Source organism: Primulina eburnea, chromosome 12 (assembly GCF_022965805.1).
Source record: "Primulina eburnea isolate SZY01 chromosome 12, ASM2296580v1, whole genome shotgun sequence".
NCBI lineage: Eukaryota > Viridiplantae > Streptophyta > Magnoliopsida > Lamiales > Gesneriaceae > Primulina > Primulina eburnea.
In genome coordinates this window covers 10,110,060-10,182,148 of record NC_133112.1, presented here as the reverse complement: position 1 = coordinate 10,182,148, position 72,089 = coordinate 10,110,060, and the positions used below count along the sequence as shown (strand labels likewise).

Genomic DNA, 72,089 nt, shown 5'->3' with positions numbered 1-72,089 from the left:
CAGTCTTCATTCTGTCACGAATCTTGACCACCACATCGGCCGTTTGCTGAACTATCTCTGGACCAAGATCTGCTCTCTAACCAATTTCATCCCAATGAACTGGTGATCTGCACTTTCTTCCATACAAAGCCTCGAAGGGAGCCATACCTATAGATGATTGGAAGCTGTTGTTGTAGGTAAACTCCACTAGAGGTATCTTAGACTCCCAAGTCCCCTGAAAATCAATCATACAGGCTCTCAGCAAATCCTCTAAAATCTGAATCACTCGCTCAGACTGGCCATCTGTCTGCGGGTGAAAAGCTATACTGAAAAGCAATTTCGTCCCCATGGCTGCATGTAAGCTCTTCCAAAAGGACGATGTAAACCTTGGGTCCCTGTCGGACACAATAGAAACTGGGGCTCCATACAATCAGACTATCTCCTTGGTATAGATCTTCGCATACTGCGTCACGGAGAAAGTCGTCTTCACTGGCAAGAAGTGTGCTGACTTCGTGAGTCGATCCACTATAACACAAATGGCATTAAAGTCTCTGACTGATCTAGGCAATCCAACGACGAAGTCCATCGTGATGTTCTCTCATTTCCACTCTGGGATTGGGAGTGACTTAACCAATCCTGCTGGCCTCTGATGCTATGCCTTCACCTGCTGACAAGTGAGGCATTCAGACACAAATCTGCGGATGTCTCTCTTCATCCCTGGCCACCAATACAGAATCTGTAGGTCCTTATACATCTTGGTACCTCCTAGGTGAATAGAATACGGAGATGCATGTGCCTCTGTCGGAATATCCTCTCTGAATCAACCCTAGGCACCAACATTCTATCTATGTACATCACAATACCATCTGACACGGTGTAGAGAACATTAACCTTAGCTTCATCCTTCAGTCTCCATTTCTGTAATTGCTCATCTGAAGACTGACCTGCACGAATGCGGTCTAGCAGAGAAGATTGGACTGTCAGATTAGACAGCCTCGGAGCTCTGCCCTTGCGGAAAACTTCTAAGTCAAACCTCTGAATCTCAGACTGAAGAGGTTTCTGAACTGAAAACTGTGCTACAACTGCCATTTTCCTGCTCAAGGCATCTGCAACAACATTAGCCTTTCCCGGATGGTAGCTAATCTCGCAGTCGTAGTCCTTTACCAACTCTAACCACCGTCTCTGTCTCTTGTTCAGTTCTTTCTGTGTGAAGAAATACTTGAGGCTCTTGTGATCCGTGAATATCTGGCACTTCTCGCCGTACAAGTAGTGTTTCCAAATCTTCAATGCAAAGACGACGACAACTAATTCTAAGTCATGCGTCGGATAATTCTTCTCATGCACCTTTAGCTGTCTGGAAGCATAAGCTATCCCCCGACCCTGCTGCATCAACACTGCGTCTAATCCGAGCTTAGATGCATCGGTATAAAGCACAAATTCACCTTTCCCTGTCGGCATGGCTAGCACTGGCGTTGAAATAAGAGCTTGCTTCAAAGTATCAAAGCTCTTTTAACATTCATCACTCCACACAAACTTAGCATTCTTTTTGGTCAGTGACGTGAGTGGCACTGCTATCAATGAAAATCCTTGGATGAACTTACAGTAGTAACCAGCTAAACACAGAAAACTGCGGATTTCCGATGCATTCTTCGGTTCAACCCAATCCTTAACTGCCGCTACCTTGGTTGGATCCACCTCAATTCCTCTGCTAGAAATAATATGACTCAAAAACGCAACCTTCTCCAACCAAAACTTGCACTTATGAACTTCGCAAACAACTTGCGACCCTGCAAAACTTGCAACACTGTCCTCAAATTCTGGCTATGCTCCTCATGGCTCTTCGAGTAAATGAGAATATCGTCAATGAATACTATGACGAACTGATCAAGGTAAGGCTGAAATACTCGGTTCATTAGGTCCATGAAAATAGCTGGGGCGTTCGTCAGTCTGAATGGAATTACTAAGAACACGTAATGCCCTAATCTAGTTCTGAAGACTGTATTAGTTTTACTTTACTATGAGCTCGAGTTCTGACTTTTCTCACAATTCCCAATATTAGAAATGGAGGTTCAAACTTATCATATCTTACCTTCCTTATACTATACCCGTAATGTTCATCGATCTATTAAATTAGCATTTATGCAGTTCAATCTAAGAAATCTTAGCACCAAAAGTTACTGATCAACTTCTATCCTTGGTACTACATTCAAAAGTTAAACCTTATCTTAACCTCGTAATAATTTTGACCTACGATCCTTGAATCGAGTCTTTACCATACGACACTAACTTACGTAACTTAGCTGTTTACAAGTACATCTCAAATAAGATTGATGATAATCTTAAATTTCGAGTAACACTAATCCATAAAATCCCAAAATATACAATATCGATATTTTAATTATATAATAAAACATTCCTAGCATCAAACACATGCTTAAACTATTTTCTTCCCAATTACATTATAGTTAAAGCCTAAGACACTTAAATCTTCCTCATCCGAACGAATGTCACACTTTGACATATCCTTAATACTTAATTCATTCTAACGTATAAAGCTTAATAAGTTTCACCCTGATAATGATGGACTAAATCTAATAAATCAACTTCACTTTCAACCCACAGAATTCTAGAATTCTCATATAAAGATTTTGGATTTCTTACTCGATAAAAATCTTAATATTCGACATTGGTAACCTATGTTGAGTATAACTAATTCCGTTTTTATTTCACCCAATATCCCCGTATGATCACCTATTCCATAAATTTGAAATTAAAACTTACACGACCCAAGTATTCTTAGACAACCTAATTCCAGTACTCATACCCACTTAATCCTAAGTTTCTCAATGACTTACAAAGATTCCTCAAGAAAAGGTGCCTCATAGGGCCTCTTGCCAAACCCATCGACCTCAATGTCCCTTTGGTTTTACCCTGCCGCCAAAGCTCTCGACACGGCAACTGTATAAATCGTAGGACCACCAACTCGAACATCATGGCGCAAGATCGGCCGCAACCCATCCATGAAATGCATCAGCTTACTCTAGGCATTGTTAGCTATCAAAGGTACGAAATGACACCCTCTCTCAAACTTCCTCACAAAGTCTGCCACGCTGCTGTCTCCCTACCGCAAAGTCATGAACTCCCTGGTCAGGCGAGATCGTACTTCTTCAGTGAAGTACTCGGAGTAGAAAACCTCTTTGAACCCATTCCACGTCAATGTTTGTAAGTTCACTGACACTGACGCGCTTTCCCACCAAAGCCTTGCGTCTCCAGTCAACAAGAAGGTGGCACATCTAACTCTGTCAGCATCCTGTAGCTCCATAAATGCAAAGATTACCTCAATGGACTTAATCCATCCTTCCGCTATCATCGGGTCAGTGGTCTCCGAAAAATCATTCGGATTCATCCTCCTAAATCTTTCATAGACTGCCTCCAGTCTGGGCCTCGCCCTTGTGTCTTCTGCAGTCTAGTTCCCCGCAAACTGTGCGAAGAACTGGGCCATCCCTGCAAGCATCTAAGCCTGCATATCTGGGTGGACGAGGAGGAGTGACCTTCTCCCCATCCTGGGCTTTCCTATTCTCATCGCATGCTTCATGCACAATCCTACGTCTGGGAGGCATACTGTTCTAACATTTACCCAACACGTAAACCCAACATGAATGAACATAATATAGACAACATAAGATGCACGTACTTCAACTTTAAAATATGCACATGCTGAAATCAGAACTTAATGCTTACTACATATCATAAATTTGAAACCTTAAAACTTACAGACTTGAGGTGTGACTTTGTGAGCTTCTTGCGACTGGCAGTAGGCATAACCCTTTATAAGAACACCGCTCTGATACCAAATGTAACGTTCCATACTTTTACTACTCAAAATTTGCGGAAGAATTAAAATTTTTCTTAAATAAACGTGAACATTCAAAATATACTAAATTAAATAAACTGTACGCCTCACAAGTTGTCGCAACAACAGATTTGAAAGTTAAAGTTTTACAAAAGTGATCAATATTTTCATAACGCTTAAAACATGGCGGTCCTCGGGTTTAGCCTCCCACTCAGTCCCAGCCTGCTCCTCGGTCCCCACCTTCGGTCTCCTCATAAACATCCTCACCTGCATCGATCAAGTCTAGTGAGTCTAAAGACTCAACACGTATAAACTGGAAGTAACGAGTAGTACATAATAAAATCACATGCAACTTTAAAATAGGACATACATACTGAAAACTTGAACTTGCTTAATAAAACTGAACATACATACATACATACATACTTAGACGTGCCATCAACATATATTTTTCTTAAACGTGCTTGCATGCATGAACATACTTGAACATACATAACTTCATCATTTTGCGTAGAGGATGTTTCAAAGCAAGTGACCCATAATATAATTCGCCTGATCAGACTAAACTACAGTACTGGGATGACAGGGACGTATCCACTGCCACATACATGAGATCCCCGTTCATAATTTAATGGGCTGATTGGTCCACGTTCATAATTAACGCTTTCCAATCACGATCTAAACACGTTCATAATTTAACGGGCGGATCGGTCCCCATTCATAATTTAACGCTTTCCAATCCTAAACATAATTTGGTCACAAGACATTTAGCATACCTCAAAAACTTAAAATTTTTTCTTGCACGTCAACATACTTACTTGGCGTTGAGAGATTCGTTGGACTTCGATTGGGGCCGTTGCTGCACATACTAACATGAATTTAAATACTTAACTTGCATGTCTTAGATGTAGGTACTCGAGCTCACGACCAAAGTGAATAAGTATCTTATGACATTCTAGTTCGCTCCGGACTTGACCTCGTTTAATCATCGTACTAAGCCATGATATAGAACCCCAAAACAAATCCTATATTTTTACATAAATAAATTTTATCCATCATACTAAACCATGATATAGAACCCCGAAGCAAATTCAAAAAAATTAAATAAATTTTTTTTATAATTTGTTTTTGAGGGGGTACATGGGTCCGGGAAGGGGTCCGGGTAGGCACTGGACTTGCAAACTCACGAAAATTCACTAACTTATTCATTCACCCTTTCAATCCAAGCCTAAGGACCATGAACCAACTCCTCAAGACTCATCCTAGGATCTTATTACATTGATTCAAACTCATACAAACACCCCGAATGTTCCCAAACATCGACAAGTAACTTCAATTCAACAATAACTCGTAATTCGGCATCGTTTCGCTTCCTACGACTTCTATTACATCCCAAGCCAATCCCGACCCAAACGAACCACCCATTAACACCTAAATACATCCCATAACATATCTAGACGCAGCAACGATCACCCGTCGATTCCCAACGAAGCCTGCAACAATGAAATCTCAAAAACGCATCAACACATAATTTTCTGAAAAACGAAATTTGAGCAGTCCCACGAAAAAATCATAACTCACCCAATTTTTATCCAAATATTTTGAATTTTATATTAAATCGAAGGTATGAAAAATTTCTACAATTTTTGTATTAAATGTTTTCTCAGAATCCCGACCGAAAAATCGCAGTTTCCCAAAGAAAAGAAAAAAATGGGATTTGAGATCTAACACTTACTTCAAAACTGATCCAAATCGTTTTCTGCTCAAGCGTCGAAAATCATACATAAAAAAAATTTTACGCATAAAAATAACACGACACATAATATGACGAGATCGATGCAAAAATAACAGAATATACGTGCCTTGGATAATTTGAAATACCGTAACGGCGATACCGAAGCGGAAACGGAGTGAGGGTCGATCCGGGACGAGCGTGGCACGATTTTCTTTGAAGAAAATCCAACAAAATATTGATGGAACCGAAAGGGAGGGGCGGCTGCACACTTGGGAAGGAGACCCTAGGTTTTGCTCTTTTTTAAAAAAAAATAAAAGAAGTGGAAATTTGAATGTGTGTGTGTTTAGGCGTTTATTAGTGTGTGTAAAAGTGTGTGTGTGTGTGATTAGTAAATTAGGAAAAATTGCTTAATTAAATAATAAATAAAACTATTTAAAATACTAACACTCTTTAAACTTTAATAAAGTCCCTCAATTAAAATAATTCACACAAAAATACTAATTTTAAAAGTTTTAAACTCTTAAATAACTAAACACCTAAATAAGGCTTTAAAATGCTAAACTAAATAAATTATTTAAAATGCCCCTTCCTAACTGTTAAAATAAAATACCGCATTTTAAAAATTGCCAAAAATCGTCACCAGTCTTTTCCTCGATCCCTCGTCGAATAATCGCCTGAAACATGAAACTCGAAAAAAATTTTAACGTGCTTCACATAAACATAAATAATTTAAAATAATGTATTTTCATAAATCATGCACTGCTAAAAATCAATTTAAATTTAGTTAGACGATTTAATAATTAAATAAATGCATGGTATATACGTGTACTGAATTTGGGCACTACAGAGTCATCCTTAGAACAGACTATTATTCCAACTGAAGAGCCAGTTCAGGATATGTCTCAATCACCTACTGGTGAACATCAAATGTACACTGAAGCAGAATTATCCTTCGCAAACATTGATGAAATTATTCAAGCAGTGGTGCAAGAATCCAAATTGAGTGAACCTATTTCTGATAAAGTTGATCACCCCGTTGATCAAATCAATTCAGATGTTCCTATCTCTTTAGAAACACCAATTCAGCCAGATTTATCTGCTGAACAAGCTATTCCAACTGTTGTGCCAATTGAGTCCCAAGATCATCCTCTAGAGGCACCAGTTTTGGCTTCATCAGACTCTATTATTCTTCAAGGCAGCTCATCTGCTGATCAGAATCCACCTTCTCCGCCTCAAGTTCCAGAAGAAATTGTTGCAACAATCATTTCAGTTCAGAATGTTGCTGAAACAGTAGCAACTGACCAAGAGTTGGTTATATTTGATCAAACCACAAGAGGACCGGAAACCTCTCATTAGTCTCCTCCTCCATCCTCATTAGATTTTGATCTTGTCTTTGAAAATATTCAGAATATTCAGGATAGTATGAATCAGATGCTCTCAGCCATCTCAAAGATTCAGAATACGCAACTGTCTCACACCTTAAAGTTGGAAGACTCTCTCAACAGTTCAACTCCGAAAAGCTAAAAGCTATCCAAACTGCTATTACTTCTCTCTCATCTGCAGTTGAAGAAATCCAGAAGAACAAGGGGATAGCCTTGAGTGTCACTGCAACTCAAAACTCTATTAACAATCGAGTTGACAGTGTCGAGACACTCGTCTCCAGAAAGATAGATTCGCTACAAGTCGCAATGACCTCTGCTATCGAAAACATTTCCACTTCTGTCCGGCTTCTATCTACTGACGTTCGGAAATTATCTGTCAAGATGGAGCTGTTTGACAAAAAGGGGGAAGAGCTCAAAGAGATTTTAGAACAGCTGAAGAAATTTTAAAAGCAGCAGTCTTTCTTGTATTTGTGAAGAATATGAGTTCGGTTGATCTACTTCTTATTTTATCTACTATGAGTTCAGTTATTCGGTTTTCTTTTACTCTAGTTTTGTCAAAACACCATAAAGGGGGAAATTGTTGGAAACTTAATTCCGGTGTTTGACAAAAGATAAACCAACTGAACTAAGCAAATGAATCCAGCTAACTGATCGACGCAACTGAAATATAACTGAACAGATGTTTTCTCTATCAAGCTGCTCTTTCAGCTGAACATCTCTTCAGTCATTCTCGTCAACTGACTCTTTACCAGCTGATCTCTCAGCTGTACACGTCATCAGTTGAAAACGACAACCGACAAATAGTACAACTACCTGCAACTAGTAGTGGAATGCCGCATTTCAGAATGAGCAGTGTACGACTGTCAGAGTATATCGACGTGGAAATCAACGGTTAGAATATTCAAATATCCTTTAATGTTACCGTTGAGAGAGAAGCCTATAAATAATCGAAGGTAGCAGCCGAAGATAATGCGACTGATTTCAGCTATTACATTCTACTTGATGTTACGCTGCTAAAATATCTACTCACATTCAGAAGCTAAAAGCTCACGTTTACTAGTAATATCAGTAGCATTGAAGTCTACATTCTCGAGCTTAAATAGCTCTTTGTAATCTTTGATATTTTTTCTAAGTTGTGCTAAGATCAGTGACCATATGTAAAAGTGTTATGTACTAAGAGTTTCAGTTGTGGCAAAGTGATAAGTCCAAACTGAAGTGGGTCAGTACAGTATCTTGTATTTGATCAAAGTGTTTTAGTGGATATCCTATCTTCGTGATAGAAGGGGTGACGTAGGAGTTATTCAAGTCTCTGAACATCCAGAAACAAATTGTGTTATCTTTACTTCAGTCGTTACTTTTCAGTTAGATATTCTATCTTTCAGTCAGTTTATTTTCCGCAACTATTTCATTCAGTTTAACTGATTGTCATTGACCGACGGGATACCTAGTATCAGTTTGTAACAAAACTGAACTCATATTGTCGAAGAATTTTTAAATTTGAGGAGTGTTTATTCAACCCCCCTTTCTAAACACTCTTTATTCTTGTAAATCACCATCTATCATAAATAATTAAAGTTCAACTTCAAATATTTATTTTATGAGAAAATATGTACAACTTTTGTATATTTAAACTTAAGGGCCCAATAAGACATTTTCCACCAAAAAAATTTTGGCTCATTTAAATTTCACAAATTATGTTAGCCATCTAATGTCCCAATAATTCAAGGCCCGTGATAATTTGATATTCCTAAACATTTTTGGAAACCCTAGCCATCACCGCCGTTGTCGGAGCTCCATCGCTGGATTCCAGCCAACAAATATATATATTTTTTATTTTAAAAAGGGGGTTCAGGCAGCCCGAGCTGCCCGAAATGGGCAGCAACATGCTGCCCGAAAATTCCTTGGCATCAGTTTGTTGCAACAAATTATCTAATACGATTATAAATTGACCTTAATATTAAATCAAGTATTTGCTACACAAAATAGTAAGCATAGCTCTGATACCACTTGAAAATGGATCTGTTAAAGTTCCTGGATGCGCAACGGAAGTTTCAAAAATCAAATTTTACAAACAAAAATCGAGCACCTCATTATGATGTGTAGCAAATAAAATAAAACACAAAAATGACATTCATAAGTTGGTTAGAAATTTTTGCCTATCAATCACAAAAGATTGATGATGGCTCCAACTTAGTTGTCAAACAACTAAGCTCTTGGATGATTGACCCAATCTACAAGCTTCCTTGAGCACTCCTTGCTCAAGTTCCTTCTTTCCTTCAAATTAGGTTCACCAATAACAAGGTAGATCAACTCTAATTTTGCACTAGAAAATTAGAACATTTTTCTTCGAGAATAGAATGTTTTCCTCAACAATTGAAGAATAAAAATTAGGGATGCTAACATATAGAGTCTCAATGTTATCCCGGTCATAAGGACTAATGGTGTACAACCATAAACTATGACGTTTCCACTCGATAAGTGAGAACCACTTGGAAAGTCCTTTATGGAGGGTTGTTCAGTGCACTCTACAAGGAGCACATATATGCATACTCGGATATCACAATGTCTCCTACCAATGAAACATTGTACTCACATCGCAGATACTAGGCTCAAGCTAGAGCGGTCTATATCCTTATTAGCGGCGGCTTAATCGACTAGGAACTGTTTAGAATATATAGTATTCCAAATATGAGTTTCATGACACTCATCATATGAGTATCTCATATTCTTTCTACTATTTGTATATTCAAGGACTTTATCTATGCAACTAGCATAGGTATACAGATAAAGATGTGTCAAAACAATAATTTCAAATATTATTAAAATAAAGATTGTTTATATATAGAGTTTTAACATGAACTCTCGGCCAACAATTGGCTCGACGGGCACCTACTCTAACACTGGAGGTGCTGAACTCTGAGACGACGGACCTGGTGGGAGACATGACCCGATGACCTCATGATTTTCCTTACATTCACGATTTTATGTTATTGAGAGGACATGAGCATTTTTACCGCTGTTTTATTGTACTGTTTGATGTTAGGATTTTTACTCGTTTTTACTCCGTTATATTAACTACTTATGATTATTTATAAATGATATTTTAGTAGGACTGAATGCATGCAATTTATTTAAATGATTAATCTCAAAATAAGAGCTTTACAAAAAATATATATATATTTTCGCACTTTTAAAATGGTATACATTACATCCATGTTGTTTATTTGAGATTTTTAAGCTGCGATACTTTTACCCAGTAGTTGAATATCTTTTATTTTTAAATTATATTATTGACTGTAGATATTTCATAAATATATATTTTTGAAACTAAAATGTATATTTCGAGATTTAGTTTTTTTAAAAAAAAATTAATAAAATTTTCTATTATTATTTTAAGTAGTAGACGTCTCAATTCCACTCGATAATTCGGAACCACTTGGATAGTCTGATGGATGGTTGTTCAGTACATCATCATATGATCACTCATCTGTGTGAATGGACATCTACATGCCCTTGCCAATGAAACATGGTGTTTACTCCACAGATGCTAGTCTCAAGCTCGAGCGAACTTTATCCTTGTTTTAGGCGGTTGATTCAATTAGGAACTTGTTTAGAATATACGGTACACTTCCTAATGAGTTCCATGATATTACGTTGCGACGCAGATCTCATGGCACCTATTGTATATTCATGGGTTTTATCTATGCAGCTTGCATGAATATACAAATAGAGTATAATGTCATAATCAAATAAAATCATAAAATATTATTAAAATAAAGATTTTTTACATTAGAGTCAATAAAGTCCGAGCCACAAGTTGAATTGCCCAGCACCTACTCTTATATTCATCCCATTTTAACATCCTTATATGATGCACCACACCTTAGTTAAGGAAAAAATCAATTTGATATCAGTTTTGAGGCAAAAACTTGTGTGAGACGGTCTCATGGGTCGTATTTTGTGAGACGGATCTCTTATTTGGGTCATCTATGAAAAAGTATTACTTTTTATGCTAAGAGTATTACTTTTTATTGCGAATATCGGTAGGATTGACCCGTTTCACAGATAAAGATCCATGAGACCGTCTCACTGAGGTGGCACTCACATATTATATGTACAATTTTGATATGATTCATTACATCCAATAGATGAACGGTTGATGAACAACGTGTGTATGATTCATTATATCAAACAATGAAATGAACTCGTGAATGGGCGCCGGAGGAGTGTCTGGCATATCCATTCCAATGCTTAAGTCAGTAGGTGAAGAAAAATGATGAAAGAGCTTGTATATGTAGTGATATACGTGAGGTGCTCAAGAGTTCAGAATTCCAGCCTCTGTAAATGAGAAATGTACCTGCTACTTATAGGAGGAGATCTCATTATTACTTTGTTTTCAGTACCCACCTGCTAAGTATGGTAAGACGGCTGCCCATACCCTGTTCTTATGATGGCTTATTTAACACGCCAAACACATGTTGTTCTGACAGATAAGATAGCTAATACCGATACGCTCGAGTGTGATGCTTTTCTCGAGGCAGCCCGGATAGAAGTTCTTAGGAGCTTGCATGAGAACCCGGGCGCTCGATTGGCCGAGAAGAAAATATCCTGGGCATCCTCATGCCCGGCTGCTGAAGAAGATAGTTTGTATACTGACTCTGATTTGGGCTATCCATTTGGTTTTCCGGGTAATCCATGATCTGAGCTCTTATGGGGGTAGTATATATATATATATATATATATATATATATATATATATATATATATATATATATATATATATATATAAAAGCTTGCCATTTAAGTTTTTACCAACCGAAAAAACTTAAGAACGATCTAAAAAAAATTTAATGTTTTGATGTTTTCTACAGAAATCTCCACTATTGACCAACTTTATTTATAAAGGAAATTTCCTGTTACTTTGCTCCTATGAGGTGATCAAATTAATTGCATCCACATATAATAATATTTTCTTTTTCAAAAAAAATTAATTAATTATAATAGTGTACATTGGTGTTCCATCTCCTAATTATAACTACTTTACTTGGATCCAATGAAAATCAAATATGTGACCTTAGTACTGACATTAATTATAGTATAGGACGCAGAGATGACAACTTTTCCCACGGTTCGAGGTCCCGCAGGAAAAACCCTAAACCGGGACTGAGATACCCGGTTTTTTCGAGTTCGATGATTTTTTTAAAATTCCCGAAATAGTTCGGAGCAGATATGATATTACTATTTTCATCCATGAACTCGTCTCGAAAATAATACTAATAGTAAAATAATAGTATATTATATATTAATAATAATAATATTAAAATTTATATTTATATTTATATTTATATTATTATTAATACTAATATTATCATTAATAAAAATAGATAATAATAAAGTTTGGTTCGAGTATCTCTTGTCCTATTAATATCTTTGAAACGAGGATGAGGGCGGAGATGGGTTTTTATTAAAAATAATTTAATTTTTAAAATTAATTTCAAAAATACTTTAAAAAAAAAAACGTTTGCAAAACTACCTCAATCCGCGCTTACGAAGCGCGGACGCTGCTCACGTGGCGCAGCGTCCGTGCTTCGTAAGCACGGACGCTGCAAACGTGGAGCAGCGTCCGTGCTTACGAAGCACGGATGGTGCTTGCGACGGAATTTAGCGACGGACTATATATAGACCCGTCGCTAAAATTGAATCAGCGACGGTTCTAAAACATCGTCGCTAAATATGAATCGGCGACGGTTAACTTTGCGACGGATAAAACCGTCGCTAAGTTTAGAGTTCGAAATTTCTTACGTTGCACGCTAATAATATTATTAACAGCACTGCGAAAAACCATTTTTGTTGTAGTGAAGACATTGAAAAAAAAAACAGACAAAAATTAATCCCGAAATAAGTTTTTTCAGGAACTTCTACTATTCAACCTGGTTTTTTCAGTGAGTCGGGGATGACTGTCTAGGCTGATATATTGAATACAAAATCTCGCGATATAACAGTAAAATCTTATGATATAATAGTAAAATCTCGTGATATAATAATTATAAATATCGTTCTAACAATATATTGGTGGTACATTTAATATTATTCATAAAAAAATAGACTATAATTTATAAGTCAGCAGGATTTTCACACTCCGTCTTTGTCGAAAATCCTGCTGCCTAAACAAACCAAAGTCAGTCATCTCTGACTCACTGAAAAAACCAGGTTGAATAGTAGAAGTTAGGGGTGGGAAAAAATATCGAAATACCGAAATATCGTGTCGAAAAAAATACCGAACTTACCGAAAAATCGGGATACCGAAAATTTCGGATTTTCGTTATCGGTATCGGTACGAAATAATTTTTTTCCGTATTTCGGTATATACTGAAATACCGAAAATAATTTTTTATTATTATTATTTTTAAAATTTAAGTTCGGTATACCGAAAAAATGTCTGTATAGCGAAAATTTTTTCGGTATACCGGCATTTTTTCGGTATTTTGACAAAATTTTCGGTGTCGGTACGGTACCGGTATGAACTTTTTTCATACTGAAAATTCGATATACCGCAGTATCGGTATGGAAAAATTCTATACCGATATTTTCAGTACAGTATACGGTACCGTAGTACGGTATACCCCGTACCGTACCAACCCCTAGTAAAAATATCTGAAAAAACTTATTTCGTGATTAATTTTTGTCTGTTTTTTATCAATATCTTCACTACAACAAAAATGGTTTTTCGCAGTGCGCATATTGCATGGTGGCTGTGAGGTCAATGAGCGACGGTTTTGAAACCGTCGCTACACTGAGCGACGGTTTTGAAACCGTCGCAAAGGCAACCGTCGCCGATTCATATTTAGCGACGGTGTTTGAGAACCGTCGCTGATTCAATTGTAGCGACGGGTCTATATATAGTCCGTCGCTAAATTCCGTCGCAAGCACCATCCGTGCTTCGTAAGCACGGATGCTGCTCCACGTTTGCAGCGTCCGCGCTTACGAAGCACGGACGCTGCGCCACGTGAGCAGCGTCCGCGCTTCCTAAGCGCGGATTGAGGTAGTTTTGCAAACTTTTTTTTTTTTAAAGTATTTTTGAAATTAATTTTAAAAATTAAATTATTTTTAATAAAAACCCGGCGGAGATGGAGATTTGATCATCACGGTTTCGGTTTCGGTTTCGGGAAAAAAAAGCAGGGATCATGGTAGGTACAGGGTGATGGAGATGCAATTCGAGGAAGGGGATGACCGCTCCACCCCATTTCATTGTCATCCGTAACCGGACGTTTACTATTTTATCATCAATTATAATTTTTGATGTAACAACAAATGTTCGATCCTATTAATGAATATAATTAACAACTTAAAAATGTACTCTTATAAATAAGGAAAATAAATTATAATAAAATAAGAGAGCCATAGTACGCATAAATCGTCATGTTTTCTTCGAAATTCAACATTGTCTTCCCATTCAAAGGGAGAAACATCTTCTTGCAGAAATTTGATGGAACAGTGAAATATTTTCCCCAATAGTGCTTCGACACGATCAGTTGTGAACATTTGCAGCCCAATTTAATCAAGCATTGATGGTTAAATTACAAACTCTTTCAAACTTACAGTAGAACAAAAATTCTGAGTCCTGATTGGTATAAAAAAGTAAATACTACGCCCTACAAAATTATGTTTTGTGAACTACTTTTAGCTTATTTTTTGGTCAAATAATTATTGATTGTTCATCTTATATGTTTTATTAAATCAAGACTTAATCATATAAAAAAACACGTATGATCTTCAGCGAAGACGACGTTTAAATATGGCGAATTAATTCAAACGTATATTTCTAATCATACGCTAAATATTGAAAAAACTGAGGATCAGATCAAATTTTAAATATGACCGAAATTTCCCGTATGGATTACAATTTATGTTTTTATATATTCTCAAATTAGGCAAGTTGTACAAGATTAATTTATGTGTTAGTTGCAGGGTTTTGGAAGTAAACAAGTCTTAATAAGGATGCTTAGTTAAATATAATTAACCACGACTAATGCATGGTCCCAAATTGAAACGCACTCAATATTAGATAAATCTCGAGGATTTAATCTTTATATTTCATACATAATTGTCAATGTCTTATAGCTCATTTGACATCGATCAAAGTCTCAAATTTGGGACAAGTTATGTAGTATCTCGATGCCTAATTTGAGTTAATTATTGGATTAATTATATTTCGTTGGGATCGGAAGGACCGAACCGGGTTCGGATCGTCTGAAGAGGGTTCGGATCGTCCGATCAGGGTTCGGATCGTCCGAAGACAGGTGGCTGGACACGTGGAAGACATGCAAGGTTCGGATCGTCCGATCAGGGTTCGGATCGTCCGAAGACAGGTGTCTGGACACGTGGAAGACATGCAAGGTTCGGATCGTCCGATCAGAGTTCGGATCGTCCGAAGTGTGCCGGATCGGATCTTCCGAAGTGGATCGGATCTTCCGATCGTTGTCTATAAATAGAGGCGCGAGGTTTCACTTTTTACTCGCCAATTCCGAGTGTTCCAGAGCGTTTTAGTCGTTTCTGATGGGTTTCTAGTCTTTTCCCGAGGTTTAGGCACTAGCGGGGAGCTACTGGTTTTGTAGCGGAGTTGTGCTCTAGTTGGGAGCTAGCGGCATCAGTGGGCTGACTACGGACGCAGGCTTGATTCTAGGGCTGATTGCTAGGATCTACTGATTTGAGGTACGAAAGTACTATCCGAGATAGCAGGATTGAGTATGCTTTACTATGTGTTGCATGTTTATATGTTGCATTATTATCTGTCATATGATGCATGGTTTATTATGCGGCATTTGCATAATCATGTTGAGCCTGATTATCTTTGAGATATCCTGTTGAGAGGGTGCTCAGCCCTCGTTTGTTGTGGATGGTTGGACCCCGTTGGCCGACGGTGGTCAGGTCACCGGTATATCCACAGGTTTATTTTGGTATGGGAGCCACCTCCTGGTGCGACGGCGCAGAGTGCTACATACCTTGACGTCATTTACCTGAGCAGTATTTCGTTATACCCAGATCCTGGTATCCAGTACATTTTGCATACATGCATGTCATAGTCTTGTATACTCATGCTTTCGGTGCTGAGCGTTTTATGCTCACGTCCTCGGTTTATCTCTGTTTTGGACACCCTATTCGATGGGGCAGGTCTCAGGTTGGACGGTCCAGGAGGGAGTGGACAGGGAGCTGGCAGAGGTTGACTTGTAGTTGTCGGTATTTGTTCTTGAATTTTGTTCGATCTGGTTGTTTAAGTATTTTTGTACTTACAGATTCGATTGGGTTGTATTACTGTTTTTCCGCTGTTTACCTGATTCAGTTTAAATGTTAAATTTTGCATGCTTAAGTTCTGATTAGTAGGTGATTCTGGAACGGGTCACTACATTTATGGTATCAGAGCATGCATTAAGATTTTGGGATTAGGAACTGTTCTTTTGGGTTTAATCTCTAGTAACTTTTGTAGCTAGCGATGTCTGGTTTTGACGACGATGCTAGTAGTCATGGCAGCATTGGACGCTGGGGAGACCGCGACGATCGGGAGCGTCGCCGAGAGCATCGAGAACGTCGTCAACACCGTCGTGATGAGCCTCGGAGTTTTAGTATGCATCGGTTCTTGCAGATGGGGCCGAAACCTCTTTCGGGCGGTGAGACTCCGGATGTTGCGGAGAACTGGCTCGAGAGGATGGAGAGCTGCTTCAAGACTTTTCAGTGCTCGGCGGAACAGCAGATTGATACCCTTGATTTCTTGCTGGAGGGTGGTGCGCGCAAGTGGTGGAGGTCTACCTCTGCACCGATAGTTCAGCGACAGGGTCGAGTTCTTTGGGCCGATTTCCGAGCCGCTTTCATGCTGCTTTACTTTCCGCCAGCCCTTCTGCAGACCAAGGCGATTGAGTTGATCAATCTGAAGCAGGGAAGTTTGTCTGTTGATGAGTATCAGCAGAAGTTCTTTGAGTTGCTTCCGTATGTTCCACATGTCAGTGACAATGCTAGTGCCAAGTATAACCATTTTCTTCAGGGCCTCAATCAGGAGATTTATGATCGGGTTGTTGTCTGCGATGATCCGACATCGTATGAGGGCCTTGTGAATCGTTGTCGCCAGGCTGAGGGCAGTTTGCTGAGAGGTCGAGCCATGCAGTCTGCTCGTCCTACTAGTTCTTTGGGTCCCCGCGCCCAAGCATTCAAGAAGGCTGGATCTACTTCTTCTTCCTCTGGATCTGGAGGAATTCACCATTTTGGGAAGAAGAAGGGCCCGTGTCAGCATTGCGGGAAGGATCATCCGACGGAGCGTTGTCGCAAAGTTGCGGGTGCTTGTTACAAGTGCGGTGAGATGGGCCACATGAAGAGAGATTGTCCACAGACGGGCGGAGGATCAGGATCTGGTTCTCAGGCTTCAGTTCATCAGAGGCCACAGCAGGGACAGTCTACTCAGGGTTCTAACCTCCGACCGCGTACTCAAGGGCAGGTCTTTGCTCTTAACCAGGATCAGGCTGCTGAGGAGAACGACAGAGTTATCGCAGGTGTTTTTTTATTATGTGGATTACCTGCTTACGTTCTCATTGATACTGGTGCATCACATTCTTTCATATCTGCGAGATTTGCTAAGCGTCATGCATTACCTTTCACTTCTTTGGACGTTGTGGTATCTGTTTCCACACCGATGGGTCGTTCGGTGCTAGCTAAACGTCTAGTTTTGGGTTGTCCTCTAGAGTTTGAGGGTAATGTTTTAACTGCTAATTTGATGATTCTTGTGATGGAGGATTTTGATTGCATTCTGGGAATAGATGTGCTGACTGTGTTTAGAGCTACTGTGGACTGTTATCAGAAGTTTGTGCATTTTCGTCCAGTTGAGGGCGACAGTTGGTTTTTCTATGGAGAGGGAGCGCGACCCCCGATGCCTGTGGTTTCTGCTCTGAAAGCCTGTCGTGCTTTAGAGTCGGGCGGGGAAGGCTACCTTATCTATGCTATTGATTCGTCCGCAGTTAGTGTCGGTATCAGTGACATTCCAGTGGTTTGCGATTTTCCGGATGTTTTTCCCGAGGAGATTCCTGGTTTTCCTCCCGTTCGGGAAGTGGATTTCGGCATTGATTTAGTGCCAGGCACGGCACCAATCTCTAGAGCTCCTTATCGTTTAGCTCCATCGGAGATGCAAGAATTGAAACAGCAGTTGCAGGATCTTCTTGACAAGGGGTATATTCGACCCAGTGTGTCCCCGTGGGGAGCACCAGTTCTTTTTGTCAAAAAGAAGGATGGTTCTATGCGGCTCTGCATAGATTATCGGCAGTTGAATCGTGCGACGATAAAGAATAAGTATCCGTTGACACGGATTGATGATTTATTTGATCAACTGCAAGGTACCTCTGTGTATTCCAAGATTGATTTAAGGTCTGGTTATCATCAGCTTCGAGTTCATCAGGGAGATATATCGAAGACTGCATTCAGGACCCGGTATGGGCATTATGAGTTTCTGGTTATGCCTTTTGGGGTGACGAATGCACCAGCAGTTTTTATGGATCTGATGAATCGGGTTTTTCGGGAATTCTTGGATAAGTTTGTTGTGGTGTTTATAGATGATATCTTAATCTATTCGCATGATCAGCAAGAACACGTACAACACTTAAGGATTATTTTACAGACACTTCGCGAGAATCAGCTTTATGCGAAGTTGAGTAAATGTGAGTTTTGGATTGACAGGGTTGTATTCCTTGGTCATGTCATTTCTAGCGAGGGAGTTTCAGTTGACCCAAGCAAGGTGGAAGCGGTATTGAACTGGTCGCGTCCGACGACAGTAGCCGAGATCCGCAGTTTTCTGGGATTGGCTGGGTATTATCGCCGTTTCATTGTCAACTTCTCTCAGATTGCTAAGCCACTCACTCAGCTCACTCGGAAAGATGTTTCATTTGAGTGGACATCAGAGTGCGAAGAGAGTTTCTTGGAACTTCGCAGACGTTTGACATCTGCGCCTGTTTTGGCTTTACCGTCTGGATCTGGTGGTTTCTGTGTTTACACCGATGCCTCCTTGCAGGGACTAGGGTGTGTTCTGATGCAGAATGAGCATGTGATTGCTTATGCATCGAGACAGTTGAAGCCTCATGAGGAAAACTATCCTGTTCATGATCTGGAATTAGCAGCGATCGTTTTTGCTTTGAAAATCTGGCGCCATTATCTGTATGGTGAGCGATTTGAGATTTTCACCGATCATAAGAGTTTGAAGTATCTGTTCACTCAGGCTGAGTTGAACATGCGTCAGCGTCGTTGGATGGATCTACTCAAAGATTACGATTGTGAGATCAAGTATCATCCAGGATCTGCGAATCTCACGGCCGATGCTCTTAGTCGCAAGGTGAGATTGTCTGCTCTTCAGACTTATGCTGTATCTGAGATTATTCAGGATTTCTGTTCGATGGGATTCAATTGTAAGCATCGGAAGGGAACAGAGAGTATCCGTATAGCTACTATTTTGTCCGAGCCAGTTTTGTATTCTCGGATTAGAGATGCTCAGATGTCTGATTCTAAGGTTCAGAAATTAGCTCGGTTGGCTGATAGAGATAATACTTCTGGATTCCACTATCAGTCCGAGGGTCTTTTGTGCTTATCTGGTCGTGTTGTTGTACCGGAAGATGACACTTTGAGGGAGGAGATTTTGTCCCAGGCTCATCGTAGCAAGTTGAGTGTTCATCCGGGGAGCAACAAGATGTATAAGGATTTGAGGACTCGATTTTGGTGGAAAGGTATGAAACGTAATGTTTATCAGTATGTCTCCAAGTGCCTAGTCTGTCAGCAGGTGAAGGCTGAGTATCGACGACCTGGATGTTTGTTACAGAATCTTCCTATTCCGGAGTGGAAGTGGGAGCATATCACGATGGACTTCGTGACTCACTTGCCTATGTCTGTGGGGAATAGAGATGCTATCTGGGTGGTAGTGGATCGACTTACTAAGTCTGCCCATTTTCTTCCGTATAACAGAGATTTCACTTTCGATCGGATGGCACGGTTGTACATTCAGGAGATTGTACGGTTTCATGGTGTGCCCGTGAGTATCGTTAGTGACAGAGATCCTCGATTTACATCTAGATTTTGGGGCAGCTTTCAGCAAGCTTTGGGCACTACCTTGAGTTTGAGTACTGCATATCACCCAGAGACTGACGGTCAGTCAGAGAGGACTATTCGTACTCTTGAGGATATGTTGAGATCTTGTGTGATGGATTTCGGGCCAGCTTGGCAGGATCATCTGCCACTGATAGAGTTTGCATACAACAACAGTTTTCATAGGAGTATTGGTATGTCTCCGTTTGAAGCATTGTATAGTCGACGTTGTCGTACTCCTCTGTTCTGGGAGGAAGTCGGAGAACGACAGGTCGAGGGTCCAGAATTGATTCAGCAGGCCATGGACAAAGTTCTTGTGATCAAACAGCGGATTAAGACTGCTCAGGATCGACAAGCGAGTTATGCGAACACCAAGCGCAGACCTCTTCATTTTGATGCAGGCGAGAAAGTGTTTCTCAAGGTATCACCTTTTCGGAGGATTCTGAGATTTGGACTCAAGGGTAAGCTATCTCCGAGATTCATTGGTCCTTTTGAGATCTTAGAATGTGTGGGAGATTTGGCCTATAGATTATCTTTGCCACCGTATCTGTCTAGTGTTCACAATGTGTTTCATGTGTCCTTGTTGAGACGATACGTAGCGGATGAGTCTCATGTTTTGCATCCGACAGAAGTTCAGCTGAATCCGGATTTGTCTTTTGTGGAAAGACCGGTTTCGATCTTAGACCGGAAGGATAAGGTACTGCGGAATAAGACTATTTCTCTTGTCTTAGTGCAGTGGCAGCGCCGAGGTACTGAAGAAGCTACTTGGGAACTAGAGAGTCGCATGCGGTCAGAGCATCCAGAGTTGTTCTAGTTGTAGTATTTTCAGTTATGATTGTAATTTCAGTTGTGCTTTCAGTTGTAATTCATTCTTAAGTTGAATGTATTGTTGTTCAGAATTGTCATTCTTCAGACTCGATTTCGCGGACGAAATCCTTTTTAGGGGGGGAGAATGTAGTATCCCGATGCCTAATTTGAGTTAATTATTGGATTAATTATATTTCGTTGGGATCGGAAGGACCGAACCGGGTTCGGATCGTCTGAAGAGGGTTCGGATCGTCCGATCAGGGTTCGGATCGTCCGAAGACAGGTGGCTGGACACGTGGAAGACATGCACGGTTCGGATCGTCCGATCAGGGTTCGGATCGTCCGAAGACAGGTGTCTGGACACGTGGAAGACATGCAAGGTTCGGATCGTCCGATCAGAGTTCGGATCGTCCGAAGTGTGCCGGATCGGATCTTCCGAAGTGGATCGGATCTTCCGATCGTTGTCTATAAATAGAGGCGCGAGGTTTCACTTTTTACTCGCCAATTCCGAGTGTTCCAGAGCGTTTTAGTCGTTTCTGATGGGTTTCTAGTCTTTTCCCGAGGTTTAGGCACTAGCGGGGAGCTACTGGTTTTGTAGCGGAGTTGTGCTCTAGTTGGGAGCTAGCGGCATCAGTGGGCTGACTACGGACGCAGGCTTGATTCTAGGGCTGATTGCTAGGATCTACTGATTTGAGGTACGAAAGTACTATCCGAGATAGCAGGATTGAGTATGCTTTACTATGTGTTGCATGTTTATATGTTGCATTATTATCTGTCATATGATGCATGGTTTATTATGCGGCATTTGCATAATCATGTTGAGCCTGATTATCTTTGAGATAGCCTGTTGAGAGGGTGCTCAGCCCTCGTTTGTTGTGGATGGTTGGACCCCGTTGGCCGACGGTGGTCAGGTCACCGGTATATCCACAGGTTTATTTTGGTATGGGAGCCACCTCCTGGTGCGACGGCGCAGAGTGCTACATACGTTGACGTCATTTACCTGAGCAGTATTTCGTTATACCCAGATCCTGGTATCCAGTACATTTTGCATACATGCATGTCATAGTCTTGTATACTCATACTTTCGGTGCTGAGCGTTTTATGCTCACGTCCTCGGTTTATCTCTGTTTTGGACACCCTATTCGATGGGGCAGGTCTCAGGTTGGACGGTCCAGGAGGGAGTGGACAGGGAGCTGACAGAGGTTGACTTGTAGTTGTCGGTATTTGTTCTTGAATTTAGTTCGATCTGGTTGTTTAAGTATTTTTGTACTTACAGATTCGATTGGGTTGTATTACTGTTTTTCCGCTGTTTACCTGATTCAGTTTAAATGTTAAATTTTGCATGCTTAAGTTCTGATTAGTAGGTGATTCTGGAACGGGTCACTACAAGTTATCGGGTTCGAAAATCAATTATAACAAACATCATCTCCGCAGTGCCGTACCTGTGATTTACAGGGCCTGAGGCAATATGTTAAAAAAAAAAAATCTTGTTGTGATAAATAACTGTAAAGCTCAGTTTGTAAATTAAAAATAACAAAATAATATATATATATATATATAAGGAAAATATAATTTACGAGTTATATATTTATCTTTTTGCGATTTTTTTCTTCGTGCGCCACAACATCACCATGACTCTAATGTAATACAGTGTGATATGAACAATTATATTGGAAAAAGATTGAAATGGGCAAAAATTGTAAGATATGTTGCTCAAATTGAAATTTATCAATATAAACTAACAAAATGATAAATATAATATTGCAAAATATATGATTTTTTAAAACTATTAACTATAATTTTTTATTCAAGAAAATAGAAAATAAAGATATGTAAAATAGGGAAGAATCACAATTTTTGTGTTTATTTTTTGAAATGGGTTCAACTGCATAAATTCAAGAAAAGAGGCCAAATAATCGACAAGTAAAATATAAAAGTTTAACACATTAATTGACACAAGATAAAATAAAAAATATATTGGACAAACATTACTATTTTGTGCATACAAATTTTTTAAAAAATTAATTAATGAGCTATGTAACTTTATTGTTTTGGCTCTACATAATTTGATTAAATCTCAATGAACACAATTATCATATTTAATCATGTTTTCAATAAGTCAATGTCTCATTTTTTTTAGATGTCCAATGTACTTATTATTTAGGTGTAGGCCTCAACAACATGCATGAGACCAATGATTTTTTTTTGGCCCCTGTGAGAGCTGGGCCTTGAGGCGATGGCCTCTCTCGCCTCACAGGAGGTACGGCCCTGCATCTCCGCTGTATCGTAATTTATTTTTTCCAGACAAGCATCTTGAATTGATCACATACAGAGATATTGACACTCAAGTTTTACCTTACTAAATATTGAAAACTACTTTCGCATTCCATAAAATTATTCATCGGTGTCCCTTTTTCTTTCCTCATTTGGAACAGTTTTGCATTATTACACGCAACTACTTTGAGGTCCAACACTTTTACTTTTCGACTAAATTATCGAACTGACCTAAATAACTGTGTGTATAATATACAGCAGAAAAATTAAGCAACTTATCTACGTAGATCTTTTGATGTAAGACAAAATTTGAGTAGGTGTGTGTAAAATGCATGATTCGTTTGGGGGAAAAAAAGAAGAAGATTTGATAGTTCTTAGAGAGTGCGAATAGCTTGAAATTGACCTTTTTTTGGGTTAACACCTCATAAGGTGGTCTGGGCACAAAAAAATGGAGCAATTAGGTTTAAATTTGGAAAGCAAAATCTTACGTACTTAAATATTTCAAATATTTTGCTTGCATCCCGTAATACACATATATTAAAAATTAAAATCGAACCGAACTGAAAAAATGTACATAATTTCTCTCCATGATTGGATATTTTCTTGTGCACGTGGTAAAATGTTCATTCGGTATGATAGGAAATTCAACGTTGATTACATGTGGAAAAATTGAAAAAATGATCTAGTAAATGTTTGGTTTGGTTTTTAGGTCATGTAAATCATTACAACTTAGTTTTAATGAAATAAGTTATTTATTTTTTTACTTTTAACCCTTTTGATGTCACGATATCCTGCCACATCAGCACTTCTATGATTAAAAAATAAATAAAAAAGAAAAAAAAAACCAACTTACTGGACTAACATGAAATTTGATTATTTATATGACCAAAATCGGGTGGTCCAATTTTTTTAAAAAAATTATACATAAATTTTGTATAATTTTAGAATAATATGATATTAGTCTGTGTAGATCAATTTAAAGTATTAAAAAATTCTAGAATTTAAAATTCTAGCCTAAAACAGAGCCATATTTCTGGCTCCCCGCCATTGACCGAGACATGTGAACAACTACGGTTTTGCTAATTTAATTCCCTTATTTCGGAAGAATGCAGATAATATAGAAAACCATACAAAAATACATGTGATGAATTTTAACTATGGTGTAATGTATATATAGATAGATACACGGGGACAGTAAAGAAGAGGCACATGGGGTTCTCCATAAATTAAATATCAGTGTGGTGTTCTAGATATCATCCTTGGATCAATTAAGGATGAAATCTATCACTTTATTTAGTCTTTTTTTTTTGTTAGACATATTTTAATGGAATTTAAATCTAAAAAGGCATAAAATAAAGTTAAAAAAGACCACATATTCTTTCTTGCTTACTTTTTTTAAGAATCACTTCCTAACCCATAAATAAAAATTCTTGTCAAATCATAATTATGCTCTATTTATTTTATCACAAAATCTAATGTAAAACGGTCTCACGAGTTAATTTTGTGAAACATATATTTTATTTGGGTCACCCTTGAAAAAAATTAATTTTTTATTTCAAAAATAAAACTTTTATTATGAATATGGACATAATTGATATGCATCACGATGAAAGATCTGTGAGATCATCTCATAATAAACATATTCTTTTTTAATATCCCACTAATATTGGTTCACAATTTTTTCGATTTATTTCTTCTATATGTAATATTGGAATCCATAGAAGTATAATAAAATAATAATAATAATAATAATAATAATGCAAGTTGGTACAGGATTTACTTTCAATAAATAAATAAATAAAGGGACCAAAATCATTCAATCGAGGTTTAAATTAGTATGGGTGAGTGAGGAGTGATAATATGTGGGGCTGGTAAGAACAAATTCTGTCAAATATTTAACCTTAAAAAACCAGACACTTTCGACCTCAACAATTATGACACGTGGTCCTTAGTCTATTTTAGGAAACATAACTATTTATTCAACTCACATCCAATTGTCTTCGTTTTTCTATTCGTCCACATGCATTCTGTGCTATCTTGATGTATTCGTAAATTTATCACAATAATTTTTTGTGCAATTATATTAGTGATATCAATTAATTTTAGTAGGTGTTTATACTTATGCAAATAAAAAAAAATTGTCAATTTTACTCATATATATATTGAAGTGTGATATTTTTAGTCTTGAATCGATTATAATCCCGTGACAATGTTTTAATAATAATTTTAGTCATTTTTTTTATGAAAGTTATATAATTATCCTCAAAATTTTATAATTAAATTGCTAATTTCATTTTTAAATTTTTATAATTATATTTTAAAATACACATGAATGTCACGACCAATTTTTTTAACCATGTAATATAAAAATTTAAAAATAATATTAATATTTTTTTTGGGCTAAAGTAATAAATTATAAAGCACATTTAAATTATAAAACACAATTTAGTTCTGAAACCAAATTAAATAATACAAGCCCATAGCTGATCAATTTTCAAACCGATCGCAAGGCGGTGAAAGGAAGGAGATTGTGGGAGGAAAGATATGGAGATCGTGGGATGAAAAGTAGAAGAAACGTGAATCATGGAAGAGTGGGAGAAACGCACGGTTGCTGGAAAGAAAAAGAGATCGGCAAACACAAGAAAAAAACACACACACAACTCTGCACAAAAATCTGCAAATATTCTCTACTAAATTTCAATATTCAAACATTAGTTTTCAAGCATTTCAATATATTTTCTAGCATTTTAGGTCTTATATGAAGCTCAATTGAAAAAGGGATGGGCATTATTATATCAACAATCAACTGAAGTGCTGTCTTCGCGATCGAAATGTCATTTGTTGGGTACATTACCCAAAAGATACAGCTCTCTCTGTGCATCGGAGTGACTCTTCGTTATTCTCCTGTCATTTCATAACTAGCTTATCAAATTTCCGACACACACTCAAACATTTAAATCTATAACAAACTATATAATTGAATCCGGAAAAATAAGAGAATAAGTATTAGATGCTAGAAATCTTTAATATAATATTGAACTAAATTCGATCTATACACGCACAAACATAATGCGTAAAGATCGAAATGCCAAAATATGAATATAAAAACAAATTTTAACATCTAGTCATTGATATTGAATTTGAGACTGTAACTGACGATACCTCACGAATACGAGAAAACATATATGTTCTAAACATTTTATATAATTGTATAGATGATATATTTCTGAATAACAAGATGGTTTTATCCCGTTAAATTAAAGTGAATAAAAGATCATAATTATTGTGACCACATCCACCAAACTAAGTAATTTTTGCTTTCTATTTGCCGAAAAGATTTACTCGGCTACAATTTTCAAATTCGATATATAGCAAAATTGTCATTTATATCTTTCAAATTCAACCAATTAAAGGTCATTAATTCTGTAATTCAGTGAACTTTTATTAGCATATGTAGATGGCGGATTAAGCATATATTGTCGAGTTTCACGAATACATGACTTTTTTTAAAAAAATGAATTTCATTAATCATGTGAAATTTTACAAAGATCTAAATGTTCAATCAAACAATGTGGAATCTCAAAATAAATAGATGAACCAATATAGAAACGAACAGCATGTGCCAGTGCATGAGTTGCTTCATTTGCTTGTCTATAAAAAAACTGAACCAAGAAGGAGGTTCTTCGATGCTAAAGATATATGCTTTGGTGCACGATAGCTCCAAATTCAGTACTATCATTTTCCGAGGATTTTATAGCATCAACAACAGTTTTTGCGTCAAGCTAAAAGATCACATTTTCAAGATTCAATTTATTTATTCAGATAATAGCTTTGAGTAAGGCAAAAGCTTCACATTCTTTAACAGTGGGATTCCCATCACAGTATTGCATTCGGTAGGCCATAAAATCTCTATCTTCATCACGTGAAACACAACTAAGCCCAAACATATTGCTCGAGGTAAACAAGGCAGCGTCCGTATTGCATTTTAGAAAGTATGGTGGAGGTTTATGCCATTGCTTACAAATTGGAGCAAAATTTCTTGAGTTTGAATGGAATATTTGCCTTCCACTGTTTGCCTGCACCCAATCATACAAATTTTTTAATGCATAATGGATTACCTATGTTGATGTACTATGTGTGTTATTCTAGAGTTTTTCATTTCTTTGTCTCCATAAAGTCCACAAAATCATAACAGCTTTTTCCATTCTTTTGGTCGTTAATACTTTCAGTATATCAAGAGTATCAGTTCTGAAAGCTCTCGAGTTGAGATGAACATGACTTTATGACCGACAAAATTTGAACCTCACACCAGTAGAATCGGGCAAAAGGGCGGATAAGAAAGATATGCCATGTGTTTTCTGTAACGACCCATTATAGGCCCAGTGGACCGCCCATACGACCCACTGCCCCGATCGACCCAAGGCTATGCCGATCTTGGGCTCCCTCAAAGGGGCCTTTTCCTTCACGGGCTTTCCATAGGCGTCGTACGGGTTACTCATAGGATCTCTCCCTCCCTACCAAGGGGTTTCTTTCGCCCCCCAGGATTCGATCCCATGACCAATAGGATAAGTACATTGATATCAAGAGTCCTGGTACCAATTGCTCAATTGGTACCAGGACTCTTGATATCAATGTACTTATCCAATAGGTCATGGGATCGAGTCTTGGGGAGGGGAAAGAAACCCCTTGGTAGGGAGGAGAGATCCTATGAGTAACCTGTACGACGCCTATGGAAAGCCCGTGAGGGAAAAGGCCCCTTTGAGAGAGCCCAAGATCGGGATAGCCTTGGGTCGATCGGGGCAGTGGGCCGTATGGGCGGTTCACTGGGCCTGTAATGGGTCGTTAGATTTTCACTATCACCATTACATTGGATGCATGTAAGAGGAACTGGGATGCCTTTACGTTGAAGAGTTTCTCTGGCTGGGAGACAACTTCAAGCCGCTCTCCATAAAAAAAAAAAAAAAAAAAAATTAACTTTGGGTGGGACTTGTAAATTCCAAAGCATCTTACGTATAGTCTCTCGAGATCCCACAGTCCAAACTCAAGGACATGATTTCAGAAATAACCTAGTATCCTGATCTTACAGTATGCTCCCCATTTCTACTGTAATGTTGTTGCGTATTTTCACTACCGCAAGTATACGATGTCAAGTTTTTGTACTGGTTTGAGTACAGATATCGATCCCACGAAGAGTAATTATTCAAGATTGTATATTAATTACCATAATTGACATAGCTCAACTTTATTTAGACAAATCGAATAGTTGGTTTATAATCAATTTAACTAAAATAACAATTCCTGTAATTCTAACACGCCGTAGAATTTCAATGAGTAAAAAAATCTAGAGATATGATTTCGTCGAGTCTCCCCTATGCTAAACTAATATTGACTAACATTTAATTAAATAACACCATATTTATTAACCAAGAACTCACAACATTTTCTATTCCCTCCGTCGAGGGATAAATAGAAATGTATTAACTATTACCGATTTTAATATGTTTATTCAAAATCATGTAACTCGTAATAAATGCACACAAAGTCCTATAATGGATTCGCCAAAGTTATACGTCTTTTGCACATTATAAACTTCTGACGATGCGATTTCCCCTGTCCTAATTTCGATAACCTCTCTCAAGTGTTAGATCTCAATTATTAAATCAGTCGAATTATGGCCAGTAATCCAAAATCATTAAAGACAAGAAATCGCAAATAAACACGATGAATTAAATCAATGAAAATTCAAAACGTCAATAACATAGGTTTGACCACGACTACGTCAATCTCTAGAAAATAAAATTAGTTCATGCTCAAATCTAGATCACATCGAAACCGTTTATGATCATTAAAACGTAAAGAACAAAGAACAGAATTAGAAACGTGTCGAAGGGAGATAAAAGCGTGTCTCCGTGTCCGGATTTAGCATCTCCAGTCTCCGTTCTTCGCGTTCCGTCGTTGGCTCTCGTTTTTCCCTTGCACTCTCTGATGGCGGCTGTGTGTAAAATATTTCGGAACCCTTAAAAATCTACGCGCAAACATATTTATTTCTGAAAGCTCGCACCGCGCGCATATGCGCGGGTGCTTCTGGTGCTGGAATGTGTCACTCGAGCATATGCACGGCTTGAGTGGTGCACATGCGCTGAACTCTCTGTATGGGTCGCACATGTGTGCGGGAATAAGTCGCCCATATGCTCGGGGCTTACTGCATTACACCCTTCGGGACATTGCTCACACTTCTTCTCCTAGGCGCCATTTTAGCTCGTTTTCAGCACGTGTTGTATCCGCACCTAGATTCCTGCAATTACACCAAAAAACAACAAAAGCGCGTAATTCCGCCCAAAAAAGACTAACAATCTATATGAAGTATAGAAATAATATAAGTGCACAAAATGCACTTATCAAATCCCCCCAAACTTAAACTTTTGCTAGTCCCGAGCAAAATAAAAATGAATAAAACATTAACTAGACTAAACTAAACACACCTTAAAGAAAGTAACTAAACGAACAAGAATTGTGGGATAAAAGGATAACAACTAGCCTCAGAGATTACATTTTCCATGATATTGAATCGAACACATGCCAAATTACTCAAAGTTCACGTGCGTGTGTGTTCTGCTATTCTCGTTTACCCACTCCAAATGCTAAGATAAGTTCATAGCTGTTTATCTCATAAAATTCTGGACTCCTCGACACACTTGTAATTAGAAAAATCATTGAGACACACATTTACCTTTACAAATCAACAGGACTTATAGGGTAACATTTGGCTAAACAACATGGTATTATGAAGACAACAATTAACCAAATAAAATCCAATATCATGAGATGCGCACATGTACACAATCAAATTCTGTGTCTATCGACGGCATTTTTTCAAGTGTCCATAGGCTTAACTTTGACAACTCTTCTCCACTAGTATATTGGGTACGTGTGACTCGGTTAATAGGTCTTTTAAGCTTATAACGTTAGGCTATGGCTAATGGCTTCAAATGAAGGTAGGGAGTCAAAATTGAGAGAAAACACACCAATTTATTTTTCAACACGCGTCTCCTTCCTTTTGTTTCAGTTCCACTTGCCTTGCCACAACATTTTCACCATTTTGTCCTCCTTTTCACATCACATGTCATACTCTTTCCCTCTTTATTCAACTTTTTCTCTCTTCTTTTTTTTTAGACATTTCTTTCTTTCTTTCCACCTTTTTATGATATTCTTATATGCACACAAGGGAGAAAAACTTTTGTAGTGATACACAGGTTCGTTTTCTCTCAGTTTTCGGTAGGTATTAGTGTGTATGCTCAAAAGTTGGTAGTTGACGTAGGAGTTTAGAATTGATACGAATGGGGGCTTTTGTGTGCCTTGGCACACTCCATTCGATTTTCATTAAGCTCAAACATGGGACACTAGGGTGTATATGATGTTATGGGTAGGCTTGAAAGGCTCAAAAGTTCCAAAAATCGCCTAAATCATCCCTAAGTCACACAATACCCGTATCTCGCCTCGAAGAGTGCCAAACTAAGTTCTAGACTACTTTCAATTTACCAATCAACAAACACAGACAGATCATGTTTTCGGGTATTCAAACAGAAAGAAATCACACATCTCATCTCATTCAGGCTCAAAAGGGCTAACAATTGACAAATTATTCAAGGAAAAACAGGCCCAACATAAATCAAAGACTGCTTGAATCATTTTTGTGTTAGTGAACATGTAACTCAACAACAAGTAATCAACATGCAGGTTTTGGAGTCCATTCATTCATTTCAACTCACAAACCACATGAACACTCTCTCGACATCGGGTGTATCAACAATCATAGCAATCGTGAATTAAGGTGTAAACGGTTAAGTAAAGATAGCATGCATTCGGATTCGTAATCAAGGAACAACATGAATTTCGGGTCAACTCTCATCATTGTTTGGTTATTACCTTAATTCCACAATTCTCAAAAAAAAAACAATTAACGACTACGAAAAGAAAAACATAAAGCAAATAACATCAAAGCAAATAAATCAACTCAAATCAAATTCAGCTCATATCAAATAATCAAATCACCCCCCAAACTTAAAATATGCATTGTTCTCAATGTATAAACAAGAAAGAAATGGGACATGCATACCTCACACGACGAGCGTCAGTGCTCGCCGTCATCATCATCGACATCCTCATCCATGTGGTGGTGTGGGTCCTACGGAGGAGGTCCTGGATACTGTGGTGGTGGTCCTGGGTACTGTGGTGTCCATGCAGGCGGCTGGGGAAACATGGGATCTTCTGGACCTATAGGTGGGAAACGCTGAGCAAGCACGGAGGTGAAATCCATCATGAATCCCATAAAGTGGTCTGTGCGGTACTGAAGTAAATCTAGCACCTGGCGCTGCTCGACTAGTAACTGCCTCTGATCCTGCATCTCAATCTCTAGTCGTCTCAATCTGTCTCCCCTGCGCTGTCGGGCTCCCTCAGGTGGTGGTGGTGGTGGAAGCGGTGCTTGTGGCAGGTCCTCGTCATCTGAATCAACGGGAGGCATATAGAGAGCAACGATGGGAGCCTTCGGCTTAAGAACTTGCTCATTAGGCGACCAAGAGACGCCGGCCTGTCTGCAGAGTTCGGTAACAATGTGAGGGCAAGGAAGGGCGACCGGAGCTAATCCAATGCCGGCTCTCATGATCGATCCATATATTATTCTTCCCAAGTTAACAGATTTGCCCATCAAAATAGTAAAGACAAGCGCAACTTTGTCTTTGGTTACATCGTGGTAATGCGAGGATGGGAGAACCCGAGCCAACACGAATGACGTCCACGCACTTGCATTAGGGTTCATCTCGGATTTCTTCAGTGAGATTGGACCACTCGCGCTCATTTTCCATACGGAGCCTGCCTGACACACATTCCGAATAACCTCTGAATAATTACCCCCATCGTCTAAGAATGCACTGTACTCGTCTTCTTCGAGGCTTGGCATCTGATATATCGTATTTATCATCTGAGAATCAAACGATACCAATTTACCTCGCACTAGTACCTTTGACTCATCATGCCGTATCCGCAGATTGGCATAGAACTCTCGCACGACAGAAATCACAGCGTCTAAAGGCGGTTGAGCAAATTCAACCTATTGTCTTCTTTCCAGTTCACGCTTAATAAAACCACGTAATGTTGATAAATTAAATCCCCTCTCTGGGATAATCGACCGAGTCATCGAGCTCTCATACACTTGCAGAGCTTCTTCATTCCAAAATCGGTGCGAATCAAAGCTCGCAGAAGAAGAAGCACCATTCTTTGATTTTTTCTTCGGTGATATCTCAATTAGCAATGCTTACACCACACTTTAAACTCAACCAACAGACCAAATCAAAGTTAATCGAACCCCAACTTTGAACACTATAATTGCACTACACCAATAATCCAATAAGCAATGAAACGTACTACCCAATCACATAAGATTTATACCAATTCGACACACCAAGCTCACGATATCAAGAGTTCCCCCAAATTACTTGAACCAATTTCTATTAAATCTGAAAATTTTAACAAAATCTGAAGAGAAACCCTTACTTGAACGAGAGGATGACCGGAATTAGGATTGTGGTGGAAAATTTGCTATTGAAAGGCGGCGGCGGTGGTCGGCCGAAGGGTGGCGACGGTGAGGGAGATTCGGAGAGGGGCGGCGACGTGGTGGCTAGGGATTTGAGTGTGTTGCTGAGTGTGATTCGCGATGTAAAATGGCGCATATGCGCCACTGCTACTGTCTCGGCATGCTGGGAGGTGGCGCATATGCGCGCCCGGATTGGCGCATATGCGCGACCTTTCTGGAAATTACGCGCATGTGCGCGCTCGGAGTGGCGCATATGCGCTGACCTCTCTGCCACTATCGCGCATGTGCGCGGAAATATGTTGCGCATGTGTGCGGAGCACACTGTCCAAGCGATTCTCGAAATTCTTTTTTTTAAATACCTGCGAAAAATAGCAAAATGCAAATTAATACTTGAGAAAATTAAGATTACTAAACTAAAGAATCGAAATAAAATAAATAAAATGAATGCAAAAATAAATAAATGTGGGTTGCCTCCCACACAGCGCTTGGTTTAACGTCATCAGCCTGACTTTCTTCAGTCTACTTTGGTTCTCGCAGTGGGATGTTGTCCATGTGTCGCACTTCATTTCCAAAGTAATGCTTGACCCTCTGACCATTGACTTTAAATGTCTGACCATTGTTGCATTTTAACTCAATTGCACCGTGTGTGTACACTGTTTCCACTGTGAATGGTCCAGACCATCGTGATTTTAACTTACCAGGGAACAACCTCAGTCTAGAATTGAATAATAACACATGTGCCCTGGTTCGAAGTCTCGTCGAAGAATCTGCTTGTCGTGCCATTTCTTGGTCTTTTCCTTGTATATCTTGGCATTCTCGTATGCATCATTCCTAAAATCTTCCATCTCATTCAACTGCAACATTCGTTGCTCTCCCGATGCTCCCATATCAAAATTGAGCTTTTTCACAGCCCGATATGCTTTGTGCTCCAGTTCCACAGGGAGATGACAAGCTTTTCCAAAGACCAACCTATAAGTAGACATCCTGATAGGTGTCTTGTATGCAGTCCTGTACGCCCATAACGCATCATCTAGCTTGATCGTCCAATCCTTCCGGTTTGTCTTCATTGTCTTTTCTAATATTTGATTGATCTCTCGGTTGGATATCTCTGCTTTCCCATTAGCTTGCGGGTGGTATGCCAGTGTCACCCTGTGCTTCACATCATACTTAGGCCAATAGTGAGTTAAAATTTTGTTACAGAAATGCGTACCTTCATCACTGATAATGGCTCTAGGCGTTCCGAATCTTGTGAAGATGTTCCTGTGGACAAACTTAACAACAACTCGAGCATCATTAGTACTGGTGGCGATTGCTTCCACCCATTTTGACACATAATCAACAGCAAATAAAATGTAAGATTGACCAAAAGAAGATGGGAAGGGACCCATAAAATCAATACCCCAGACATCAAAGAGTTCCACCTCCAAAATATTTGTTAGTTGTAATTCATGTCGTCTAGAAATATTGCCCACTCTTTGGAATTTATCACATGACTTGACTAAAGTATAACTGTCTTTAAATAAATTAGGCCAATAGAAACCTAACTGTACTACCTTAACTGCTGTTCTAGATGCTCCAAAGTGTCCACCGTAGGGTGAGGAATGACACTGCTCTAGAATCATACCCGCTTCTTCCTCTGCTACACATCGTCTGATTATCTGATCAGCGCATCTCTTGAACAAGAAAGGATCGTCCCACAGATAAAACTTGGCATCATGAAGAAATTTGTTCTTTTGATGGTAAGTTAAATCTAGTGGTAATTCTCCTGCACCAAGAAAATTAGCTATATCTGCGAACCAAGGATGTGTAACATTTACCTTGAAGAGTTGTTCGTCTGGGAACGACTCATTAATCACTCCACCTTCAGTTCTTTCTTCCAACTCTAGACGTGGCAAGTGATTTGCCACCTGGTTCCCACAACCTTTCTTGTCTTTGACTTCAAAGTCAAATTCTTGAAGTAGGAGGATCCATCGTATCAACCTGGGCTTTCCATCCTTTTTGGCAAACAAGTAACGAAGAGCTGCATGGTCAGTGAAAACAGTTACCTTGGTGCTAATGAGATATGTTCTGAACTTGTCGAATGCAAACACCACTGCTAGCATCTCTTTCTCAGTGGTTGTGTAATTTTGTTGGGCTGCATCGAGTGTACGACTTGCATAGTAGATGGCTTTGAACATCTTGTCTCGTCTTTGTCCCAATGCTGCTCCCACAGCATAGTCGCTAGCATCGCACATGAGTTCAAAGGGATCCTTCCAATCAGGCACTATCATGATGGGTGCAGAAATCAGTGCTGCCTTGATCCTGTTAAACGCCTGCAAACAGTCATCGTCAAAAATAAATGTAGAGTCTTTCTCTAATAAATTACATAAAGGTCTAGTAATTTTAGAGAAATATTTAATATAACGACGATAGAACCCGGCATGTCCCAAGAAGCTTCTGATTCCTTTCACATTTTTCGGCGGTGGGAGCTTTTCAATTGCCACAACTTTGGCTCTGTCTACTTCTATCCCTCTAGCCGAAATTTTATGCCCAAGCACAATACCTTCTGAGACCATGAAGTGACATTTTTCCCAATTCAGCACTAGATTCTTTGACTGACATCTCTGCAAAACAAGCGTTAGATTCTGCAAACAATGATCAAAAGATGAACCAAACTCAGAAATATCATCCATAAAAACTTCCATTATTTCCTCGACCATGTCAGAAATATGGCCATCATACACCGCTGAAAAGTAGCAGGTGCATTGCAGAGACCAAATGGCATTCTCCTGAAAGCAAATGTATCGTAGGGGCAAGTGAAGGTAGTCTTCTCTTGATCCTACGGTGCTAATGACAATCTGATTGTAACCTGAATAACAATCTAGAAAGCAATAATAATGATAACCACCTACTCTATCAAGCATCTGATCAATAAAGGGAAGAGGGAAGTGATCTTTCCTAGTCGCATCATTCAATTTCCTGTAGTCTATACACACTCGCCAACCAGTCAATGGACGAGTTGAAATCAATTCGTTATTCCCATTTCTTACTACAGTTATTCCCCCCTTCTTAGGCACTACTTGTACTGGTGACACCCATGAACTATCAGATATAACATAAATAACACCAGCATTTAACAATTTTAATACCTCAGCCCTCACAACTTCTTTCATGGCTGGATTAAGCCTCCTCTGATGATCAACATAGGGGGTATAGGACTCCTGCATCAATATTTTATGCATACAAACAGTAGGGCTAATCCCCTTTATATCAGCAATTGTCCATCCCAACGCAGATTTAAATTCTCGCAACACCCTCAACAACCTATCCTTTTCATCAATAGTAAGAGCAGACGAAATAATTACCGGATGTGACTAACTCTCGTCTAGGAACGCGTAGCACAAGTGACTCGGTAAATCCTTCAATACAGGGGATGCTTTTGGTACCTCTTTACTTGCATCCTCAAGTAACTCTTCAAGTTGGGCATCACTCTTTTCCTTAGGCAGTGTATTGAGAGCAAGTAACTCCTCTTGCACATCCAAATCATCTTCATCCAGTGTAGAAGCTGATTCCAACAAGCATCTCTCCAAAGAGTCTTTGTCAACTTTCCTGCACCAACATGAGATACACATGAATCAATTATATCAATACTCTTACAAGTACTTACCTCATTTGGTCCCTTTATGGTGTTGTAGATGTTGAACACGACTTCATCTCCACCTACTCTCAATGTGAGCTCGCCCTTGTGCACATCAATCAAGGCTTTCCCGGTGGCCAAGAATGGTCTTCCAAAGATAAGTGGCGTCTCCTGGTCTTCTTCCATATCTAAAATGACAAAGTCAGCAGGAAATATGAATTTGTCTACCTTTACCAGCACATCCTTTACTATCCCTCGTGGATAGGTAAGTGATCTGTCCGCCAGCTGCAAAGTAATAGTGCTAGGTTTCACCTCGCCAAGCTCCAAAGTCCTGTAAATAGAAAAAGGCATTAAATTTATAATAGCACCCAAATCACATAAAGCTTCATTTACTCTAGAACCACCAATAACACAAGGAATAGTAAAACTCCCTGGATCGTTGAGTTTCTGTGGTAATTTCCTTTGAAGTATTGCACTGCACTCTTCGGTCAGCTTTACGGTCTCAAACTCTTGAATTTTCCTCTTTTTGGACATCACATCCTTGATGAACTTAGCATAATTGGGCATTTGCTCAATGCATCGGCAAATGGGATGTTGACGTGTATTTTCTTGAAAATTTACAGGAACTTCGCAAACTGATCATCCAACCCTTTCTTCTTGAACCTCTGTGGATATGGAAGATTTACCTTCGGTAAGGGCTGCTGTTTAAGTGATTTCTCAGGTTCCTCTACTTTCTCTTCTCTAACAATTGCACTCTTTCCCTCATCTTCCTCAACTGTAATCTCTACACTTTCTTCAGTAGGCTCTGGGATCCCAATTTACTTGCCACTCCTCAGTGTGACAACTTTGCACTGTTCCCTAGGATTCACCTCGGTATTGGTGGGAAACTGTCATCGATTCTGATCTTTTAAGTCATTGGCTAGTTGCCCAATCTGTGTTTCTAAGGATTTCATCGTGGCACCCATATTACCCATGTGTGTCTCCATGTTATCAAGACGAGACTCAGTTCTCGCCATTCTCTTCCCAGAATCGGTCACAAATGTGTCAACTAGATCTTCAAAAGATGGCTTTCCTTCCCCTTTTTGTGTTTCGAACCCTGGTGGGGGATTCAACACGTTCTTGTTGTTTGCATAGGAGAAATTCTCGTGATTCCTCAAACCTGGATGATAAGTATTAGGGGGAGGATTACCTCGATAACCTCCAAAGCCGCGATTGTTGATGTACTGAGCTTCCTCCACAACTGGCTCTTCCTCAGCAGTCACCAATGCTATATCAGACGTAGATTGGCCTGGCTTGTTCATCGCTGCAATCTGTGCGGTCAATGCCGAAACCTGTGCAGTAAGTGATGTGATCGGGTCTACAGCATACACTCCAGCAGGTTTCCTTGATCTAGATCTTTCCCTCGGCCACTGATAACTGTTTATGGTCATCTGTTCAAGAAAATCATAGGCCTCATCAGGTGTTTTAGAAAAAATTGTACCTCCGGCGGCTGCATCTCCTTGTATCGCTCCCAAGCCTCATATAACACTTCGAGCTCTCTCTGTCTGAAATTGGTGATCTCTATTTTCAACTGAGCAGATTTAGCAGGAGGAAAGTACTTTGACAGAAACTTCGTAACCAAATCTGCCCAAGTAGTAACACTTCCCAGCGGTAGAGATTGGAGCCAACTCCTTGCGTGATCTATAAGAGAAAACGGAAACAGGCGCAATCGAATAATTTCGTCAGAAACACCGTTAATTTTTACCGTATTCGTGATCTCCAGAAAAGTCCTGAGGTGAAGATGGGGATCTGCGGTTGCTGCTCCTCCAAATTGGTTCTGTTGAACCATGTTGATGAGTGAGGGCTTTAGCTCGAAATTATTAGCAGCAATAGTTCCACGAGCTATTCCAGAGTAGTGAGCGTTGATGACTGGGCGGAAGTGTTCCCAGATTGGCACCTCTCTAGGGAGCTCATTCTGATTATCTCTGTTTTCAGCCATATCTTTAATTTCGTCTCTCCTTGCTTTCCTTAATCTCCTGGCAGTTCTTTCAATTTCTGGATCAAAAATCAGCAAGTCGGGATTTTGAAATCTTTGCATGCACTGCAAAACAAAAAGATTATAGATTAACAAAGTAAATAAAATAAAATAAAGTCTAAATTAAAATCAATACTACTTAATAATGATATCAATATGCAATTAAATAGTTTACTCCCTGGCAACGGCGCCAAAAACTTGTTGCGTATTTTCACTACCGCAAGTATACGGTGTCAAGTTTTTGTACTGGTTTGAGTACAGATATCGATCCCACGAAGAGTAATTATTTAAGATTGTATATTAATTACCATAATTGACATAGCTCAACTCTATTTAGACAAATCGAATAGTTGGTTTATAATCAATTCAGCTAAAATAACAATTCATGTAATTCTAACACGCCGAAGAATTTCAATGAGTAAAGCAATCTAGAGATATGATTTCGTCGAGTCTCCCCTATGCTAAACTAATATTGACTAAAATTTAATTAAATAACATCATATTTATTAACCAAGAACTCACAACATTTTCTATTCCCTCCGTCGAGTGATAAATATAAATGTATTACCTATTACCGATTTTAATATGTCTATTCAAAATCATGTATCATGTAATAAATGCACACAAGGTCCTATAATGGATTCACCAAAGTTATACGTCTTTTGCACATTATAAACTTCTGACGATGCGATTTCCCCTGTCCTAATTTCGATCACCTCTCTCGAGTGTTAGATCTCAATTATTAAATCAGTCGAATTATGGCCAGTAATCCAAAAGCATTAAAGACAAGAAATCGCAAATAAACACGATGAATTAAATCAATGAAAATTCAAAACGTCAATAACATAGGTTTGACCACGACTACGTCAATCTCTAGAAAATAAAATTAGTTCATGCTCAAATCTAGATCACAACGAAACCTGTTTATGATCATTAAAACGTAAAGAACAAAGAACCGAATTAGAAACGTGTCGAAGGGAGATAAAAGCGTGTCTCCGTGTCCGGATTTAGCGTCTCCAGTCTCCGTTCTTCGCGTTCCGTCGTTGGCTCTCGTTTTTCCCTTGCACTCTCTGATGGCGGCTGTGTGTAAAATATTTCAGAACCCTTAAAAAGCCACGCGCAAACCTATTTATTTCTGAAAGCTCGCGCCGCGCGCATATGCGCGGCACAAACTCGCGCATATGCGCGGGTGCTTCTGGTGCTGGAATGTGTCACTCGCGCAAATGCGCGGCTTGAGCGGCGCACATGCGCTGAACTTTCTGTATGGGTCGCGCATGTGCGCGGCTTTGGGGGCGCATAAGCGCCAATCTTTCTGCCAGTTGCGCACATATGCGCGGGAATAAGTCGCGCATATGCTCGGGGCTTACTGCATTCCACCCTTCGGGACATTGCTCACACTTCTTCTCCTAGGCGCCATTTTAGCTCGTTTTCAGCACGTGTTGTATCCGCACCTAGATTCCTGCAATTACACCAAAAAACAACAAAAGCGCGTAATTCCGCCCAAAAAAGACTAACAATCTATATGAAGTATAGAAATAATATAAGTGCACAAAATGCACTTATCAATTGTCATACCCAAGTATCTGGAGAAGAAGTTTCCAACAACGGAATTCGCGATACTGCTGTGTGCATCTCTTTCATTAAACAAAGCATTCATTAAGCCAGTATCCCATTTTTGAAGCCCTGAGATCATCAAGTTACACACTTTTAGTAATTCAATTTCAGGCACAATAGATGTTTGAATTCTGAAATTCTCTACTTCTCGCGGCCAGGATCCTACCAAACATTAATGTTGGTTCCATCTTCTATCTTCCAGTGACTCCCAATTTCGAGCAACGATTGAGAAATCCAAATACTTTTCCAAACAAATCTTGGATTATGGCCCAATAGGACTGAGAAAAAGTCACCTCGAGAGAAGTATCTATCTTTGAAGATCCTGCTTGTGAGCGTATCTAGGGCTGGAAATAGAGGACCAACCTTGTTTTCCTAACATTGCAAGATTGAAACAGTGAAAGTTTCTGAAACCAAGACCACCATGCTCTTTTCTTACACTCAATCTGTCTCATGACAACCAATGAATGCATCTTTGGTTAGTTTTATTCTAACCCCACCAAAATGAGTTTAACATTCTATGGATTTCCTCTGCTAAGGACATCAGCATAGAAAGACACTCATACAATACGATGGTATAAATTGTGCCACTACCTTAGTCAATATTTCATGACAGCCTTCGATAGTGGTTTATTTTTCCACGATTGTTCGCGACGAAATTATCTCCTTAAAGAAGCTAAAAATAACATTTTTTCGACTTCCAATCAATTAGGGCATGCCCAGATATTTTCCAGTATCAAGTGGGGATGTCACCTGTAAAATTGATGAAATAATATTTTTTTGTATCAAGATAGACATTACCACTGTTAAGATCGGTTTGATAGGTCAGAGTGTCTAGAAAGGGGATTGAATAAACACTTGGTGATTTTTGGCTCTTTTCAAAATATGAATCAGTTTGGTGATAACTGAAATAAAGAAACTTTTTATCAATATAAATCAGTTAACTAATTTGAAGTGCGAAAATAAACCAACTGATAGATTGAATATTCAAGCAATAAATAAAGTAGTGAACACAAAGATTTTTATGAATGTTCGGAGACTTCAAACGCTCCTACGTCACATCTTCAATCACAAGGATAGGTTTTTCACTAAAAGACTTTGATTGATTACAACAACTGTAATAACCCACTTCAGTTTGGACTTAAACACTACCAAACTGAAACTCTCAGTTTCTATTAATTATTAGTATTGCAAACTGATTACTTTGCATAGAAAAGTAGCACAACTGATCTTAAAAGATCGAATACAATAATGTAATGTGCTAGTGTTTTTGCTCAAATAATATCCTGACCGCTATAAAAATTACTTTGAGATGTGAGCTTTTTTCTAGTGTAAATATCGCAACTGATCTTGGATGAGTAACTGAATTTTTCAATTGTTCTCTCTTTCGAAAATTCTCAATCATTCTTCTTACTGAACTCCTCAACTATTTATAGCTTTTGCTCCAATGGTAACATTGAATGCATTAATTAATACATATCCGTTTATTTGTCTTTTCTGAGTGTGTAAACATTCTTCTGACAATATTACGATGTTTCAATCTGTTGTGTGCTCCTTCTGTCAGTTAGTAAAACTTTGCAGTCTGCTTAGTATGATTTATCGGCTTAAAGCTGATTTAACTGATGACATGTCAAACTGATTAGAAGTTGTGCTTTTCGACTGATCAGCTAAACTGATTTAAAGCATCATGTTCAGTTACGACCGATAATTCATTCATTTGATTTTCTAATTTAGGTATATTTGTTTAGATCCATTATATCCGATGACTTATCTCATTAATCTTCAGTTCGGATAATCTTCAGTTTATATAACTTCAGTTCAAATTACTTCAGTTGTATAGTTTCAGTTTAGGTAATCAGTTCTGCAAACTTCGATAATTTATTTGTCAAACTCCGAAACCTTTAATTCTAACAATTTTCCCATTTTTGGTGTTTGACAAAACTTAGACTTCATGAACCGATATGGCTGAAAATAGATATAATAATCTTTGATTGAAATGTGCAGATTCGTACATCATAAGAATAAAGATCGAATGAACTGCTAAACTATCAAACTGATCGGACTGTACATCATTTCTTAGCTTTCTTATCATCTGGTCCTTTATCAGTTGGATGTTCAGTTCATTTCCTTGAAAATTCACTTTGTCTGCGACTTTGTTCCTCTTCCCCCTTTTTTTCAACACCCGCCATGTGAGAGAGAAGTCGGAGTTCTGAACTAACTTGAGATATTGCAAGAAGCATTTGTTCTTGCATTTAGTCCATTCCCTTGGACAGACTTGTATGCGAAAAGTCAATTATGTTGATGAGTATATCCTGGGTTTGGAATAAAGCTGGAACCGTGACTTTATCCTTTTTTAGTTGGTCAACGACTAGAAACGAGGCAGTTATGTCTTTGGTGATCTTCTTGATATCCTTCATTGTATGTTCTTTGATGGAATCAAATCTCAGAATGTACATCAGTTGAGTATATTTGACTTTCGAAACTGTAGACATAAGGTTGTGCAAACTCGATTGTATTTCTTCAGTCATAATATCAGTTGCAGTTGGTATTTCAGGAGATAAGGCTTCAGTTACTACCGATGCTTTGCCTTTGCCCTTCTCACTAAAAATTACCACTACTAAGGCTTTGGATACAGACTCAGTTTGTTCTTCTAATTCAACAATAACTTCTTCAACTACATCCTGTTGTTGATTAGAATATCAAATGGGGGTTGATGCTGCGGTTGAGGTTGTCGTTGAACTTGAGTATGAAGTTGAGGTTGTAGTTGAACCTGAATCTCAAGTGGAGGTTGAGGTTGAGGTTGTTGAACTTGAGCATGAAGTTGAGGTTGTTGTTGAACTTGAGCATGAAGTTGAGGTTGTAGTTGAACTTGAATTTGAGGTTGTGGCTGGGGAAGTTGTTGATGATAGTATTCCACTAGTTGATGAATCTAATGATGCTAAATGACGTTACAGTGGAAGCTGAGTCATTTGGTGGAGGAGAAGTGCCTATTTTGTCTACTATGGACGAGGAGAGTAGGCAAAGAAGAACTATTGTACATCAATTTCTTGAGAAACAAAATGTTTCATTAGTTCAATTGAATCCAAATGTTTTTCTTGAAGATCAATTGAATTTCTTTGAAGTGAGTGAAAAAGAATTTAAAATGGCCAAAAGAAAGAATATACAAAATAGTGAGATGGCCATCAAAAGAAAAAAAAGATGAGATGAGATGAGAGAAAAAGAAAAAGAAAAAAGGCCAAAGAAAAGAAAAGAAAAAATAATTTGAAGGCTCAAAATATTGAACTAAAGAATTGTTTATTCTTGTACAAACCCTTTCATATATCTTTGTACAAAGTTGTTTATTATCATTGTGATGATATAGCCGGTTTAATCCCGAACATTGTTATTTCTTCTTTGCAAGATTTCGATAAAGTCATGATGAGGAGGCGAGCAAATGTTGATGTTACAAAAATGCAATGGGATGATCCAAATGACGTTGGCTGCAATCATCATGAGGTAAGGTTAGTTTCCAACGCAACATCTAAGAGGTATGATTTGCTTGCTTACCTTAATTCATTGTTGTGTTGTATTCAAGAATTTGGATCAAGTGTTGAAATTGTATGTCCAAAGGGTCTAACTGTGAATTAACGTTTTTGTCGAGCACTCACAGAGTTGAGAGTAGTGAAGCATTGTCTAATTTAAGTTCAAATGTTATTTATTTCGATTTTTCAAAAGTTTTCAAATTGATGAGACTTTATCGTGGCAATTAATTATAAGCATTAGAATCAAATCTTTGTGATATGTTAAATGATTGCATGAATAGTACATTTAGTGTTTTCTATTTACATGATTTATATTTGGTTGGTGATGGTTTTGATAGATTGCTGGTTGAATATGATAATTTTCTTGTTCACGATGAATATATGTTTAAAGAAAATAAAATTGACATTCTATATTCATTGCATGAATTACGTGCTAGTGAGACATATTGTTGCGATTTTATAATTGATAAAATGCATGATTATATGTGCTGGTTGCATATAATGAGGTATGTTAAGTGGTGTAGTGAAGGGTGCATTGTATATAGGGAGAGGGCACCTGAGTTTGATTCTTATGTGTCGCATGAATTAATTCTTATTCCTGGTAAGCTATGGTTGTACATCTGCATGAATATCATTTTTGGTGTCAACTAGGTCTAAAAATGAGATCAACTTAGTTTTTATGATGCTTAATGAGATATCATCGTTATCATTTCATGTCACTTGTTATTTGATGTCTGGTGTAATTGATGATTACATGGAGAGAGCAACCAAGGAGTTGGGGTTCCAAACAGTGATGGAGCACGCGGGTGACATTGCCTACAATCTATTGTTGAAAGATAAGCATATTGATAATTTAATTCTTTTTATTACTAACGTGCTTCGTTTTTGCGTAGGTAGCCAAGATTTTTTTATGACAAATATTTTTGAAGAAGGGAAGTATGATATGAATCTAGCCGAGCATTATGTGCTAAATCTTGAGACGAGATTCAGACAGCTGCGTTGTCAAGATCGTACAAGCAGGAGTTGAAGCTTCAAAGAATTCGGCATGCATAGCAATGAAGTTGGAAGACATTTCAATGTTATTCAAGTGCTAAATTATGAAGAGGATGCTAAATCAAGACCCTAGAGCTCCATGCCAGGGCGGTAAAAGTTCGCGCCCAAGCGTGTGCCTGGCGCCCGAGCGCCACACTCACTGTCCAGACGATGAATTCCAGAACACCCGGCGCCCGAGCGCCACACTCAAGTGCTAAATTCGAGCGCACCCAGTCTAGAACACTCCGTGCTCGAGCGGTAGAATCTCGAGTCCGAGCGCCCCCTGCGGAAAAGTGTCTTATTTCCTGGTTTAGAGTTCTAGTTAATTAGGTAACAAGATTTTGATATCTTTTAGATTTGGAAACAATATATACACGAATTTTATTCATTATAAACAATGAACATTGAGTTTTAATATATTGATTAAGTTTTTATCTCAATTTCAAAGCTTGGCTTTGTATACACCTTTGTGTGTTTCTCAAACCAAATTTATCAAAGTTTAACACTTTGTTGTGTTTGTTGATTGTTTTTCACTCGATTGTTTAAGACAAGTTCTTTAAAAGCTCGTTTGAGATCGATTGTGATCTTCGTTAATATTTTTTGCTAAGTTCTTCGTAATTTAGAGATAAATACTACAACAATTACTTGTTTCAAAAATATAGGGGCAACACGTCGTTCTTTGTTTCATCGAATCGATGGCGTGAGTCAGTTTTTTAGCGCCTTTGCTTTTTGTGATTGAAGAATCGCATCAGAAATTCTCGACCATGGCGTTATTTTTGTTGGAGGCACTACACAGAAGACCGTGTCTAAAAAAATAAAGGAATAAATTTGGGTTTCCAATTGAGATTAGGGGTTATGGAAGAAGAAGAGCAGGAGAGAACTTCTATGAAGATGAAGTGAGCGGGAATTTATAATTTGAATTATAACGGGAGAAATGGGTCGTGTACATTCTACGGCCCATAACAAGACGAATGAATTTGCCGAAAAGTAGTGAAGTCAGAAACAAATATTTATTCTCAATTATTTACAACAGAAACATGGCACGATCATTTATGGTGTGCCAACTGCCAAATGTTGGGATGTAGTTGAGGTGCAAAGTACCATTATATTAACTGCATGGAAGTTTAATACAAGAAAACATCCCCTATTTTATATTCTTCTTGTATCCATTAATGTACTCAACTCTTTGGTAAATACATCCATCATCTTGCCCTTTGAATCTTTTTCCCCAAAAATTAGATCTTTAAGGTTTTGAAAGTAAAATGATCAAGCACTAGTTTAATATACTAGTTATACAAATATATAAGAGTGGGTCTCATATGAGACCGTCTCATGAATCTTAATCTGTGAGACGAGTCAACCCTACCGATATTCACAATAAAAAGTAATACTCTTAACATAAAGAGTAATATTTTTTCATGGATGACCCAAATAAGATATTTGTCTCACAAATACAACTCGTGAAACCGTTTCACACAAGTTTTTGCCAATATATAATGTAAACACATTATATATTCCATAAACTAAATCACTTCTCCGTAAATTCTCGAACTTACATAAGCCTCGAATGATATAACTTATAAATTAAAATGAAAGATAGTGTTCAATTCAATGTTCTAAAATTCATACTTGTGATTCAATCAAATTTTCATATGATGGTGTATTTTTTAGTCCCTATTTTAAAACGGAAAAAACTTGTGTGAGACGGTCTCACGGGTCGTCTTTGTGAGATGTGTCTCTTATTTGGGTCAAAAATTTAAAAGTATTACTTTTTATGCTAAGAATATTACTTTTATTGTGAATATGGGTAGGGTTGACCGGTCTCACAAATTATGATCCGTGAGACGGTCTCACATGAGACAAACTCTTTTAAAACATAGCTATTTTCTACTTGAAAGCAAATTAACCACAAGAATCCATGGAAACCCAGAACCAGATATTAAAATTAAAAATATTTTAGGGATTCTATATTTGAGAAACATCATTAGCGTGAAAATGTCACTTTATGGTATTAAAGTGTAACGCCCCAGATTTGACGACTGTCCTCACTGTACCAAAACGAGTCTTTCCAGCATGCTTATGTCCTCATTCACACGCACTCTAGGAAAATTCGCAGGAGGTCACCCATCCCAAAATTGTCCCAAGTCAAACACGCTTAACTTTGGAGTTCTTATGTGATGAGCTACCGAAAAGAAGATGCACTTCGTGATATGAGTAGTACAAATCTAATCTTTTAAGCTCTCTTCAACTAGTACAGTCCATTACATTGAACAGTCTCGAAATCCCTCTCATTCCCGTGTGGGTAGGTTCATTCATGTTCCCTCCACCTAGAAGCATGCCAGGGGCCGCTCATTGTCCGTGCAACTGATGGCACTGACGATCAGCCCCCACCCTTTTCGGCCCCGGGCCTCACATGCCCACCAGCTTCCGCTTGGTTCGTCCCCGAACCACACCGTACTAAGTGAGGTCGGCTCTAATACCACTTGTAATGCCCCAGATTTGACGACTGTCCTCACTGTACCAAGACGAGTCTTTCTAGCGTGTTTATGTCCTCGCTCACACGCACCCTAAGAAACTTCCCTGGAGGTCACCCATCCCAAAATTGCCCCAAGTCAAGCACGCTTAACTTTGGAGTTCTTATGTGATGATCTACCGAAAAGAAGATGCACCTTCGTTATATGAGTAGTACAAATCAAATCTTTTAAGCCCTCTTCAACTGTACAGTCCATTACATTGAACAGTCTCGAAATCCCTCTCATTCCCGTGTGGGTAGGTTCATTCATGTTCCCTCCACCTAGACCAGTGCAAAAATCCATAGGCTTTCTATGTTTTTCTCATCAAGATCTAAGGTAAGTGGGCTTCTTTTAAATTATTGAATTTCGGTGCATATATTTTCGGTTTTTTGTCAAAAAAAATTCGGTCGAGTACAATTCTTCTTCTACACCCTTTTGGTTACGATGTTTTTGGCATGAGTAAATGTTTTGACACTGTGAGAATTCAACTCGATATGGGTTGGAATCCCAACCATAAGTACCCTAACGCGGTGGGGGAGATAAACGCTATACGGACTCGTCCCCTTAGAGGAGTAAAAATTAGGGACTGATATCAGTAAATCATTGAAAGTAGATGAATCTCAGTGTCTGGTTAATGATGCGCACGTGATAAGAATTATGTTTGCATGGTATGTATATTTCGAAATTGCATGTTGTTTTTTTGTTGTACTCGAACGGCCCCCACTTGCTAAGTATTTCTCAAAATACTCACCCCTTACAACCTTCCCAGATAAATCGGAAGAACAGGTTGAAGAAGAAGAATCTGATCAATTTTGGGGCTGGTGAATTGTTTTAAATTTCGAGATTTGCTAGTAAAGAGATTGTCTATTTCATTTTATTTCAGTTGTAAAGGCTTGGTTTTAAGAATTATGATTAATAAACTGGTTACCAGGTTTATACTATGCTACGAGGCTGGTTGTTTTCAATTGTGTGATTATTAAACGACGTCGGTGTCAAATCCCGAGTTTCGGGGCGTGACATTTTAGTGGTATCAGTAACGCCCCGAAAATTTAAAGGTCCACGCGAACCACATGCATTTGAATTATTAAATTCTTTTGTATTTTAATTAAATGTTTTAATTGCATTAATTATTTATGTGGTGCATATTGATATGTTTAAATTATATTTTTCTACATGATTACATTAAACTATATTTTTAAAGGTTATTCGAGTTGCAATCGAGGAACGGAGACCGATGGCTGAAAAAATAGAAAATGTTTTTAAATGATTTTTTTTATGGCCGATGCTTGTTAGTATTTTTGAAAATAAGGGTTTTGAGGTGATTTTATACGCTGGGACGTAAATTTTATCGGTGTTGGTTTTTAAACTAAAATACGAGCTTTTTGGCAACCCGGCTAATAAATTCACATATTTAATTAAAGAAAAACTTTGTTATCATTTTATTAAATCCTAATTACAACTAATGGGCTTAAATTTATAACTTAATAGGCCTAAATCCTACTTAGTAAATAAATTAGAATTTAAAGTGTTAATTAAATCAAACCCTAACCTACCTTGGATATCAAGTCTCGGCCACCTACTTTTTAAATTTCAAAACTCTCTCCCAACATCACACAACACAAACGGCAGCTTGCACACAAAAATTCAGAAAGTTTCGAAGGTGCGAGGGAGGTTCAAGCCTTGGGTTCGTTCCGTTCTTCATTGTCAACGGTTATTCGAGCGTATTACACGCAAAGGCACACCTTAATCTCCTTTTCTCATCCATCATGTCATATTATTTATTTAAATTGTTGGATGCATGAAACACCTGAATTTATTTTCAAAAAAAACCAAAATATTGCATGTTTATCTTACGGTTCCTTGTAGTTTTGTTGTTTAAAATACTTGTTCAATCATGCTAAAGGGGCTGCCATGATGCTATGATCTGATTAAGCAAAGTTTCAAATAAAACTAAGTCACACACACACACACAAGTGCAGCAGACAACCAAAGAAACAAAGAAAACAGAAAACTGCTCACGGCTGCCTTGGGTTGGGGTGATCGGGTTTGATGTGGGGGGGTTGAGCTTGGTCTTGGCTGGGGCCAGGGCACGGCTAGGGCACGTCACGAGTCAGGGGGAGAGTCCTAGCCCAGCTAGACTCACGGAAGGGGCTGGGGAAGAGTCCTTGCAAGCAAGGACTCTTCCCGAGAATAGAGCAGCCGTGATGTGCTGTCTTCGCACAGGTCCAGGGGATGAGGGGCTCAACTCAGGGGCACGGGCTGGTCTAGGAAGGTTCACTAGGGTCCTAAGGTGTTGCACAACACACTGGTTCGTGGCTAGGGTCGTTGGTAGTGTCCACACGATCACACACATAGAGTTCACGCATGGTACCACTCTCGGCCAGATTAGGGGTCACTTGGGCTGCTTCGTTTTTCGGTTTTAGGCGGATATCTTGACAAATTTAGAGTCCAGTGGGGTACTTTGGCATGTTGGGCAAGTTTTGGTTTGACATGGCTCGGGAGTAACTCGTGAAAATTAAGAGATGGCTCGGGGTCGAAGTATATGTGTCAATTAGGGTTTTAAAAAGAAGAAAATTGGAAAACGGCTCACGAGGGTCGAGTCGTGATCCATAAGTGCTAAAATAATATAAAAAGACTAAATTTAGAATTTAGGAATTTTATATTAAATTTTGGTATTTTTCGGGATTAAAACACCGTTAAAACAATTAATTAAAGATAAATGAAAAAGTCTAACATCTAAGCCAATAAAATTACGAAAAAATTCATGTAAGCTTAAATAATTATTTGGGACATGTTAGAGTTATGAAATCAATAAAAAAGTCGAAAAATAAAAATGTCGAGTCTAGGGGTAAAACGGTCTTTTTACACCGGGAAATTAGTAAAGGTCATGACAATGCCCGAAATGTTGTTTTCATATTAATATGATTATTTTTGAACGTTTATGAATTTCTCATGATTTAATTATGATTTTTAAATGTCTAAGGGATTTTTATGATTTAAGAAAACATTTAAAATACATGTTGCATGTTTGGTTTCAAAGAAGGAAAATGTAAATTTTATTCATGATTTTTATAAAGTGATGTGAATGAAAAATGTTGAAGGAAGTGAGGTGATTGTGACTAATTCGTTAATGATGGCGATGTCGTGAGGGTGATTGTCCCAGTGGGAGCCCGACGATCGTTTTTCCATTATTACGAATATGAGGTTATGAGGATTTGAGGTTTGAGGCAAGAATGAGAATATCGTGAGGGGAGAAGGCCCCAGAAGGAGCCCCGACGATCGTATTTCTATTCGATAATGCTAGGCCAGGGCCCAGTTGACCGGTGAGAGTGTTGGTGGTGTCCCCCGCCGCCCAGTACTGTGGTTACACGTAGTTGGATCCATCGACTTTTGAGGTTTGAGGAAAGTCACAATTAACGATATGAATTCAACAAAGGAAAAAGAAAAGGAAAAATGTTTATGATCATGAATATGTTTTATGTCATGTCATGTTGAGGAAAAAGGAAAAAGGTTAAGGTTTATGAAATGCATCATGAAAATATTTATGAAAGTATTTATGTTTAAAGTTTATGCATCTTCATGAAAACAATATTTTAAGTACAAGTATTTTTCACCGTTATATGTTGACTGTATTACATATTACTTGTTATCAAGATTATGGTGTGTTGAGTCTTTAGACTCACTAGGTGTGATGGATGCAGGTGGGATTGAGAGAGGTCTTGACGGTTAATTCTACTGGACTGTCGGTGCACACAACACGAGAACCAGCGCTTCTACTTTTTCCGCATTATGATTTATGACTCATGATTTACGTTAAAGATTTTTAAGATTATTTATTTATGTTTTGAGAGATTTTTGGGAGTTTTAGTATGGGCTATACTTTTCAAATTTATTGCTTTTTAGGTTTGGTAAACAGTAGACGATTTCAGTTTTATGACTATTGCACTTGATTTTTTTAAATGCTAGTTTGTTGGTGTTTATTTTAAAGGGTAAAATATTTTATATAAAAATATTTTCACGAGGTTTTTGTGTATGGCCGAAAATTGAGTGTTAAAAAAAAATTTACTAGTACTTTTAAAGCAATAAAAAGGGCAGGACGTTTCATAAAAGTATTCAATTAAATTTCCAATCGTCTCATTCTTTGACAGACAGTTAACTATTTGGGCATAGTTTGGTGCATATGATAGGATAAACATATGATATATAATATAAGGATAAGTTAAAGATAAATAATATGTAGAATATTATATTTAATGTTTGGTATGATTTTAATAAGAGTGATTACATTTATATATTAGATTGTAGGCAAAACTAGCTAGTGTGAGACGGTCTCACGGGTTGTATTTGTGTGACGTATCTCTTATTTGGGTTATCCATCAAAATGTATTATTTTTTATGCTAAGAGTATTACTTTTTATTGTGAATATGTGTCGGGTTGACCCGTCTTACAGATTAAGATCCGTGAGACGGTCTCACATGAGACCCACTCTAGATTGTAATGACAAAATTAATCTTATCATAATAAATTTTATAATTTCAAATGTGTTTCTTAAGTTCATATTTCTTATATGTTCATGCGTCGGCATTGCTTGCATGATTTATTTATTTTTACCTAATTTTATATATTATATAAATATGATAACTGAGCTCTTGATTTTGTGATTCAAGTCAAATATCAATTTTTAAGATTAATCGAGTGATACTAATATTTTTTTTGAGATTTATAAAAATCATTTATATAATTATCTCGAGTTCATTTATATAATTATCATATTATATAATATATAAAAATAAATAAAAAATTTATTTGGTTTTAATTTTATATTAAGGTCGAAAGACATTGGCTTTTTACAAGATGAAACTTTAAATAATTATAAAAATCATTTATATAATTATCTCGATTTGAAACCATTATATATATATATATATATATATATATATATATATATATATATATATATATATATATATATATATATAATATTTGATAGTGTTTAGGATTTTTATATATTGAGGACAATTAAGTCATTTGTCTTGTTTTTATCATTAAATTAAAATTCTCACATATCACAAAAAGAATATTTTATCCGTGTATAAAACTATTTATCACGGACCCATGATATTTTCATAAGCTTTCTAAAAAAGTATCAAACGTGGGATAAAGAGGATTATTTATCAATCATTCTCTTATCTAGTGTATCAAACTATACATTGGTTCATTGTTTATCGGTCAATCAACAATTATAAGTATAAATTTGGCAAAATATGCACTGTTGTGATATATGGGAACATCAACGGAATCAAGTTGAATTTCCCATCGGAACTGAATAGTTTATTTATCTCACAATTGATGTATAATAACGATTATCAGCTTATCATATACATATCACATTTAATTAGTGAATGTTTGCAGTAGACTATGATTTTAAAGAAGTGTTTGATAAATAATTAATTATAATACTAACTTTTTATTATAATCATGTTATAGAAGTAGAATCAACATCCCACCAACTTTAAGATTTTAATTAAATTAATCAGAAATTAACAAAAAATATGTGTCTAAGATACACTCGAAAGTCGAAACTGATATTCTTAGGCCAAAAGACAAGAGTAACTTCTTTTAGTGATTACAAACACTACTTTATTTTTGTGTATATATTTATTTATGTGAAAATTTTTATGATCATGGTGATAATAAACATGATTCAATCTTGTTTTTGTTTATATGTTCTTATCATATTCGTGATTTGTCGAAATCATCTTGTCTTACGCAATTTGACATGTAATTATATTGTACTTTTCAACTAGTAAATTGATAGTCTAAATGTGGCCGAGATACAAAGAGATTCAAAAAATTTGAGTGTCGCGGGTGTAGGACAGAACCAAATGATATGCTAAAAGAACCGGAAAATTAGGTTTATATTCTATGGTCGGAAGGGTAAATTCTCTCTTTAGTCCCAAATCTTAGGTGTGTTTCTCGATTTAATCACAAATCAATTTGTTGACCCAATTTAGTCCAAAATCTTCACATTATTTTACCTCATTAGTATTTCCATAAATTTGAGGTTGAAATTAACGGAAAGACTACGATCTTCTTCCTTTCTTCAATTCAGAAGCCCTAATCGAAATTTTCTCTTCTAAGTTCCAATTCAGACACGCACATCCCCTTCTCGGTCACTGCAACAACTTTTTCCCCCACGTCGAGTCGGTCGCTGCTGCAACAACTATCATCCTCCACACACCGCTGCACGCTCGAGGTAACTAGAGTGTCTGTTACTTTCTTGTGCTGTGATTTTGCCAATAGAGTGCTATGTCGGACTTGCACCGCAAAATATCAATTCAATCTATTGCTGCAGATATTAAACTAAGTCATTTTTCTTAACATGTTGGCCTGTGGACAGAACAGAACATAACACCCTCAAGATTTGATAGACAATATTCAGGTATTTTGCCTTGTTAAATTACTGTAGGCCATATACTCAATAACATATATGGTACAAAGTCAGAAACTCGAGCAATTTACTTGTGTAATTTTGCGATTGTGGATCATGATATGATAGCAGAGGGTGAGCTTGGATCTTTATATGAATAGCTTGATTGGTGCAGCATTCACATGTGCCATATGGAGTGGAATCACTGAAGTCTAGGCTCTAAGTTTAAACTTCTTTGTATTTTAGTCGTTGATTTATGGTCTATCGTGCTATCAAGTGACAGTTGGAGCCATATGTGCTAGCTATGGTTGCAATTGTTTAATAGAGATGTTTTGCAGTAAATACTAACTAATTAGAAAGCGGAAGTTAACAGTAACCCTTAAATGTTAATAGAGTATTCATTTGTGTTTATTAAAATTTGCTTGAATTTGTTCCCAATACTACTGAGTATCGTATTTTGCAACTGTAAAAGTTCCCAATCACCATTGTCTTATTTTGCAAGTTGGGTATATATTCAATTTTCAATATATTTTGTTTTTACCCATTCAGGAGGTCATCGAAGAAATACAAATGTGGTGATCCCTATTTCAGCATGTTTTATTTAAGATTGTTTATAAAACAATGAAAATTGCTTTGTATTTTGTGTATTGTAGGGGAAAACATATGTTGTCTTCGTTGGACGTAAACCTGGTTTATACTAGACATGGGAAGAAGCACATAGTCAAGGAAGAAGAGCGTAGGCGTAGTCTTTCCGTTAATTTCAACCTCAAATTGAAGGAAATACTAATGGGGTAAAATAATGTGAAGATTTGGGACTAAATTGGGGCAAAAAATTGATTTGTGATTAAACCGAGAAACACACTTAAGATTTGGGACTAAACCGAGAATTTACCGTGGTCGGAATGTCAACATGAAGTGCTGGGTGAAATTAAGGATTTTCTTGACATACCATCTCAAAGTTTGAGCTACCTCTAATGTAAGTTTGGCTGTTCATTTCCGGCGTGTCTTCCCGACGATAAAGGATAAATAAAGTTCACACGACTACATAAAATTGACATATATTGTCATCGTACTATTTGAAACGAGGGGAAAATAAGCAAGTAGCATGCACTAGTTTGAGGAGAGTTCCTTTGGAAACACAAAATAATGAAAGATACCTTTTTCATTTCATCCAAGAAAAGGCAATTGTCACGTAAGTTTGTCTGTTTCCAATTATAGTTCTCTAAGTCATCAGAGCTAGGTTTTGATGCAGTGACTTTGTGTTTGTTTTAGTCATGTTCCCCTATTCTTTAATGCACTTGGGCAATATGATTTTATGTCACAGTGTACTTATTTGATATTTTATGGTACACACTTTCTTTAAACCACAAGATCCATATATCCCAACAAAACACACCAAAATAAGATTATATTTTCATATCCCACGAGGATTGAAGACCGGAAAAAACCAAAACCATACTTAATAATTGACCACATGATTTTTCTCCTTCAATAATAAATTCGATTCTTCAAGTTTGAGCCTCTCTTTGACATGAGAAATATAACTTGTAGCTTTGTTGTCCACATGGTCATCCCCGCCGCAGCTGTTTTGGCCGTGAATATACCCATCGGAGCCACAAAATCTCCCCTCTTGATTCTTAAAAGATACTGTCTTCACCAACGCGGCAGGCCTAACAACGGCGGCAGTGGCGTATTGGGTGGCTGAGGCTGGCTTAGCCGTGCGATAGAAAGATGTCATGAGTTTGCTTTTCATTGAACCTCCTTGTTTATGGCTAGCGGCTTCCATTTTTGATGAAATTATTCAAAACTTTAGGCCTGTGTTGCCAGTCTGGCTATGAGTGCCAATCTAAATATATAGAAGCTAGAAATATAATTAATAGCAAAGGAATAATGCTTGGAGAGTTGTTTTTTCGTGTGGGCTACCAGGTTTGAGATAGAAATGAATCTCTGTGGATTGGATATATTCTTGTGTATATATTTAATTGGATTTGCCCACTTTGGAAGATATGTTTATGGCTATACAGTAGATAATAATGGAGGTATAGACAAATAAACCAAATCTAATTTAGCTCGACTCATTACATGGATGGCATTAAGATCGAGTTTTGAACAAATAGATCTGATGAAACTGAATTATAATCACTTGGACATAAATTTGATTCCGATTTCTGATCATTCGAATTTGGTTGCTGTTTGAGCAAGAACACAATCGGTAGAAGTTCATTATAATTGAGTTTTGGTTTCTATCTCGATTCAATTTTTTTAAGAAAACCATTGAAAAAACAATGGCTAAAGATTGTTTCACCAATAACAAGTAAAAGGGCTCAAATATGCAAAGCAGAGCAGCGGGAGCAATTAGCCCCGCGGCTCTTTTGACTCTAACACTTCATATATGTTTACATAGATCGAGCTCAAGCACACACCGCCCATATATCCATGGAACTTCGCTCTTTCCATGTAATACAATACGAAACCAATTATCTTTCTCAAATTTTGCTAGTAGCAAGTAACCAAGAATCAGTAGTTCCACGCAAGAAACATGCCGATATATATCCACATACATAGTTGGGTCAAAGTGACTCAGTTTTCACATCAAAAGTAAAAGCATAGAACAAATAGTGAAGAGAGGTATATGGGGGTATAAGAGTTACTTCACCCCTCTAGGGAGAAATATTCTATCACTACAACAATTCAGAATCCTTGGAATACCAACATATTCATTTTGTTGAAAAAGTGAGGCTAAGACTACTCCCACATGAATGTGCGAGTTTGATGGGTTCCACTAGTAGACGATCCCTCGGGAGCATGGTGAATCGATTCGGAGAAATGCAAAGCAGAGGCACTGCTACCATGAGATTCTGTGACAGACACAATTGGCTTACTGTCTTGGCCGAACGCAAAATCACTTAAGCCATTGTAGTGCAAGTTGTGAACTAACGAATGTGACTGGGGGAGTGGTTCTGAGTGGTCAACATGGTTCAGACCGAACTCCCGAGTTATAGAAGGTGCTGATGACAGAAGAGAGAGAGCACGATCAGAGTCGACAACTTGCTTAAACCTATCGGAAAACATTTTCTGGTGGCTGGTACTATTTCCCAACACAGTATTCGGATCAAGAAACGGCTGACAGATGGAGGTTTCTTGAAACGAGCAGTCCCTGCCTTGCATGCATGGGAGTTGATTGACCTCTCCCTTGTAGCTATGAGCAGAACACTGAGGAAGCGCGTTTTGTCTCTCAGCATAGTTCAGGTGTCTTTGATTGTTATAGAGCATCAGATCGCTATCGGCTTTTGTGACCCCGGACCAGGAAGAGCTCACAACGGCGCTCCGAAGTATCTGTGGACTTCCAAATGAAAGAATTCTTGCATTGTCAATGGCTGGAGAGGTAGAGAAAATTAGTGAAGAACTTCGGGAGAACGTGTCAGGTTGAGGTTTCCTTCGCCTCCGGTTGTGACCATCAAGTCGTTTCCTGCAGCTTCGCTTCCCTTCGTCAAACTCTATTAGCGAATGAAACCTACAAAAATAATGCATGATTTCTCCCAAAGTTAAACTCGGTTCGGGGAATAGTTAAAGTTTGACGACCACACAAATGTGAATCCCAAAATCGACTCGCACTAATATTTGTATGTTTGTGAACACAGCAGTTGGAAAAAAATGCAAGATCGAGGTACACACATTGCAACTGATCCACTTGCGATCGCATGTAAATTTAGTTCTTGTACTAAATTCAATGGCCCGTATGTCCTTTAAATATCCACAACACCCTGGTATATTTAACATAACTAGATATCTTTCTTCCCAATACCAATGTGGAAACCATATGATTTTTCCTTTGATTAAAATTAACACTCCAAGCACTCAAGACTTCGAAAATGCGAAGATTCAATCGATACATAACAGAAATGAACAAAACATGATTTCTACGGTACCTGCTGCACTGTTGGCAGAACCGCTGCTCCCGTCCGCTAATCGTGACCTTCGCGGTCTTGGAATGAATCTCACAGACTTTGTGTCTCCGGTGATAGTCCCTACAAAGGCTTAGATCTGCATTGCATCCATCAACCAAGCAATGAATGTTACTTCCAGAAGCCTTGGCCCTTTTCGATGATCCAGGAAATGATGACGAATCCATCGGAAGGCACCGCGAGTTCCAAATTCGTTCAGACTCCAAACATCCAAATTTCAAACCTACGTTACTGCATGAGCTAGCTGCCTGCTATCTCCCCGCTCCAATTTGACCAACTATTCTGCGTAAAAAATTCAAGAAAAGTCCCTCTTCAGAATTGAGAAATACTTCTCGCATAAGAGGAGCAATCTTCAAGTTCATGTCATGGAGGTTGTGGAAAGAATTCAGTAGCCAACGGCATAACAGCAAAGCATTAATTTTCGTACCAATTTATCAGTACATCTTATTTCGTAGCTCCATATGAAAACCCAAGAAATAAAACCGTAAAATTGAGTACTTCACCACTTTCTTGGGGCAAAACAGAGACAATTATCCCAAATCAAACAAGGTGATTCTCCGAATTCCTGTTTCACTCAGATTTTATCCACGGAAGCCATGAAAGATGGAATTTTTGTGGGGTGAAAAAAGAAAGAAAGTGCATCACAATCTTAAAAAACCTCCCCCATCCAAAAGCAAGAACTACAGCAACTTGAAAGAAACCAATTGCTGTTAATGACTTCTAAAGAAGGGATGAAGTATCAAACAGATTCAAAATATAATTCAAGAAACTCACGAATAAAACTTTATTGAAACGACGTAACCGAAAACAAATTGCCCCACTTCACACCAGTTTCTGAAAAGAAAGAAAAAAGATCCCAGACCATGCCCTGAAATCTATGCCGTCCTTTCTCCACTTTATTTCAATCACTGAGAGGAAAACAACAGTTGTATGAATCTATCAAAGACCAATTTAAATCAGGGAAAAAGAAAAAAAAAAAGGGAAAGCTCACCGTTTCTTTTGTCTGTCACAACAGGATTACTATAAACAGTAGAAAAACATTAACACCCGCTTCAAATAAGTACATTTCACATAAAAATGTAAGATAAAAAATTCTTAACCGAATTCAGCTACCCACTGTGAAAAACATATCAAGCACTCTTTTTCATAAAAAAAAAAAATTCTGTTCGGGCTAAAGTTAATGAAAAAGACTGGAACTTGATGAAGTTTAGAGGGACCCCAAAGGAAAGAGCTGGAATTGTACCTCGGAAATCAAGCCAAAAGCCCATCAATAACTTAACCATGCCAAGTACCAAAAAAGTGAAGCAATAATGCAATATAAATTGAGACCTCAGAGCAACAAAATGAAACAAATAGATTATGAACTAATCATCAAGAATAGGTCCAAATATTTAAGAAGTGTGCAACGATACTTACAGACAAGCGTAAAAGGAAAGGACTGACACAGTCTCCTCAGCCACTCAGTCTCTGACAATCACTCCATTATAGAGGGGATCAGTAAAGTTGGCAACTGGCAAAAGCAAGATAGGATTACTGTGTATTTGAAAAGAAAGGAGGCTCTCTACTCTCTAGTATTAACAGAGGGGGGGGGGGGGGGGGGGGGGGGGGGGTTGGGAGGTTTATGGAGCATGAGAGAAACAAGAAAAGCGCAAGAATTAATTCATTGAAAAAGGAAAAAATGTAACAGTACAGATACACTGGAGATAGTATACCAACATACAATACATAACCGTTTACTCAATGTTCTTAAGATTCCAAGATGGTTCTTACTCCAATGGAAGGTGGAAACCAATTCTGACATAAAATGTAATTTCAGTTCGATTGATTATGAGTAATTTTGACATCAGGTAAGAAATAATTGTAAAAATCATGAGTAATTAAACTTGCTCTAAAGCTAATTATTCAATACTATATAATTTTTACTAAAAAATAAAAACTTGCAGAAATTAAGTTATACAATTCATTTTACATTTATAATTATAGTTGATTTTGATTTTTTTTAATCGTTTAGAAACTGGAATCAACCTTTATTTTGTTGGTTTCTACTCCAATTTTAAAACTAAAATCAGAAAAATGATATATGTATGGACAAGTATTTTAAAAATGTTTTTAGTATTTTATAAACTAAAAAACTTAAATTATGTGTTGGGACAAGATTTTTATAAAAAATAATTTAAAATCTTTTATTATATTTTTAAAAATAAGTAATTTTTTTTTATATATTTTAGAATTTATAAAAACTTTTATTTATAAATTAGTTATTCAAACATATATTTATTATTTAAAAAACTTTTAAAATTTTAATATAATTTTTGTAAATAACACTTTTATAAAAATGTTTTATTTTTATGTACTATTTGTGATTGCAAAAAATATCAACGGTGAGACTGCTACGAATGTTAGAAATATTCATAGAAATTGAAGTACGCATCTGAATCACAAGAAAGAAAAGGAGAGGGGAAAAGGACAAGATGAACCGAAATATCAAGAATGATTGAATATTTATTAAACGTAAATGTAATGGTTTATATCATTTTAAATATTGTCTTGTCTGGCTTAAACGGGGTGTTAGTGGATATGTTAGTGGATATATATTTTCTACAAAGTTGTGGATTATTGGTCTACCAAACACATGATAAATCAAGAAAAAAGGGAGGCTTACCAGTTTTACTAGTATACTCACCTTCCTTTTCAAGCTAATAACCTTGTAACGAGTGATTAAAATAATCCCAAATCATGAGTCCCAACACATAAATTAATTGGGGAGAAAATAGAAAAATAATAAAAAGGACAGACCCCAAGACGAGTGGCAAGAAAAAGAGACAGGTATATGTAGCTATCACTCTTTGTTTATTAGAACCCACCGAATGAGTAAACCTTTCATTTTCGGGGAAAAAAACGGAGAGCAACTGTTTGGTCTAGTCATTTTTTTTATTTTTAAGTTATGCTTCTCACGGTCACACCACGAGAAAATGAAATTTTCGTTTTATAAGAACATATTGTTAGATATTTTAAACTTAAAGAATGAAAATTAAGCAAATACAGATAAAAAATTCGAAACAAAAATATTGAAGAGAAAACCGATGCTCTCAAGCAGGACGCACAAAAGATTGCCTGGATTTTCCAGGAAGCAAGTGATGCATTGGGGCACTGAGGCTTCTACTTGGAAAATCCAGGTACGCCCTTGATCCTTGTTCACGAAATTATGTTTGCATTTTCGACTTTTTCTAATATTCTTGCGTCCTAATGTTATCCATTGATTTTTTCATCATTTATTTGGACTATGAAACACACATATAAATGGGAAAAAACATGTCACTTCATAATAATTATTAAATAGAGATGCTTAGATATTTTTGGAATAATCTTTAGCTGAGAATTCTGCAAAAATTTTGTATTCATATTTAGTGTTTTCTTCTCTTTTTTTTTTTCTAAAAAGATAGAATTTATATCATTTCATGATTATAGAATTTGTGATTTATAGTACCATTGTAAGGAATTGTTGTACAAGAAATTAAAATAAAAACATTATAATGTGTGTATCAGAAATTAGTGTTGTGTCCGGTGTTGTCAACACTGTACACAACACGGCAGCGGAAATTAATTATTTAACACACAAATATAACTTTAATAAATTAACACCAGATTTAAATTATGCACAAGTACGAATACTTGTGCGGTGCCTCATGGCAAAAAATTCACTAGAAAAATTATGTAAATTGATAGGATCGGTTAACTCAAGGTGAAAGTGTTTAGAAGGGGGGGTTGAATAAACACTTGCTAGATTAAAACTTCTTCGAAGGGTTGGGTTCAGTTTTGTTACAAACTGACTCAAGTATCTCGTCGGTCGATAACAATCAGTTAAACTGAATAAAACAGTTGCGGAAAACTAACTGACTGAAAGATAGAATGAATAACTGAAAGTAAATAACTCAGGAAATGTTTCTGGATGTTCGGAGACTTGAATAACTCCTACGTCACCCCTTCTATCACAAAGATAGGATATTCACTAAAAGACTTTGATCAAATACAATAACGTGTACTGACCCACTTCAGTTTGGACTTATCTATTGCCAAAACTGAAACTCTTAGTTAACAACTCTTTTACAGATCACAACTGATCTTAGCACAACTTGTACAATTTATCGAAGATTACAAAGTGCTTTTTCTAGCTCAAAACGTAGCCTGAATGCTACTGATAAAACTGATAAGCTTGAGCTTTGATTTGACGAAGTTGAGAGAATATTTTCGCAGAGTAACAGCAAGTAAAATGAGTAGTTCAGAATCGTTGGTTCTTCAGCTGCTCTCTTCGACTATTTATAGACTTCTGTCAACGGTAACATTTATTTGAATAACAGCCGTTGTTTGCCACGTCAATATTCTCTGACAGATCGTACACTGCAACTTTCTGAAATGCGGCGATCCACTACCAGTTCGCAGAGGACTGTACTATTTGTCGGTTGTCGTTTTCACTTTATGACGTGTACAGCTGAAAGATCAGCTGATAATAAATCAGTTGGCGAGAATGAACTGGCGAGAATATCTACTGAATATCAGTTAAGCTTGGTTCAGTTAAGTCGATCAGTTGGTAGCTTTTAGTTGCTGAATTCAGTTGAGTCTTTTGTCAAACGCCGGAATTAAGTTTCCAACAATTTCCCCCTTTATGGTGTTTTGACAAAACTTGGAATAAATAACTGAATTCTGCATAGTAGATAAAATAAGATCAACAACTGGAATAATAGAAATCTGATACAATCAATACTGCTGTACTACTAAGAATTCTTCTGCTCTTCCCCTTTTTTGTCAAACTGCTCCATCTTGTCAGATAGCTTGCGAACGTAAAAAGAAAGAACCGTGACAGAGCATGACATATTTTCAATAGCAGTAGACAATGTGACTTGCAGTAGATCAAATTTCCGAGACATAAGCGATTCCACATTGTTGACGCGTTGATTAATAAGTTCTTGAGTGGCAGTCAGACCGGATATGATACCTCGATTTTTCTGAATGTCACCAACTGCAAAAGAAAGAGCGGTAACAGCAGATTCGATGGCCTTCAGTCTTTTGAGGGATTCCTGATTATCGTCTAACTTCACACTGTGCGAAAGTTGCGTATTTTGAATTTTGGTAATGGCCGAAATTATTTGATTCATGCTGTCCTGCATATGTTGGACTTCCTCCAAAATAAGATCAAAATCTGCTGAAGATGGAGGATTGGACTGATGAGAAGTGCTAGGTTCACTTGTTGTCTGCTGAGTAATGACCAAGGCTTGGTCAGTTAACTTGGTATCAACAATTGGCTGAACTGAAGTATCAGTTCCAGTTATTGTCCCGTGAATCAGAGTCTCATCAGCAGTTTTTGACTTTTTTCTTCTTGATCTTGAGATGGTGAGGGAGGATGTGGGACAGTTGATGGTGACACAACCTGAACTGATGCCTCTAGTGAATGATCGATTGATTTAACTGGCATATCAATTTGTAAGACCTGATCAGCAGATGGGTCTGGTGGAACAATTTCGACTGAAGTAATAGTGACCTTTAGATTGGTTTGATCAGCAGAGTGATCAACTGGATCATTAACTGGTTCACTAAAGTGGGACTCCTCTACCACTGCTTGAATCACTTCATCAATGTGAGCAAGAGATAGCTCAGCTTCAGTATATAGTAGTTGTTCAACAGGTGGTGAAGGAAGCTTATCAGAAACTGGCTCTCCAGTTGGAATCAGAACTAAGGCGGATGATGGTGCTGTTTTGTCAGAGGATGCTTTTTCAATTTGTTCCTCATTGTCATCATCTGAATCTCCTTGGTAGACCACGAGTTCTTGATCCGATTCCCAAAATTTGATTCGAGATAGTATTCCCATCAGATCAGTGTCAAGCTGAGTGATTACAGCTTGATCAGCATATGCAGTAGGGGCAGTTGGCAAGTAGTTGTTTTTAAGTTTAGCAACAATTTGAGCCAACTTCTTTGCTCTCAGCTGATCAAAGAAATAGCTTTTTCTCTCCAAGGCTTGAGCAATAGTTGCAGCTTTGACCGTGCGGAGAACGAGGGTCTCCAGCTTGATGAATTTTCTCAGCTCGGACTTCTCCTTCAGTTGCTTGGCAAAAACTTCAGTACGATAGGCTACCCAAGCGTCATAAGACTTAGTCTTTGCAGCAGCAAAACTGTTCACTTTTGCCCATACGAGATCAATATGAGTCTGAATTGGGTTTGAGGGTCTGGGTTCCATAATCAATTTCTCCTTCCCTTTATCACCACTCAAGATATGAGGGATTTCCAGTCCTGTTCGAGTTGATTCCACCGGTTCTATAAACTTTATCCCTTTAGGTTTGGCAGGTGCCACACCAATTGGTCGAGATATTTGAGTAACAGGAGCTTGCGTCCTAACTGATTTTTGTATGGTACTTGCTGAATCATCTTGTGGAATGATCTGCAGAGGAACTGCTTCTATAGGTTGCTGATCAGTGAAGGAAACCATTTTGTCAGTTGGAATGGTTACCTCAGAAGTTGTTTTAACCCTTTGAGTTCTTGGCTTCTTCACAATGTGAGGTGATGGAGTCTTTTCTGATTCTGACGAACTCAAAACCAATTTTCTTTTGGCAATCTTCAGTTGAGCCAACGTTTTGGTTTTCTTGACTGATTTGGGAGCGGCTAACTGAGTCCCAATTTCCTGTTTGATTTTCACAAACTGAGTAGTGGTCAAGTCCATTTTGGATTTGATTGGCATTGTGTTCTTTGCATTGAACACCTTAAATTTCGATGTTCTCTCAGAGTCTTCAGCCACTAAGCCTTTAGCCTTCAGTAAATAACTGATTTGAACTGCAAAGCCCTTGGATTGTTTAGAAGATAGAAACATATTCTTCAAAACATTAAAAATGAGATGCTTCCAGTTAAATTTGTGACCAGCCATAATGACGATAATGGCCTGAAATTTCTCTAAAGTTAGGGCAGCGAATGATCCTGCTTTCGCCAAAATTCCTTTTGCAATTACATCAGCCAGCAGTTGAACTTCATGTTTCAGTTCTTTCTTAGGATCTGAGACCTTAATCTTTCGTCCATCAATAGAAAGAGAGACTTGCATCTCTTCAATATCAGACGCCTTGACGTCTGAGAGTTGTGCCATACCTTCAGAAGGTAAATGAAATAAATCACCAAGAAAATCTTCAGAAATGATCAGTAACTGATCATTGATAGTAGATTTGATATTTCCCTCAGAATCAATCACGCCAGAAGAGTAGAAATCCTGAAGTTCTTTGGGATAGATATCCTGAGAGGATAGTCCCAAAAATGTTCTTAGACCAGCAACTTCAAGCTTCTGAAATACTTTCTGAACTTCAGCATCGCCGAAGGATAATATAGATCCAAAGTTGATGGTCATTGCATTTAGCATGAAGGCAGGAATTTGAGTTGCCATTGATAACTGATAAATTTCCTGAAAGAAAATTCGAAGAATGAGGTAGTTCTTGCCCTAAGGAGAATTTGAAGTAGTCGAAAAGTAAGACTGAAAAGAGGCGGGCAATAGTACATATGTACGTGACCATTCAAGTTCTGGACACGTGTCAGTCCAAAGAATTTTTGAAAGAAACAAAGTATGTACGTGTGCTACAATCGTGTGTACGATTTAAGTGGTGAAGATAAATCCACGTAAAGAAAATCAAGAGTCATCATTAGTTTAGCAGACGGTCACGTCATTTGATTTGGAATAAAATTGGGTTAATTAGTTAACTTATATGAGAAGATTAGTGAAAAAGTCGACTGATAGGTCAGTGGATAAGACTGAGTTCTTTCAGTCGAGAATTTACTAACAACTGTCTTCTCAGTTAACCTCTTGAACCATTATTCCCCCTTAATCTATTAAAGCAAAATGACGGCAATAGACAGTAAATATTAATGATGAGTATGGTGCTTGGTATAGCAAACGTCACAGAGAGATGTCCTTTCGTATCCCTCCTTTGTTTTGCCCTATAAATAAGAGTGAAGGGGTTAGCCAAAATTCATCTCAGCAAGTAATTTTTCACAGATAAAGAGAATGGCAGTAGCTGGAAGCTCAAATGACGCTCAGTTTACTCTGCAAGCTAGGAAGCAGTCCATAGAAGATGAAGTCTTCTACACTAGCCTTCGTTACTGGGAAGAGATTCAGGAGCTGGAGTTCCTGTATTACTCTGGGCGAGTCTCCACTGTTAGGCGGAAGGCCCAACTTCGAGAGGTGCGGGAGCTCCTAGAGGTTCCTGCGGGGGTGGACCTTTTTAAAGAAGGTTATCTCTACAAGCTCTTTCTCCTGAAGGAGCTGGAGATCCTCCGCCGCATCGCTGCCTCCCATGATTTCTGCAAAACTTCTTCCTCAGCACTAGCTGCATGGATGAGTTTGTGGATAAATTCTGTGGAGGAAAAAATTGTGACAATGTAACCGGCTCCTCTCCTTATTAATGAAATATTTATTATGTTTTATCGTTGTTGTTCTTTTATTTCTGCCTGCAATGATTTGTTAGAATCATAACCATAAGAACAATACACACACTTGCTGACATCAGTTAAGAGTTCATAAGAATAAGCAACTCACTTAAATATTCAGTAAAACAACAATAAAGCTTAATCAACAAATTACGAACAATGATCATTAATTAAGATAAATCAATTAATCCAAGTATATTGCGGAAGTGAGAAAACTTAGTCTCAGCCAGTGGCTTGGTGAAAATGTCTGCTGCTTGTTGTTCCGTTGAGACATATTCTAATCTGATGTCCTTCTTTAGTGCATGATCCCTGATGAAGTGATGTCTGACATCTATGTGTTTGGTTCTGGAGTGAAGAACTGGATTATACGTTATAGCGATTGTACTCGTGTTGTCACAGAATATCGGTGATTCCTTTGCATCAACACCATAATCTTTCAGTTGTTGCTGAATCCAGAGCAGTTGGGCACAACAGCTTCCAGCAGCAAGATATTCTGCTTCAGTTGTGGAAGTTGCTATGGATGTTTGCTTTTTGCTGAACCAAGAAATCAGTCGGTCTCCTAGAAACTGACATGATCCACTTGTACTTTTTCGATCAAGTTTACATCCTGCATAGTCTGCATCTGAATAACCAACTAAATTGAAAGATGAGTCTTTAGAATACCATAACCCAACATTTTGTGTGCCTTTAAGATATTTCAAAATACGTTTGGCAGCAGCAAAATGTGATTGCTTAGGATTTGCCTGAAATCTAGCACACATACAGACAGCAAACACAATATCAGGACGACTAGCAGTTAGATACAATAATGAACCTATTAAACCTCTGTAAAGCGTCGTCTCAACTGATATTCCCCCTTGATCAGTGTCTAGTTTAACTGATGAGCTCATGGGAGTGCTTGCAGCTGAACACGATTCCATGCCAAATTTCTTTAGCAATTCCTTTGTATATTTTGTTTGACTGATGAAGGTGCCTGAATCCAATTGTTTCACTTGTAATCCAAGAAAGAATGTCAGTTCACCCATCATGCTCATTTCGAATTTTTCCTGCATCAACTTAGCAAATTTCTCACATAATTTGGGGTTAGTTGACCCAAATATGATATCATCAACATAAATTTGAACAAGTAAGATATGATCATTCTTAGAAAATTTGAACAACGTCTTATCAACTGATCCAACAGAAAAATCATGATCAGTTAGAAATTTTGAAAGAGTTTCGTACCAAGCTCTTGGAGCTTGTTTAAGACCATATAAGGCTTTGTTCAAATGATAGACATGATCAGGAAGGTGATGATTAACAAAACCTGGAGGTTGTTCAACAAAGACTTCTTCCTGCAATTGTCCATTCAGAAATGCGCTTTTAACATCCATCTGGTACACTTTGAAATTTTTGAATGATGCATAGGCCAGGAATATTCTTATTCCTTCCAGTCTTGCAACTGGTGCATATGTCTCATCATAATCAATTCCTTCTTCCTGCCTGTATCCTTGTGCAACTAGCCTTGCTTTGTTGCGCACAACTGAACCATCCTCGTTCAGTTTGTTCCTGTATACCCATTTTGTACCTATAACAGTTTTGGAAATTGGTCTTGGAACTAAGTTCCAGACATTATTATGGATAAACTGATTTAGCTCTTCTTGCATAGCATTTATCCAGTTAGGATCAGCAAGAGCTTCATCAGTTTTCTTTGGTTCCAGTTGAGATACAAAAGCTGAATGAATGAATAAGTTAAGCATTTGATTTCTCGTTCTTACCGGATCAGATGGATTACCTATCACCAATTCTGGAGGATGTGATTTCTTCCATCTGAGTTCAGCATTTGTTGATTCCAAATTGGTAACTGCTTCAGTAGGTAACTGATTGGTTTCAGTTTCAGTTGGAGCTGTTTCAGTTGGCAACTGAATCTCATTTGTTTGTTCTACTAACTGATTAGCTTCCAATTCAACAGCCTGATCTAATATCTCAGGTTCAGGTGTTTGGAGATTGCTTTGATTAATATGAATATCTTCTTCATCATCATCCTCCAAACTGATATCTGTAAATCTGTCAGCTAGCTCAACTGTATCAGTTGGCTTATCAGTTAGTACAGTTTCATCAAAAACAACATGAATAGATTCTTCAACATTTAAAGTGTTTTTGTTGAAGACTCTGTAAGCTTTACTTACTGATGAATAACCAAGAAATATTCCTTCTGCAGATTTAGCATCAAAAGCTTTTAAATGAGTTTTACCATTGTCGAGTATAAAACATCTGCAGCCGAATATTTTAAAGTAAGAAACCACACTTTTTCTTCCATGCCAGATCTCATACGGTGTTTTCAAATGATTCTTATTAATCATTGATCTGTTTTGAGTGTAACACGCAGTGTTTACTGCTTCTGCCCAAAACCTTTGAGAGATACTAGAATCAACAAGCATTGTTCTAGCAGCTTCCTTAAGTGTTCGATTTCTCCTTTCAGCTACACCATTTTGTTGAGGAGTTCTTGCTGCTGAGAGCTCATGTTTGATTCCAGTATTCTCTAAATAGTTTGAAAGAATTTGATTGATGAATTCAGTTCCTCGATCGGATCTGATTCTATCAATTCCAACTGATTTTTCATTTGATAATCTTTTGAAAAGCTTGATCAGTTGAGCAGCAGTTTGGTCTTTGGTCTTGAGAAAAATGACCCATGTGAATCTAGAAAAATCATCTACAACCACCAAGGTGTATTTCATTCCCCCTAAGCTCATGACTGGTATTGGACCAAAGAGATCCATATGTAACAGTTCTAAGCATCGGGAAGAAGATTTACGACCCTTGTTCTTAAAAGAAGATTTTATTTGTTTGCCAAACTGACATGCTGAGCAAATTTTGTCTTTTGTAAAATCCATTTTGGGCAGCCCAGTAACAAGATCATGTTTACTCAAATATGCAATAGATTTGAAATTCAGGTGGTTTAACCTCTTATGCCATAACCAGTTTTTCGAAGATTTTGAAGCAATAAAACATACTGGTGCATAAGGTTGATCATTCCAGCTGACTTTGTATGTGTTTCCACATATTTTGCCAGTTAGAATGATCTCATCAGTTGAGTTTTTGACTGAGCAAATAAGTTTGTCAAATTGAACTGAAAATCCATTATCGCATAACTGACTGATGCTTATCAGATTATACTTGAGATTTTCAACTAATAAAACATCATTAATGATAAAATTACCATGGATAAGTTTACCCTTACCCACAGTTGTACCTTTCGAGTTGTCTCCAAAACTAATCTTTGGACCATCGTATTTGATCAGTTTGGATAGCAGTTTTGAATCACCTGTCATGTGTCTTGAGCATCCACTGTCCAGATACCAAACTGAATCTTCAGTTGTACCTGTTACCTGCATTCAAATACAAAATAAGATTGTGGTACCCTTTGTTTATTTGGCTCCAAAGTTGATTAGTCCTTTAGGAATCCAAACTTGGATCAGTCTGACTGACCGTCCAGTTGCTGTATTCCATATGGTCTTTCTCATTTTGTTTGTGCTTTGTGTGTGATGCATAGGTGAAACAATATGTGATTTTGCCTTTCCCAACTGATTGTTCAGCCGATATCGTTTCTGAACAGGCTTACAGTTATAGTAGTTGGAGTATTCATTTGAAAATCGTTTTGAGATTCTTTTCGATGTTTGACCACGAGAGTCAGTTGAAACTTTTGGACTATATCCAATACCATATCTATTTGCCTTGTTCTTGTTCTCAATGGGCGGTTCAATCAGTTTACTTGGTTCAAGCTGTTCTTGTTCCATGACTGATTTGACAAAGCGAATGAATTTTCCTTTGTCCATATTCAGTTGTGGCTGAGTATCATTGGAAGACATCTCACTTTGACTACTGAACCCTAGTCCAGTCTTGTCAGCAACTGATTTTTGCGAATTTTGAATATCAGTTAGAGCTGCAGAAGATTTATTCCAAGCCTGAATGAGCTCGTTGTGCTTTGCATTTTCAAGCATCAATTTTTGAATCAACAATTGATTCCTGCTCTTTTCAGCATTGAGCTCAGCAATTTCCCTTTTTAGACTCAACATATCAACTGACTGATCAGTTTTAGTATTGTTGTCCAAGGGATCATCTTGCTTTGCTCTGGCTTTATCAAATGATAGAGCAAGCTTTTGATACTCGCTGACCATGTCATGAAGAGTCGAAATAAGCTCTTCTCTAGTGAAATCAGTTGAGCTAAAGTCGAATACCTGCTGATTGTCTGATTGATCTTCTGTCTCATCAGCCATCAGACACTTGACTTCTTCCTCTTCTTCACTAGAACTGTATGAAGTTTCTGCTTCTGACTCATCACTGTCAGTCTCTGCCCATTTGGCTTTGCTTTCTTCAGCTACTAGCACTTCATGCTTCTTTTTATAGGTTTTCCTTTCATCCTTAGGTCTCCTTTTGTGCTCATATGATTTCTTTTTCCGTTCAGTTGAGACTTGACTGTCCTTCTTTGGTTTTGGGTAGTCAGCAATGAAATGTCCTGGCTTTCCACAGTTATAGCAAGCGTTTGAATCTTCTCTGGAGTTATTTCTTTGGTAGCTCTTCTGAAAATTTCCCTGATTCTTCCTCATGAATCTACCAAACTTTCTGATAAACAATGACATAGCATCATTGCTCAATTGATCTGCAGCTTTCTCAACTGAACCAGTTGGTTCTGTTCTTATAGCAGTTAGAGCAGTAGTTGCTGAAGGTGTTGATGGTTCTGCTTCTCCTCGAGTTTGTAACTCAAACTCATAAGCTTTCAGATCAGCAAACAAATCATGAATTTCAACTTTGTTCAAGTCTTTTGATTCCCTCATGGCCATTGTCTTGACATCCCATTCCCTGGGAAGTCCTCTGATAATCTTGAGAGCCACTTCTTTATTTGTATACACTTTTCCAAGTGCATTCAGTTCATTTATGATTCCACTGGTTCTTTCATCATATTCAAGCATTGATTCTCCAGCTTTCATTTTGATGTTGTCAAACTTCTGTACAGCAACAGAAAGTTTGTTTTCCTTTGTTTGCTCATTTCCCTCACATAACTGAATCAGCTTTTCCCATATCTCTTTTCCTGTCTTGCACATCTTGATTTTACTGAACGTTATCTTGTCCAGTGTTTTATACAGTATGTCCTTGGCTACATTGTCAAGGTTTGCTTTTCTTTTATCTTCAGCAGTCCACTCATCTCTGGGTTTTTCGATTCTATGAGGTGCCCCTTCGGTGATGGCAACTGCTGTGTTTGCTTTCAGAATTTTCATTGGCCCGTCAGTTATGACGTACCACATATCATCATCTTGTGCAGCTAAATGAGCCTGCATTCTGATTTTCCAGTCGTCAAAGTCTTCCCTGGAAAACATAGGAATTTTGTTGAAAGAAGACATAATGAATCAGTTGAGAGAATATGTTCTATGACAAGATAAACTTCGCTCTGATACCACTTGATAGGATCGGTTAACTCAAGGTGAAAGTGTTTAGAAGGGGGGGTTGAATAAACACTTGCTAGATTAAAACTTCTTCGAAGGGTTGGGTTCAGTTTTGTTACAAACTGACTCAAGTATCTCGTCGGTCGATAACAATCAGTTAAACTGAATAAAACAGTTGCGGAAAACTAACTGACTGAAAGATAGAATGAATAACTGAAAGTAAATAACTCAGGAAATGTTTCTGGATGTTCGGAGACTTGAATAACTCCTACGTCACCCCTTCTATCACAAAGATAGGATATTCACTAAAAGACTTTGATCAAATACAATAACGTGTACTGACCCACTTCAGTTTGGACTTATCTATTGCCAAAACTGAAACTCTTAGTTAACAACTCTTTTACAGATCACAACTGATCTTAGCACAACTTGTACAATTTATCGAAGATTACAAAGTGCTTTTTCTAGCTCAAAACGTAGCCTGAATGCTACTGATAAAATTGATAAGCTTGAGCTTTGATTTGACGAAGTTGAGAGAATATTTTCGCAGAGTAACAGCAAGTAAAATGAGTAGTTCAGAATCGTTGGTTCTTCAGCTGCTCTCTTCGACTATTTATAGGCTTCTGTCAACGGTAACATTTATTTGAATAACAGCCGTTGTTTGCCACGTCAATATTCTCTGACAGATCGTACACTGCAACTTTCTGAAATGCGGCGATCCACTACCAGTTCGCAGAGGACTGTACTATTTGTCGGTTGTCGTTTTCACTTTATGACGTGTACAGCTGAAAG

At 37.8% G+C, this 72,089-nt stretch overlaps 2 protein-coding genes across 7 annotated transcripts; both read right to left on the bottom strand.

Moving 5' to 3' along the window:
* Window positions 1-33,433: 33,433 nt before the first annotated feature.
* Window positions 33,434-36,374, bottom strand: LOC140806641 (uncharacterized). The gene is made up of 4 exons (XM_073163194.1): window positions 36,370-36,374; window positions 36,149-36,311; window positions 35,852-35,923; window positions 33,434-33,889 (listed from the first exon to the last, which is right to left on the bottom strand). The coding sequence occupies exons 1-4, from the start codon at window positions 36,372-36,374 to the stop codon at window positions 33,434-33,436; spliced, it is 696 nt and encodes a 231-aa protein (XP_073019295.1).
* A 19,594-nt stretch (window positions 36,375-55,968) lies between these two features.
* Window positions 55,969-59,005, bottom strand: LOC140807594 (squamosa promoter-binding-like protein 16). 6 transcript variants are annotated; one of them, XM_073164525.1, is made up of 3 exons: window positions 58,843-59,005; window positions 57,391-57,708; window positions 55,969-56,975 (listed from the first exon to the last, which is right to left on the bottom strand). In XM_073164525.1, exons 2-3 carry the CDS (start codon window positions 57,591-57,593, stop codon window positions 56,207-56,209), a joined length of 972 nt encoding a protein of 323 aa, XP_073020626.1. In that variant the 5' UTR covers window positions 57,594-57,708; window positions 58,843-59,005; the 3' UTR covers window positions 55,969-56,206. The 6 variants fall into 6 exon arrangements, with proteins under 6 accessions (XP_073020626.1, XP_073020621.1, XP_073020623.1 ...); XM_073164520.1 differs by lacking the exon at window positions 58,843-59,005 and adding an exon at window positions 57,854-58,641; XM_073164522.1 differs by lacking the exon at window positions 58,843-59,005 and adding an exon at window positions 58,197-58,641 and having other exon boundaries at window positions 57,391-57,703.
* Window positions 59,006-72,089: the final 13,084 nt, after the last annotated feature.

Bases quoted from the DNA above. Each gene is read 5' to 3' on its own strand.
- LOC140807594 (XM_073164525.1), bottom strand. From the start codon at position 57,593: ATGGATTCGTCATCATTTCCTGGATCATCGAAAAGGGCCAAGGCTTCT. The intron at 56,976-57,390 runs GTACCGTAGAAA...TTATTTTTGTAG, and splicing joins TTCTGCCAACAGTGCAGCAG to GTTTCATTCGCTAATAGAGT.
- LOC140806641 (XM_073163194.1), bottom strand. The intron at 35,924-36,148 runs GTACCAAAAGCA...ATATTGATGCAG, and splicing joins TTGAGGATGCAAGTAAAGAG to GAGTCCTATACCCCCTATGT. The intron at 33,890-35,851 runs GTATTAAAATTG...TATTGGCCTAAG, and splicing joins AAGAAGTTGTGAGGGCTGAG to TATGATGTGAAGCACAGGGT.